General features: G+C 39.0%; 1 non-coding gene across 1 annotated transcript; it reads right to left on the bottom strand.

Moving 5' to 3' along the window:
* Positions 1 to 24,082: 24,082 nt before the first annotated feature.
* Positions 24,083 to 24,222, bottom strand: LOC116648297. The gene has a single exon (XR_004302492.1). It is a non-coding gene; the product is annotated as a U4 spliceosomal RNA (small nuclear RNA).
* Positions 24,223 to 72,089: the final 47,867 nt, after the last annotated feature.

The following is a 72,089-nucleotide window of genomic DNA, read 5'->3' on the forward strand; positions in this document are numbered from 1 at the left end:
GATACCACCTCACACCAGTTTGAATGGCTAAAATTAACAAGTCAGGAAATGACAGATGTTGGTGGGGATGCGGAGAAAGGGGAACCCTCCTACACTGTTGGTGGGAATGCAAGCTGGTGCAGCCACTCTGGAAAACAGTATGGAGGTTCCTCAAAAAGTTGAAAATAGAGCTACCATACCATCCAACAATTGCACTACTGGGTATTTACCCCAAAGATACAAATGTAGGGATCTGAAGGGGTACGTGCACCCTGATGTTTATAGCAGCAATGTCCACAATAGCCCAACTGTGGAAAGAGCCAAGATGTCCACTGACAGATGAATGGATAAAGAAGATGTGGTACACACACACACACACACACACACACACACACACACTGGAATATTATGCAGCCATCAAAAGGAATGAGATCTTGCCATTTGCAACAACATGGATGGAACTGGAGGGTATTATGCTGAGTGAAATAAGTCAATCAGAGAAAGATATGTATCATATGACCTCACTGATATGAGGAATTCTTAATCTCAGGAAACAAACGGAGGGTTGCTGGGGTGGGGGGTGGGGTGGGAGGGATGGGGTGGCTGGGTGATAGACATTGGGGAGGTTATGTGCTATGGTGAGCACTGTGAATTGTGTAAGACTGTTGAATCACAGACCTTTACCTCTGAAACAAATAATACATTATATGTTAAAAAAAAAAAAGAAGAAGAAGAAGATAGCAGGAAGGGAACAATGAATGGGGGGAAATCGGAGGGGGAGATGAACCATGAGAGACTATGGATTCTGAGAAATAAACTGAGGGTCCTAGAGGGCAGGGGGTTGGGGAATGGGTTAGCCTGGTGATGGGTATTAAAGAGGGCACGTACTGAATGTAGCACTGGGTGTTATATGCAAACAATGAATCATGGAACACTACATCAAAAACTAATGACGTAATGTATGGTCATTAACATAACATCATAAAAAAAAAAAGTGAAAAAAAAAGTGAGGAAAAAAAAAAAAGGTACTGAGATGATTCAATATGTAGCCAGTCTAAGACTCACTGGGTCTCAGATGGAGTGTGCAAAGAGTCACTCGGAGGGTCAGTTGGTTTGGGATACTTTGAGGCTTCAGAGCTAGAAACTGATTCAGTAGGTCTGGGGACACAGGACCTGTTGATTCTAGGAAGCTACTTCTGGTGTGAGTGGTTCATGAACAGCCTTTGAGGAACTGCTCTTAGAACAGCCTCAGCTAGGCAAGGATTTAAGGAACTTGGGCCCACCCTCATTTCCCTGCTGTTCTATGTGTTAGCCCCTCAATCTACTCATGTACTCATTCTTTGAGACCCCATGTCTTCTGTAGAAATTTCAAGATGTCCCCTCCCCATCATCCTTATTTGTCTCTGAACCCTTAGCTCCTGGTCTGCTTACCGGTAGAGAATAGCTAGCTCAGCCTGGGGTCAGGGTTACTACTGCGAGCCATAACCTTGTGGCTCAGGGAAGGAAAACTCTTTCTTAAATATCAATGCCTGTCCTGGCATCCTGTCATGTATCCTGGGACCAGGGCTTCTAGATTTCATGTCCTGGCTTATTTTATCATCATGGGAGCTGGAGTCCTGGCTTCACCCCTTAGCCTGGTTTCGTCACTAATAGCCTCTACTCTGCATTTCTGATTTTCACCAGTGTGTCAGCTTTGCTGCATAACAAACGATCTCCTAATCTCAGTGGCTTATAAAAATGGAGTGTTATCTCTTAACCTCATGACTTGTGGGCTGAGAGGCAGTGTGGCTCTGCAGCTGATCCGAAAGTTCAGATGGACGAGTACAGATATTCTCTTGGCAGAAGGAATAAGAGAACCACTGAGAGAGAGCATGAAAACTTTCATGGAGCTTCTGCTCCAACCTAGCCTTGTGTCACTTGTTCTTAAGCTTCATTTGTCAAATCCAATCAAGTGGCCAAGCCAGATAGTGGAAGCAATGTTCCCACAGTAAAACGCCACAAGTTACATGGAGAAGGGCAGGAATGTACGACCCTTTTATAGGGAAGGGGGAAGCGATGAGCCACACCGGCTTCTGAGATCCCAGTCACTATAAAATCCCTACCTAGGAAACCAGCCTTGTCCTTTGTGGTACTGTCCATGAGGACAAATACTTTATATGCCTACACCTTCCAAATTCTGCCTTTTGGACTATACTTATGTAGGTGCAGCTCGATCTGTCTTCTCAGCTTCTTTGTAGGAACATTTTTCTCTAGTTTCTATTTACTTTCACTGTGTCTCCTCAATATAATCACGTCATGTTCAGCCATGCCCTAGAACAGGGCTTGCCTGTTTCCAAAATGGACTAGCATTTCGATCCGTGGAAACCAAGCCAGGGTATCCTCCATTCCGGTTCCCCATTGTGCCCCCAAAGCTTGGCTTAGTCAGTGGCCACACCCTGGACTAGTTGCCCCCTGTGGGTTGGGGTCTCTGCTGTTTGGCAACTGCTGGGTACTGGGTGGTGGAATCTCAGTCTAGAATCTCAATGAGTAGCTGTGCCTCCAGCCAGCATCCTTAGTTAGGAAGGCCAGGCTCTCTGGGAGCAGGAAGGGACATGCCTGGATCTGAATGTCCCTGCGACAGAGGTGCAAAGTGAGGGAACACCCTCCCACCCCAACAAACACAGTTGGACACCCTCCCTGCTCCAGTCATGCTTCCTCTTAAAATTGTCTGTTGGCCACTGGGCCCAGATGGCCTTGGACCACACCAGGCAAATGGGGCCAAGGGTAGAAGTTTTCTCTTGTCTTTCTTGTCATATCAGTAACCACATAACACCCTCAGTTTGGCCTCTTGGCCCGCAAGGTCTAAACTATTTACCATTTGTTTCTAGAGAAAAAGTTTGCCAACCACCACCCTAAAATAGAGCATTCCCTTTAAAAAGTGAGCTTCACAACTATTTCTGAAAATGATCCCAAAGACTCATTGTGTTTCAATACTCTACCTGGCACAATTGTTATAAAACAAGTATGAAAGTGATTCCATCCAGTGCTGCTGATTTCTCTTTCATTTTCAACATGCCCCAGGAGATAGGTGAGGGCCCACAGAGTCTGTTTCTTTGTTTTTCTAAGTCCTGGTTGAGACACAGGCTAAAAATGAGGAGGTGAAGAAACAAGGGAGGCTTTGTGGTTATTAGCATTTGCCAAAAGCAGCTTTTTTTTTTCTAGATTTGTAAGGACTGACAGTGTAGTTGCTCCTGAAAGTAAATAATCGCACCAACCTGGCCAAGGTGCTCTCAATTTCCACCTGGCTGATTCCTTCACCATCAGTAGCATAGATTCATCTTGTGCCCTGGTTAGAACACGTAATCAGATTCTTCCTGCTTCCTCCCTTTCTGAAGAAGGAAATGGGTTTACAAGGCATCAAGAAGACTGGACCTAGTTGAGCTCATAAATTTCCTTCAATAAGGGTGGGTGGGACAGTATTGCATGGTGGTTACAAAAGTAGATTCTGCTACTGCCATTTAATTGTTATGTGACTCTGTGCGATTTACTTAACCTCTTTGTGCCTTGGTTTCCTTGTCTAGCGGTTGGGTATAATGATAGTTCCAATCTTATAGTCTTCAAAAAATGGTAGCCCTCCCACTACGCTGTGCTTGGACCATGAACCTGTCAGATGAATAAGGCACGCACATAGTTCAACAGGATAGAGAAGATGTTTACAAAAATAACTACACAATAAGGTAGGAATTGAGACATAAGGAAGTGTAGATTATATGTCATAATCATTAAGAGCAATAGCAAAATGGAGCATTTTTGCCTGTCCTAGATCCCATGGCTGACATCTGGAGCTATACCATCTGGATAGGAATTGTACAGGCAGAGTTAGTGGTAAAAGGCATTTCATACAGAATAAGCAATAAAAGCAAAGGCCATAGAACATCAAAGCTGAATCCCAAAGATTATCCCATTTTTTAGAAGAGAATGCCAGAGCTCTGAAAATGGAAAGGATAAGCCATATCATACATTGGTGGAGAATTCACAGGATGGAAGATTACTGATGAGTCATATATATTGATAAATATTTAACACAAGCTGTTATAAGACATTATATAGTTAATGTATGACTATGTACTTAGCTAAACACAAATATAGAAACTTTCCAGGGGAAAATGTATATTTAAGAGAGACATATCAGTCATGCTCCACTAGCCTAGCTATAGGGCAGATCACTATATAAGTACATCTAATCAATCCAGATCAGACGGTGTTTGTTCATCCTTCTGTGTTTATGCACAAGTTTAACCATTATAGCCAAATCAGTGACAGCCAATTATAGAAGAAAACAATTTGGGTCAGGATAGCTGAGTTTGATTCCTACTTAGGACCACTTCTAACCTATATAATATCTTGGATAAGTTTCTTAACTTTTTTGAGTTTCAGCTTCCTTGTCTTCCCAAATGATCCCTGCCCTGCCTAATTCACAGAACTATAAGGATTAAAAGAGCAGAAAGGCCAAAGTTTGTCTCTTCTCTGTCGAAGTCTGCTCCAGAGTGAAATCCCACAGTTACTGGGATCCGCCCCTCTATACACATGTACTGACTGTGTTTTGCTGCCTGGTTTTTGAGAGACGGCCTACATACGGGGCAGGACATCACAGCCTATGATCAGCAGAGTTACTGGCAGAGTGAAAGAAAAAGGCACTGGTTTAACAGTTCCCAACTTAGCTACACATGGGCATCACTGAGGAGAAATTTTCAAAGCCCCCCCTTGAATGCTGATTAAGAAAGTCTTGAGTGGCTCATAAGAATCTGTGTTTTTAATTCATCCCAGTGTGTCTGGTATGTAGCCAACTAGTCTATTTACACACTATTTGCTGTGCCCAATGAATAAAAGGTGGTCTTTACACACAGGGCTGTTGGTTACAAATTCTTCCTACTAAAAATATTATTCTCAATGGATCGAGAAAAGATCCCAATAGGGTTTTTGAGGTAGGTCAAAACATTATTTCTGTAAAATTTTTAGTTTATCTCTTCATTCTAAGCTAAGAAAATAGAATACAGCCCTTGTGCATCCTTGTCAGTGATTTGTTTCTACAGTTTCTTCTTTTACAAGCAGCTTATTCTTAGAACCAGAACCTTCATTCATCAGTCAACCAATTACATAATAAAGTCACTGCTTATGACAATTAGCCAAAGTTGTTTGTGTGATCTGTCATGCCATCTTTGGACAGGGGTGGAGAAGACTGTATTTGGTGTTGCATGAGGACATCTTTGGAAGAAGATGGAGTAATGCCAGAGGCAGGATCCATGCTGCCTCTGATATAGAAATATCAATCTCCTCTCAATTGATATTGACCACTTGCTTCATGTGGTGAATGTGTCTCTGGGGGAAAATGTCTGTTGGGGGTAACATGCTTATATACTAGCGTTCTCCCATGGCACTGGAGACGGCTGGAGGGGCTACCTGGCAGCCTTCTCAAAATGAGGGACCCAGGGCCATCTACCCAATACTTTTGGTATGCATGTTTCAGCCTCTGCATGACAGGATAACCCCAAGAGGATGCATTCAACTTACATTTCCTTACAATCATTTTAGAGCTTGGTACTGTTGACTTTCCATGTGCTTCTTAGTCTCAGCCTTTTGCAATGGACACGACAGTCTGATACAAAGCCAGTGCCTGAGTGTCAAGTGAAAACTAAATTCAATAAACATGTTTAAACATCTGTTGCAGGCTTTGAATTAGGCTATGTCTTGCGCTTTCAAAATTAAAGAAAATGAAGTTTTCACCTTCAAGTAATAGCATGATTCCCTGGATCAGGTACACAATTTGGGACAACTTGGTTGCAACCTTTTTTTCCACCACAGTCTGACTTTATTATGTAGGTCACCTTTCCTTTCAAAGCCTCAGTTTCCTTATCAATGAAATGGGCATAACGATACATCCTACCTTGCTTAACTGTTGTGAGGTACAGTGATGATATATCATATATCATCTAAGATATATACATATATATCAGCCATCTGGCAATTTTCATATTATAAGCACCCAAATATTAGCTACTATTATTCCTACCTGATGACAGGTAATATTTTAATTTTACAGCAGTATTTACTAAGAATAATGATATTTCAAAGAAAGATATATAAAATTCTCACCTCTCATAAAGGGAGTTAGTTTAAGATAAAAAAAAAAAAAAAAAAAAAAAGCAATGCACACAATGTCTCAGGAGGGTTAGCACAATTAACTCCTACCACGTAAAATAGCTTCCAATTTCCAACAGCTCTCACACCTGTCTTTCACAATGGCAAAATGATTGGGAAAGTTCAACCATTTGTCTGGGGATACAGCTACTCAGTGGAAAAGCCAGAAACTCAGCTAGACCCATTACAACCTCTGAATTACATGTACCAAATGCTTTTTGTTTGGAGGCTGTGGAGTTGGGGGGAAGGGGAGTGGAGCACTGGTTCAGGAGCCAGGAGGATCTGAGTTCTCCAAGCAAATCCAACAGTGCCCAAGGGCAAAAAATTTCTTTCCTGAGCCACATTTTTGGGTTCCTTCATTTCCCACACTCTGTCGACCAGATACAAGTACCTGAGAGATAGCATAAGGAAAGGGTAAATGTACTGCCTTGATTCCTGGAAGGAGTATCCCTCCTGATCCCCCAGTTTCCCTACCCAGGGAGGACAGACAGCAAGCCTAAAGTTGCCTTCCTGTCTGCTGTGAAGCCCGTTCCCAGGCCTGACCCACCAGCCCTGCTTCTTTTATACTGAGTCCTTCCCCAGCCTCTTGTTCTTCCTTTGTCAAAAGAAAGTCCCAACTGAGAGCTCCTATTTTCCCACCTAGGGTATTCTTCCATGATGACTCGAAAGCCTTTCAAGATCCGTTGTGCGGCTCAGACACCCTCCCTGCCCCTAAAATGAGAAACCCAGGGAGCAGGGCTGGGAGCATCTTTGGTACTCAGTATGCATGTGCAGGTGGATTAACCAAAATAAAAGCAAGATTAAATGAAGAAATTGCCTTGTCATTTAATAAGTATGTGAAATTGAGACACTTAAATCCTGTGTTCCTTCATTTACTCTTCTTTAAAATGTACCATCTTCCCCCAAATGATCCTATATTATTTTCCTATAGCTGTTGAAGCAAATTACCACAAAGTTAGTGGCTTATAACAATACAAATATATTCTTCCATGGTGCGGAAGTCGGAAGACTAAAATCAAAGTGTCAGTAGGGTGCATCCCTTCTGGAGTCTCTGAAGGAGAATCTATTTATTTCCTTGCTTTCCAGGCTTCTAGAGGTCACCTACATTCCTTGCCCCCTGGTTCCTCCTCTTCAAAGAGCAGCACTCCAACCTCTGATTCCATCATCACATCTTTCTTTCTAACTTTGACCATCTTGCCTCCCTCTTATAAAGACTCTTATAATTACATTGTCCCACTCTGATCTATTCCAGGATAATCTCCCCATCTCAAGATCCTGAACCACACTTGCAAAGTCTCTTTTGCCATGGAAGAAGCAAGTTCACAGGCTGCAGGGATTAGCATGCAGAGATCTGTGGGGGTCTGTTATCCTGCCTACCAGAGTGTCCCAGCTCATTCGAATTCTGTGAAGGTTATAAAAATATAAGGGATGATGGTGATTGATTTTTGTTTTTATGCCTATAACCAGAATGGATAAAAGACAAAGCATTATGAATCTGTCTTCAACTCATCTGAGTCTAAACCTACCTCTTTCGTTTCTGATCACCTGGTTTTGTAATCACCTCCCTCTCCCTCTGACATGTAGAAATGTGGCAGGGAAAACAGAGTAATTGTTAGCTTCCTTTTTGCCCCAGAGTGGAGTATAGTGTCCTCTCCTCGTACCATTTTCTTATTTATAGCATTAACCCTGTTTGACATTTCTGGTTGTCTTCGCCCATTACTCATCTCATGGACCCAGAATGTCTGCAACAGGAGGACATGGGACTCATTTAAAATTAGGAGCTGGGGGCGCCTGGGTGGCTCAGTTGTTAAGCGTCTGCCTTCGGCTCAGGTCATGATCCCAGGGTCCTGGGATCGAGCCTCGCATCGGGCTCCCTGCTCTGCAGGAGGCCTGCTTCTCCCTCTCCCACTCCTCCTGCTTGTGTTCCCTCTCTCACTGTGTCTCTCTCTGTCAAATAAATAAAATCTTTAAAAAAAAAAATTAGGAGCTGTACTCAGGGGTCTCTAGATGACTTTCAACCTCTCAGATCCTGATTCTCTTCTCAACTCTCTTTATTGTGCTCACTTCCCCTGATGGTGTCAGGTGAATAGTTAGATATTGACTCTTCTACTCGCTTATTGCAACTTTTGTTTCTGTTAGAGTTTAGATGGGACAAAATATTTCTCTTGGACACAGACACAGAACTCTAACTTTCTGTTAGAGTTTAGATGGGACAAAATATTTCTCTTGGACACAGAACCAAAAGGTTCTCCCATTTGTTCACAATTGTTCAGAGATCTCACCAAGCTGTTTGTGATAGTCTGAAAACTGCACTCTGATTTTCATTATCTCCCTAGAGGTCCAGTTTTATTTTCATTAAGTACAGAAATCAATATCATATGAAGAGGCTTAATTTTTAGCTGGATTAATTCAAATCACCTAAGTGAATCCTGAAGTCATTGGGAAGACAGCAAAAATTTTTTAAAGGGTACTTCTTACAGGCTGAATTGCGCCCCCCAAAAGATATTTTGAAGTCCTAACCTTGGTGCCTCAAAATGTGACCTCATTTAGAAATAGGGTTGTTGCTAAGGCCATTAGTTAAGGTGAGGTCATTTGGTTGGGTCCTAACACAATATGACTGGTGCCTTTACAGGATGAATTTGGCCATAGAAGTAGACACGCATAGAGGGAAGATCATGTGAAGACATATAACAAGATGAAAGGCATTTGACAGCAGATACAAGGATTGGAGCAATGCATCTATAAGGAAAACCGGCCAACACCAGAAGCTAGAAGAGACAAGGAAAGAATCTCCCCTGAAGCCACTGGAGAGAGAAACCAAAGCCCTGATTTCAGACTTCTAGCCTGCAGAAGTGTGAGACAATACGTTTCTACTGTTTTAGGCCATGAAGTTTTGGTGCTTTGTATGATAGCCCTGGGAAACTAACACAGTGCTTAATGCACTGATAATTTCCAAAAGAAACTGAACAAATGCTCCTTCTGTGTATTGAAAATAATGACAATGACAATACCAGTGATGATGTAATACATGGTAGCAGTAGTGACAATACTGATAACCCCCATTTATACAATTTATAAAATTCCCGCTTGTGCCAGGAACCACCTAGATACTTTAATACATTTTTTTATTACAAAGAAACTGAGTCTCCTGTTTAGGCGGTCTGGCAAAATTACAAAGATTTTAAGTGCCAGGGGCAGGATTTCAGCCCAAAGCCTTCTCTTTTGACCAGCTCATTCAATTTCTCTCCCCCCAAAAATCAATTGTTTGTGAACGGACTTATTTCAAAGGCATTTTAGGATATATCTATTTCAGTTTCACTGCAGATTTTCCCTGTGAACCAAGTAAAAACTAAATTAGAGGAAAGAAGTTGACTTTGTATGAATACCTACTATTTCAAAACCCATGTGTATCTACATTATTGTATGTAGGCACTTGATCCTCACAACCAATAATCTCATGAAGTAGGTATTTCAATTTTTACCTTTCATGAGAAAACTCAGGCTCAGAGGAAACTACAGTGCTATTTTCTTAATTAGAAAGTGTATAGAATGTGGTTTCTGCAGTACTGTTAAGCAGGGCTCTATTTCAGCAGGAAGGACACTACGGCTTGAGCTAGGAAATCTGTGTTACAGAATTCTGGCCTGGGACTTGGCTACACATAAACCTATTGGCTCTCTACTTCCCAAACGATAAAATGTGGACCAATATCAATTTCGCTGCCTACCTTACAGAACCGTTAGGAGAATTCAGTGCAGTAATATTTGGAAACCTGTTGTATACTCTTTACCATATCACTTTAGGACAATTTTATTTAGAACAAAAAAGAGAAGGAAAAAAGGGGAAAGGAACATTTGGTAGTACTTATTAAGTTCCAGAGAACACCGCAGAAATGATCTCATTGAATATTCACAAGTGCATCTCAGTTTTTATCTCTACAAATGCAGAATCTTAGATGAGGCCAGTGCTTGGACCAACATCACAGAGGGTTTCAAATAGAGGACTTTGGAGATATGATGGGGAAAGGGAGTCACAATCCCTTGTCCTTAAAGAGCATACAGTCTAACTGAAGAGAGAGACAATAATCACAAATCAAATACAAAATTACAATAGCAAGAAAGGCCCAAAAAAGGAAATTACACAATCTTTCTCCTCTGGGAAGCTATACCCACCTTCATACCACCATTGTTATGGCAGAACCGAGAACACACTCCACACTCAAAAATTTCTTTTTAATTCATATCCCTTAAATAAAGAGAATGTTTTCTTTCAACCTCTTTGACCAAAATAACCTTGAAATTCCAATATCTTGGTCTAGTATGTGCGTGGCCATTTGGGTTTCTCTTTTATTGTTTTGGATTAGCTCATGGTTTCACGATTGTGTTGAGAAGAAAAAAAATATATACTTCTCTGCCACTGGAATAAAAGGGTTCTGTGATCAACCTTTTCCTTCTTGGTCACCTTGTGACTGTGTTTACCCCTCTGGGTCTACCACGTGATGACTGGTCCTTCTCTGTGGAGAACTGAATCCTTCCACTGGCACCTTAACACCTCTCTCGAAGAGAAGGCATCTGAGGCATTTTGATGAAGTTCTTTGATGATGCAGGGCCTCAAGGTAGTCAGGGACAAAGACTTTGATGTGATAAGAGCAACTGGGGACCACTTTATGGTAACTTTCTGGATCTTAGAAGGCCAGAAGGAAGAGCCTCTATAATTGGAAGAAGGAAGTGGGGAACTTATTAATAATGATGAAAATGAGGTGATGATTATAAGAAAAAAAAGTGGTAACATCAACAACCATACAACAAGAGTAGATACCATTTGTTTAGAGCCTGCCCTAAGTGCAAGGTTTTTCATGCATAATCTCTGATTCTTAAAACAGTTTTATAGGATAGCATATTCAGTTCAGAGATGAGAAAAATGAAGATCATGGTCACAGATGAAGCAAATGACAATACATGAGTTCACAAAGCCCAGGCACCATTCTGTCCCTGAAGTTGATTTCTCTGCTGTAAATGTTGAAGGCATATCCAGACTGTAGCTCATGTATCTGGATCCTATCACATTGTCCATTTTAAGTCATTCTTATCTCCTATAGCTCTTGATCTTGTCCCTATCCCTCTAGCCATTCAACAGAGAAAAACCATATGGAACTGTTTCCCTATGTCCTTCCAAGACTTCAAGTACCATTCATTTCTAGACGCTTAGTACCAGTACCATGTGACTACCCTCGGTACACATGAGACTGGACTCTGTAGAGTTTTAGCACTAGTTACGATCAGACACTTAAACATACCCCTTCAGATGATGTATTTTCAATTATGAAATTTACTCTTTGAATAGAATCAGTTTTCTCAGCTCTTGGCTCTCCCAATTTTGGCTTTGTTTCTTTTTCCATTCAACATGTACTTCTAAGGTCCCCATATAACTTGTGACAATTTTTTTTTACTAGCTCTGAAAACTGATAAGGTAGAACATAGGGGGATTTTGACCATCTTGGCTCTTTAGTAATTGTTGTGGGGTATTGGGTCTAAATTCCCCCCCTTTCTTTTTTAATACAATACCTTGAGTTAATACTAATATACATGATCTCTCAATAAGTGGTAAAAATGTACTAATTTAATAATCATTACAAGGATTCTAACACCCTTAAGTTATGGCTTTCCAGTAAAAGACAGATTAGAAAACATGGCTTGGGCCAGAGGATTAATTTGTACTTCCCACTTCTCCATCAAACTGAAAAGAAGCATACATTGAGTGTTTTTAAAATGTGTGGATGGCAGATGTGCCAGGGCACTGACATTCAGAGCAAGAAGATCAAGTTGAAGGGGTAGATTAAAGGATTTAGGCAAATTAATCTACCCATTTACTAAATGGTCCAGTAGATATTATAACATTCTTTTCCTTTTTTTAAAACATTTTATTTATCTATTTAGAGAGAGATAGAAAGAGAGCATGCAAGAGCAGGAGGAGGGGCAGAGAGAGAGGGAGAGAGAGAGACTCTCAAGCAGACTCTGCACTGAGCACTGAGCCCGATGCGGAGCTTGATCTCATGATCCCAACCAAGATCATGACCTGAGCTGAAATCAAGAGTTGGATGCTTAACCAACTGAGCCACCAAGGTGCCCCCATGACATTATTTTCTAAGCAACCATTTTTCCTCCCTTGGGGAGAATCTTGAGTGTAAGTCTGAAGTCTATATACAGGCTGAGATTGGAATGTAGGAAGAAGTACATGGATTTTCCTTCCAATTTCCCAACATGTTTTCCTCTTAGTCCATAGTAGTTTACCACAAAGTCTGTTTTCAACCAAGTTGTGTATGTTTATATTCTCCCTGGAGAACAGGTCAGCTTTGGGCTTTGTGAGGTTAACACTCTGGTATATGTCTCTGATTCTTATATAACCTCCTGGGCCCAGAAATGGGCAAATCAATCCACTAATAGTTATGTGTCTAAGAGGGAATTAAGGAAAAAGAAGAAGATGAAGAGACAGAAAAACATCTTTTCCATATAATGTCAGGAGAATTTAAATATGGTATACTCCTTATCATTGAATGAAGACTTACTTATGCCTTACCCAGTGCATAATATATAGTGCTTGAATGATAAATGGATGGATTATGACACAAAAATCCTGTCCCAAATGAGAGGACACTTAGATAGTGGAAAAACTCATAAATTATGAATCAAAGTACCTAGGTCTAGTCTCATGTCATCCTGACATTCATATGGCCCTAGGGAAATCATTTGATGTTCCTGAGTCTCATGTTATTCATCTGTAAATTAAAGCCATATTTCCCTTGACTACTTCATATGCTTGATCTTCAAGTTGCCAAATAAAGTAAACAATATAATTTTTAAATTGCAATAGTTTGGCTACCATCCCCTTATTCAGAAGAGCATAAGATTTGGAGTGATCTTCTTCCTCCTATTAGACTCTCTTTTGGAACTTACAAGGGCGGTCTTATGGCTCCAATCCCTTGGCATATACAGCCATCAATTCAGCCTTTCTGGTCTTGGGGGAAATACAACCTTTCCAGAATGATGGTTGATTCTGAAATCCAGTGCTTGCACATCATGGCTTAAATAAAGGCAGCGTGAGGTGAGAAAGGATAGGGATAAAAGCCACCTCTGTGCTCCACTAGAGTGGTAGCTTCTTTTCCTTCTTTCTTTTGCTTAGCCACCATCTCATGCTGTGGGATGTGTGCTAGATGAAGGTGACTTCCAATCTGGCTTGAAAGAGCTCTCTTTCCCATTCAATTTGCCTTCCTTCTTCCCTTTCTGTGATACATGCTCAACATCTAATATTGGCATGCCATGGCTCACTTTAGAGCTCTATAATCTATGCCCAGTTAAAGTTTAGTTTTATTTTACATATTCTATTTACTGACTTTATGTTTTTATGACTTATTAATTCATAACTTTATTTTTTCTGATCACCTTCTGGCCAAGCATTAGAAAGAAGTTGGAAGGGCCATGTCTGTTTTGTTTCCAAAGTGTCTTGGCAAGCTGGAGAGATGACCATGCCTACAAAAACTATCTCCCATGAGTCTAACACTCTGGTGCACTCACAAAAGTTTCAGTTAGGTCACTGAGTGGAGCCAAACTCTTTCCCTTCATGAAGTCTAGCAGCTTATGCAAGACTCTTTTTTTTTTTTTTAAGATTTTATTTATTTATCCATGAGAGACAGAGAGAGAGAGAGAGAAGCAGAGGGAGAAGCAGGCTCCCAAGGAGCAGGGAGCCTGATGTGGGACTCGATCCCAGGACCCCGGGATCATGACCTGAGCCGAAGGCAGACGCTTAACCATCTGAACCACCCAGGTGCCCAAGACTCTTGACTTCTATTACTATGGTTGCCCCAGGCTTCCTTCCTTATTACCTACCATTCAGTTAACAAATATGGAAAGAAGCATACAAAGATATTTAAACTTTCATTTCACTTTTGTAGGCTACATAAAATATTTTTTTTTTCATATCACTATTGATAATTTTATTAAAGAGAGGGGCAATCTGAATGAGAAATAGTTAAAAATAACTACAGCACCAAATATCTTATTCATCTTTTTTTATAACTGAAGTAAAAATTTAAGGCAGATCAATAAGTAGAAATAACACTGGTCTGAAGCAAAAGGTCTCAGTTCTCTTCTTGACTTTGCTAATTATTATTTTTTCAACATAAAATATTTATAACTGTTTTACCTTCTTCACTGGCTGATGATGCTTATGAAATTAAGTATTACATAAGAAAGTGCTTTGTAAACCTTAAAATATTATACAAATATAAGAAATAAATATTAGTGAAGAACTTAGAATACTATAGAGTTGGTTTGCTCCCCTTCCCCAGCCAGGAAAATTTTTCTGGACTTCAAATTTCACATCCATAAAAAGATGCTTGTAGAAAGTGAAACTAAGGTCCCTTCTAGTTCTAATATTAGATCATTCTAAGTGGGTTGGACATTTCATCCAAGATATTTTAAGGGAATAAAGCACTTTTCTAATCAAAGAACTTTTCAAAAGAGAACACTTTGAACCTTCCTTATGAGTCATTTCACAGTTGGGGGACACCTTCTAATTTTATTTTCAACCATCGCCAATCAATCACTGAAGGAAGGGAAATAACCTGAGTTATAACTTTTAAAAAGGCTTAACAATTCAGCCTAGCAGAAAAATGTCTATGGTGTAAGGAAATCACTCATTTTCATAAAATTCGGACGTTCAAACTGTCCACTAAGTTGAGAGCATTTAAGAGGCAAATGTAGCTGAATAATTTGTCAGAAAAGTATATAAAAGGGATATTATGGCTGATTTCCTTAAGAGATCATAATCAGCACTGGTTGCAACAGAAATGGTCTCATCCTTGTCCTAAGGCTGCTTTAAAGAAGCCATAGGTCTCCTTGGAACACATTTTAACAACAAACCCCCTAATTTTATAGATAAGGAAAGAGAGCTAGAAAAGTAAAGTGACTAATCCAAGGTCACAGAGCAAGTTGGCAAAAGAAACAAAGTTAGATATAGGTTATAACTCCAATTCTAGTTTTCTTTTCCTGTATAACATTGCTAATAGAAAACTGCATTTTAGGAAGATTCATATTCTCCATGCATCAAGAACAGAAGTGGCAAAAGCCCAGCACCTTAGTATATAAGTATATAAGCAGTAAGCAGTATGTATAAGTGTATAAACAGTGTTTTTGAATAGTGTGATTTCTATTAAAAACATTTGATGATCTCCTCTCTTTATATTATATTGGGTATAGTGAAAATTAGTTGATTGACAGATCACTGTGTTTACAACAGAATTAAAGAGAGCTGTTGAGGGGCACCTGGGTGGCTCAGTCAGTTGGGCATCTGCCTTCAGCTTGGGTCATGATCCAAAGGTCCTAGGATCGAGTCCTGCATCGGGCTCCCTGCTCATCAGGGAGCCTGCTTCTCCCTCTGCCTGCCATTCCCCCTGCTTGTGCTCTCTCTGACAAATAAATGAATAATTTTTTTTAATTTAAAAAAATAAAGAGAGCTGTTGTCTTTTGGGTACTCGCAACCAGTAGAGGAGCTACCACCGAGCAGCTGTGAGATTTAATATCAGTTAGAAACCCTCCCATCTCTAGTTTTCATATGGCTACCTAGGCTTGATATCAAACATTCAGATATTAGCAGGGGCCCCAGAACTTTCCATTAGTTTGCTGACTCATGAGCTCCTACTCAGTCCTTCAAATCCTATAATTATTTTGACACAAGTTATCTCTGACCTCAAAGGTCCCCGAGAGACCCAATTTAGGATACTGTTCAATCTCCAAGTTTCTTCAGTAGTGTTAGTGATAACTTCTATTCATGGCAAGAGAGAGAGATGACTATGCCCACAACAACTATCTCCCATGAGTCTAAGAATCTGGTGAATTCACAAGAGTTTCAGTTAGGTCACCAAGTGGGGCCAAAAACTAACAATGGCTTCAATTCATGCACTCCCACAGTCTTTCTTCCAGAATATCAGATCTGAGAAATGAGGAGATTACACTCTACCACGGGGCGTCAACCTTGTTACAACCAAAGAACATTTTTTTATTTGTGAGCACCATTAGTTTGTTAGTTTTTTGAACACCATTGTTAGAAGGCAAATGTCTACCAAATAAATTACATTTATTCTATAATGATTACCTCTTTTTATATCCATTCGTGGTTGGGCAAAGAAACATGTAACTGTCTATAATCGCTTCCTATCAAGCATGTGCTTTCCAGTTGTAATCATTTCAGCCAAACTGACATTCCAGTAAATCTGTATACTCTTGTTGGAAGTAATGCATAACACCTATTTTAGTAGTAGACATATTGAAAAGTTCTGTAGTGCCTCCGACATTACCATTAACAAGTCAGGAGAATTCTTGCTCAGAATTATCCCTGTGGCCCCCTGGAATTGAGAAATGTAACTATCTCTTGATACTCAACACTCGTGGAACTACCTAAGTAGATAATTGGACCATCCTCAGAATAGAAGGGAAAATAAGTATTAAGAAGAAACTGAGATATTCAGGTTTTATTCATTTTTAATTAGACTACACACCTTCAGGTGAAACACATTTTCTTGGTTACATTTTGTGGGGGTGTTAATGCATTCCTAACTCATGATGAGTCAAAAGTATATTTCAGAGAAATGTTGAAATTCTCCCCAGTAAAACCTGAAAACTTAGAGAACCCTGTGGTTTGAACAGTCTTCTTTTAGAACTCCTGCCTCTAACCATATGGGTTGCTGAGTAATATATATTTTTAGGAAGATAACATATACCGTATACCATTGCAATTCTGGTAAAAAAGAAGTAACTAGCTCTTCACAGTCATATATCAACAGTGATTAAAATCCTTGTGCTCTAGCTCTGAAGGTGTGGTTCTGCGACCCCAGGAAGACCCAAATCTTTTCGGGGGTTAGTTTCTGCAACCATCCACTGAAGAGGTTGAACTAGAGTCATTCGAACACCTTAGGCAATCTTTGAAGTCCTTTCTAGACATAAAGTTCTAAGCATCATGCGTCTATAGAACATGTCATCTAGATCTGGGTATTCTGACATCTCAACCCGTGCTTTCTGAGCAGAGAATTCTTTGACAAACATTACCGGTTCCACACTATTTACTCCATGTGATTTGATTTCATGTCTTACTGATTCATTCCTTCACTCAATCATTCAATAGAACTTTATTAAATAGCTACTCCGTGCCAGGCAGAGAGCCAGGAACCACATACAGAGGAAGTATAAAGACACAGGGTCTATCTTTAAGGCACTTAGGACTAGTGGTTGCAACTCAAGTGATCGGGTAACTGTGATTGAATGTGGCTGAAATGTTGTGGTTGAGGAGCACTGGTGCTGTGGACACACATGGGAGACACACTTACAGCAGGAAGGAACCCCCAGGGGGAAAAAGTGACCCTCAGAGAGTGAACACAAGTTAGTTGGATGAAGAGTGGATTTGCTGTCATGAGCACGGCCAAGAAGGGTTTGGCAATGTATTTGGATTTGATCTTAAATGTAATGACAGGTCATTGGAGAATGTACCTAGTGGGGGTGATATGGTCAGATTTGCATTTAGAAAGATCACTTGGGCTGCAGAAGAAAGATAAAAGCTGGGAGAGCAGAGGGCAAGGAAAGCAGAAAAAAAAGAGGAGGCTTTTACCAAAATTCACGAGGAGGACTGATCCAAAATATTGTAGTTTTTTTTTTTTTTTTTGGTTCATATATATAAAAAACTACAGGAAAAAGAAGGCCATGAAGAAATTTGAGAGACATGGGCTGGGGGGAAAAGATGACAGGATATAAGGACACAAAGGGATGAATGTTATGGTTAAATTCTTTGGCTCTAAAATTCAGTCTCAAATCACCTTATAAATTAGAGCAAATATAATTGACCACATGTTAAGCCTGTAGATATCCACAGCTGCACTTTGTATCTTTCCCTACAGACCCTCTACTGAGGTTTTAATGATTGGGAAAAAGCAGCATGACAAAAATCCTTTACCAAACAAAAATATCCCCAAACCCCATTAGACAGTGTGTAATGAAATGTTACAAATGGAGGATTACAAAGGAAAAATATAAACGACCATAAATCCAGGGGGAATCAGCTCTTCTTTCCAGATTATATTCAACTTTAATAAAGAAACTTAATAAGCTCATGCATTCCTGCCAGCTTTCGATATGGCCACTGCTGATCAATAGCATTTATTTCTAGAAAGAGGGACTAGGGAGGGATGTCAGAGCAGCATGTTGATGCTAAAGCTTGTGAGTAATGACATAGTGTGGCTGGTAATGAAGATTTGATAGAGGAAACAGCCCAGCAAGCTTGTCTTTGTCTCTGAATATCAAACTGCATGCCTTTCCTCCAGATCCTATTCACACCTCTTATTCTACAACTGGGTTGTGGGCTTCATGTCATCTCAAAGGAAAACAAAAAAGAAAATGCTGTTTATTTTTCCCTGTGTTTACGAATCTAAATAAAACTCAAGGCTTTCAAGTTGGAAATGAAATTTTTGTCAGAGGCTGATTTCATGTAACAGAGGATAAGTTTACAGATAATCAGAGCTCTCCTGCGATGGTGTGGGCTGTTGCAGAAGGAGAGGGGCAATGATTTTCTTACCTATAAATATATACAAGAGGAAAGCAGATGAACATCACTTAGGAACACTGGGAAGAATATTCCTGCATTGGGGCAAATTTTGGCTAAGTTAATTCTGAAGGCTCCTTTTAAAACCAAAATTCTCTCTCCCTCTTCCTTTTCCTTCCCTCTCCAACATCCTTTTCTTTCCCCTCACACATTCTGTTTTAAATACAGACCCTGTGGTTTTTCAGAAGAACACTTAAACATAGTTTACAGAGATGTTGACAATAAAACACAGTATAAGGAAAATAAGGAAATGGAGGCAAAGTAAAAATAGGAAAATATGACACTAAGCAGAGATTATGATCCAAAAGGTACACCACAGAACAGTACATAATTCCTGGAGGTGAGCCAAAGGTTTTGCTCAGTGACTCTTTGTCGCCCAAATCATGTTACTCTAAGACTAATAAATTAAAGGTAGAAGTATAAACACAATGGCAAAATTCACTTCTACTTTGAAAAGGGTAATTTAGAAGAAACAACATATTTTCTGAAGAAAAATTTATTTTTTCTCTGTTCTGACCTCTGAAATTTCTCTTAGGAATTCTCATAAAAATAGGACTTGGTGACATGGTGGATTACATCCTCAAAATACTCCTACAGTTATTCCTACGTAATAATCTTTGTATGAGAGTCTAGATTAACTTCAACCTGTGAAGATATAATTAAGCCCTAAGAACAGGATTCATCATCAAGTTACCTCTGTGGCCCATTCAAGGCCAACACATGTCTGGCTCATTGTAGTTTTTTTGTACAAGTTGATTCTCAGATAAATGAATAAATGAATGAAACTAATGAATGAATGAATGCATGAACAAGAATTCATGGTGGATCTAGTTTTCCTGCTGGAGTGAGCAATGTTTTCCTCTTCTCCCATTGGTAGAAAATATTTTCTTTGAGTTTTAATCAAAAGCCTCCATTGCTTTTTATATTTTGATATTTTATATTAAAATGCTAGGGAAATAATCTGAATTATCAGTAACTTGAAATGCTCGATGTATATACTTTTAGGAAACTACCACTCAATCTAATTTTTCTTTAAAACTGACCCTGAATGAACTGAGACATCATAGCCTCTTTGTAAAATATTTTAGAAGAAAAATAAGAAGAGGATAAAGACAATACCATCCTGAAGGAAGTACTAAGTGAAAAAGGTCTGAATTCAAGTCCCAGTATTATTGTTTACCACTTGTATACTTTTGAATAAGAAAATCAATCTGAGTTCCAGTCTTCTCATCTCTATAAAGAAAACGTCAATACTGCCTTCCAGTTTTGTTGTGAGGCTAAAATAAAATAATGCAAACCAAAATGGTTTATAAATTGTTATGTGTTATACAAAGGTAAACGGTGGCTGTTTTTATGAGGAAAAAATATTAAGTCATTGGAATTCTCATAATCAAACTAACTACTAGATTCCAAAGTATACATTGCCTTTGGAATACAGACAAATTTTGCTTATCCATAATTATGGAGGCTTTCCATAATCGTCTCTGGGGTCCAGTGGAAAGATAAAATATAGAAACGAACCAGGTCATCTTTTTCTCTACCTTTTTAAGGTAGAGTTTTTTTAGCAATAAATAATCACTTGAAAAAACAATGGGAATTCTTGTTTCAGATACAAGTAAAGTATTTCTAGTAGCAAAGACTAGAGATGAAATGTCTAATAGAATAAATTATCTAGGGCAATAGGATGCAGAAGTTTTATTGCTAATGGTCAGAAAAACTGTGATTATACAAATAGAGAAAAACTTCAAATAAACAGAAATTTCCATCAGCCAGAAATTATTTTGCTTCATGCTGTATCTATGCAAAGATATAATAATAACAGATAGAATGACAGACAATAGTCTGGGTCTCATGTGCTCCTCATTCTAGGTTCCTGTATCTGCTATAGACCTGAAACAACTGCATGTCCTTCACGAACTTTTTCCTGGTGCCAAAAATTCTGTTTTCTCTCATTTCTGAAACACAGGAGCATTTATTTCCCCCTCTCCAATAATTTCTATGAAATTCTATTTTTTTAAGTATCATTGATTCAACCAACTTTTATTACACACCTTCTATTATGCTCTAGGTACCATGCTTAAATATACAAAAGACGTAGAGCCCAGGAGAAGGGAAAGGCATCTGCACATTCATTCAATCAATATTAGAGGTACACTGATAAATGCATAGTTTCTGGTGGAAGAATAAGATCAATTCTACCTAGAGTAGTAAGAGATCATAAGATGTGATGCAGAGAAGCTAGCATATAACCATGAGGTGCCTTGAAAGTTGAGCATTAGCCAAGAGGATTGGTATAGGGGTAGAGCATTTCTGGAAGAAAACATCAACATTAGCACCGGCATTGAATGAGAAACATTTATGTGCAATCAGAAACTGCAAGCAATTGGATAGGACTGAAGAAAGAGAGGAGGCTGGAAATACGGCTTGGGGCATATGATGGTGTACTTTGAATGGCATGCTCAAGCATTAGGTCGAATATTCATGTAAACAATGAGACACCCAATGGAATTAAACAGAAGATTTGATTTGTGTAATGAACAGGTCAACCTATGACAGATAGAGGAAAGAAACAGCAAAAATGTGTATGTATGTGTGTGTGTGTGAGAGAGAGAGAGAGAGACAGAGACACAGAGACACAGAGAGACAAAGATACCAGTTACAATAGAAGCTATTAGAATAGGGAGGCAAGAGATGATCATACCCGTATTTAAGAATTGTTAAACAGAATCTCCAGAGCTAAATGATTGCCTAGATTGAGTACAGAGGTGTGTAAGAGAGAGGAAAAACACCAAGAGAACTCCTGAATCTCTGGTGAAGGGCCTGATTGGATCTTGATGATAGTCATCATAGACAAAAAAAAAAATGCAGGAAAAAGAGCAGACATTCCATCTGACTGAGCAGATTTGAGGTGCTATGAAGCACCTAAATGGAGCTATTTCCTATGCAGCTGGGTATACAAGTCTGAAGGAATCTGGGCTGAGAAAACAGATTTGGGAGACATCCATATTTGGCTGAATTTCAAGCTATAGTAGAAGGGTCGGGCTGGCAACTGACAGGGAAAATAAATGCCAAGACAGAGCCCTATATAATGTATCAAAATAAAAAAGAAGACCCAGCAAAGGAGTCTACAAACAACGTCAGAGAGAGGAGAAGAATCCATCAAAAGAGATGTTTAAGCCACAGAAAGGAATGAATCAAGAAGAGTAGCCAATAGTATCAAGCCCATTTGAGAGAAGGGATAAACACCGAATCTGGCGATTACAAAGCCACCTGAAGGCATTTTTTACAAAGATGTTTCAGTGGAGGCAAAGCCCACCTGCAGATGAGTACAAATGTAATGGGTGTTCAGGAAATGAAGACAATGGTTTGGTGAAGCATCTTGTATATAAAGGCAAGGAGTAGGATAGCCTGGTGTCTCAGAGAGAACAAAATGTCAAGTAAGGGATCTTTCAAGAGGGATTTGTGATTGTTCATAGTCTGCAAATAAGGAGCCAGCTAACAGAGAGTGTTTAAATAAAGGAGGAAAATGTAAGAACTTGTGTCAAAAAATATTCCAAGGCAATCAAATTTAAAAGTAGAACTTGTAGCCTTGAATAGGGTCGCTACCTTATTTCCACAATTAGACTTCAAGATTTGGGAATCAGCCAACTCTTGACCTTCATGTACCAGGAACATTTCTTAGCCCATTTTGTGTATTCAGAAAATATTCAAAGCAAATTTGACATTTGATGAGAATAATACTCAAAAATAAGTATAAATGAGACTGAGGTATTTAAATCAATAAAGAGAATTTTTTTTTATGTTTCCTGTTACTTTATCAAATGGGATAGGGAAACCTATCTACAATTTTTAGAAAGCCTCCATTCTCAAATCAATTTCTCCAGTGATAGCTCCATTGTAATAACTAGAGCCACAGCAGCTTTGTGATTGTAAAGTTTGTCTGCAGATGAAATTGCACCATTGGCCAAATATGTGGACCTCCTTGGAGAAAAATTCCACATGCCTGAAGGTATCTGTTTGGGTAGAAGGCCATACACCAGCACATACCCGCTACACTTTCATGGTCATTTACATTTGGTAATAGCGTTGTCCTTTCATTCATTTTCAAATGTTTTTTTTTGTTGTTTTGTTTTGTTTTTTATTTAATTTAGAGAGAGAACGAGAGAGAGAGAGCACAAGCAGGGGGAGCAGCAGAGGGAAAGAGAGAAGAAGGCTCCCCGCTGAGCTGGGAACCCAATGCCAGGCTCCATCCCAGGACCCTGAGATCATGAACCTAGCTGAAGACAGACACTTCACCAAATGAGCCGCCCAGGCACCCCTCAATTTGGAATGTCGCAGAGGAATAATATTTGCTCCTATGTTGGCATTGTGAAATGTGTGATGCTTGAATGGAAGAAAAGAATAAAAGCTGACTTTTCACTAGGAGAACTTTGTCAGTGTTTTCTAGTCTTTCTTCCCATGCTTCAATAAATTACTGGGTTAGCTCCTTAGGTGCACACAATGGCTTATTTCCTCTCCCTGGAAGCAACATTACCTAGGGAAGGAATCTGGATGGAAATGTGACAGGATGGGATGAAGTGGGTGTTATGCAAATTTGGAAATCCCAGAAGCAAGTTACCAGAGGAAACAAAGCAGGTGACTGAGATGCCATGGGAAGGCATCTGGGCTTTGAGAGGAGTCAGCATTTTGCAGAAATCTCAAGTGCAAATAAATTTCTGTTCCTTTACCAGGATTAACTACAGAGTAGGAACCCAATGAGAGTCACAAGACTGTTATTTAGCATTTGCTTGGCATTGACCACCATGTGGCCTGGGTCAAAGACTCTTTTATGTCTATACAGTTAACTGATGTAGAACAAAAACATACAAAGAGATTATATATCCATGTCTTTATTAGCAGCCTAAATTTATAGCACTTTACTTAAATTACAAACTATTTAAAGTTCCAAAATACTCATAGCAACAATTTATTTCCCCTGGGGGTGCCTGGGTGGCTCAGTTGGTTGAACCTCTGACTCCTGATTTCAGCTCAGGTCATAATCTCAGGGTCATGGGACAGAGCCCTGACTGGGCTCCACACTCAGTGTAAAGTCTGCTTGTCCCTCTCCCTCTGGTCCTCCTCCTGCTTTTGCTCTCTCTCCCTCTAAAATAAATAAATAAATAAATAAATAAATAAATAAATAAATAATCTTAAAAAAATAACACACACACACATACAGATTCCCTCTGGATTTATATACTCCCCATGAACTAAACTGTGTCCCCCCCAAAATTCACATTTTTTGTGTGAAAGCCCTAACTCCCAACATGACTGTATTTGGAGCCCTAACTCCCAACAGGACTGTATTTGGAGATAGGGCCTTTAATTAGCAATAATCATGCCTCGGATAAACCTCATTGGTTACGATACTGCCACTGCGCAAAGCTGAGATAGGGCCTTTAAGGGAGTAATTACAGTTAGATGAGGTCATAAGGGTAGGGCCCTAATCCAATAGGATTAGCGACCTTATAAGAAAAGGAACAGACACCAAACCCCTCCCCTCATTTACTTGCTTGCGTACATGCAGGCTTTCTCTTTCTACACAAGCACAGAGCAAAGGCCGAGGACACAGAGAAGGTGGCTGTCTACAAACCAGGAAGAGGGGACTCACCAGAAACTAAACTTTCCAGCACCTTGATCTTGGACTTCTTGCCTCCAGAGCTGTGAGAAAATAATTTTTTGTTGTTTAAGCCATCCAGCCTGTGGTAATCTGTGATGGCAGCCCAAGCAGACTAAGACAAATACCATCCCAAGATGCCATCTAATCAAGTTAGACATTGGTTCATGATTTATAAGTCAATCATCTTAGCATATGTTAAAAGGCCATTCACAAACTAGACCCACTCTTTCTAGTTTCCTAGCTTCATCTCCCACAGTTGCTTATCTATTCTATAACCTTTGACCCAATAATACCCAATTGCTTGCTTACATAATAAAGTGTTCCATGTTTCTGTGCCTTTCCACAAGCTTTTCCTTAAATTTGGACTTCATACCCAGAAAAACATATAATATGGCATACCTTGTTCTAGGTCCTAAGTCTGCCTTTTTACTAAATGTGTGACTGGGAAAGTTACTAATTAACTCTGTTTTATCTTCTGCAAAGAAAAATAATAATAGTCTGTACTTCATAGGGCTTGTGTTAGTGAATTTTTCTACAAAATAAACACCAAAATCTCAGTAGCTGATGACAACAACAACAAAAATCATTTCTTGCTCACATTGCATATTTATCTGGTCAGCTGCAGTTTTGCATGGTTCTGCCTGATTCTGCATGTGGCTCTGCCACACATGTCTTATTCCCATACCCAGGCTGAGGAGGCAGATACCATAGTGGATACACCTATTCTCACTACAGAGAGAAAGGAAAAAAAACAAAAACAAAAAAAACCAAACAAACAACTAACCAAACAATGCTATTGCTCTTAATGAGTTTGCTTAGATGGGCATAGTTACATCTATTCATGGCCAATGCAAGTCATATGGCTAAGCCTAAAATCAATGGGATGGGAATACTGTTTCCACAAGAGGTATACAAGATACATAGCAATGGGCAGGAATGTAGAAGCCTCTTACAGGGAAGAGGAAAAGTGAATAACTGCAATCTCCAGAGATGATACTTGCTTATGGTCAATTATTGTTATTAAAGTCCAGATCATGGGCGCCTGGGTGGCTCAGTCATTAGGCGTCTGCCTTCGGCTCAGGTCATGATCCCGGGGTCCTTGGATCGAGCCCCGCATCAGGCTCCCTGCTCCACGGGAAGCCTGCTTCTCCCTCTCCCACTCCCCCTGCTTGTGTTCCTGCTCTCGCTATCTCTTTCTCTGTCAAATAAATAAATAAAATATTTAAAAAAAAATAAAGCAAAAAAATAAAGTCCAGATCAGGTGTTATCTCTTCTCAGAAGATTCTTGGACATATTTCCACCTACCCACAACCTCTAAAATGGTCAGATACCTGCTCTGCACTAAAGTTTTGCACCATACACATGCTGCTCTGTGATTCATTTCTATCCATGTTTCACTTTTCTTCCAAGATTGAGGGACACTGCCATTGTTCAGTAATTGAATCAACACTTGGTGAATGGCTACTTCTGCACTAAGTGTGGGAGGGTAAGGGGAGAGGCATACTCTGCCACAATAAACCTCACAGTCTAGTAGGAGCATTAGACAAGTACACAGGTACTCCAAATATAACATAAGTGCAATAATAAGGCAGGTGCCTGGCAGTAAATATTGCTCTAATCTGAATTAGTCATATTTCCTCTGCTGAGCTAATTCAACTTTAGCTTCTAGGAGCAAGAGCCCCTCCTTAAGACTCTTTATAAAAAATTTGTGCCTTTCTTGGTGCAAACAATGGTCCCTGCGTATTTTCTGATGCCACAAATAGGTAGGAGAATCAAGACTGAGGTTAGAAGTAGAAGACCAAAATGTAAACTAGTAATACACAGATATAAGGGTCTACCTCAGAAGGTTTAATGTGGATTCAGTGGTAGTGCTGGTACTCACACAGACAAGGGAATGGATGAACATTTTCAGGAATCCCTTAGCAGCAGATACAGCAAAAGGAAACAATGCTTTCTCTCAACAACAATACTAGGAATGTTTTAATAGTGCCAGATAGAATGGCATTTTGCAAACTTACTATTAGCAGATCTTTTTTTAAATTAACAAAATATATAAAATAGAAGATAAATTCTTTCTGCTCTTGTTGAGGCAGAAATGAAGGGCCTAGAATCTGAATCACCAACATGACCCATCATTCCCTGCGGCCACTAATGAAAACAAGAAACATTTGTTGAGCGTCTCTTAACTACATCTACCTCATTTAATCATCACAACAACCATATGGATGAAATCAGTTATTTCCACTTTAAACTAATGAGGAGAGTGGGGCTTGAAAAGGCCCAGTAACTAGCTCTAGTTCACACACCTAAGAAGTGGTAGAGGTGAAACTGACACATAGCAGCCGGATTTCAGAGTAGGTACCTCCACCCATTGCATGCCTCCAAGGCATAGGCTGAAACTGCCATTTGAGAAGAAAACACAGGAGAGACTTTTAATCTCAGGAAACAAACTGAGGGTTGCTGGAGTGGAAGGGGGTGCGACGGATGGGGTGGCTAGGTGATGGACATTGGGGAGGGTATGTGCTATGGTGAGCGCTGTGAACTGTGTAAGACTGATGAATCACATACCTGTACCCCTGAAACAAATAATACCCTATATGTTAATAATAAAAAAAAATTAAAAAAGAAAACAGGAGAACCAGATGAAATCCTAGAAAACTCCAGTTCTCCCTCCAGCTGTCAATATAACCTTCAAAAAATTATAACCACACCCCAGGCTTTAGTTCTCTCATCTATCAAGAGGAGATTAGATCAAAAGGAAGGTTCTCCACATTTTTCTTTCTGATATACCTGATGAATAGGACACCCTCTCATCAACAGCAGCGTGTCACGATGGCAGTGAATCTTAGAAAAGTCAAGAATACAAAGCTCTAGCAGAATCACATGTTGGGGTGCTGGAAAGTCACATTTGTTACTGTTCTATGGTTTTCAAGAATCGCTGGGCTAGAATTTTTCTAAGGGCTAACATGATAACTCTGCCCCCCCCTTTTTTTTCTGAGGGTTTAAAACTTTAGGAAATTATGGGTGACATCAAAGGGAAATTATTTTACTCTTTTTAACATTCCTTTTCCAAATACCAATAACTCGACCAATTATACGATTAGCTTTCAAGGACCCTGGGAAAATATGGTAGAAGTAAAATAAATGTTTTAGAATGTACCAGGTAAAGGGATATCCTAGGCAAGGCTGATGGCCAAAGCCCTCTTATAACCCTTTTCTTAAAGCCAGGTTCAAACACACTATCTCTAGGGATTAGGCAATTTACTCAATAGACATTATATAGGCCTGAAGACTCTAGAGTTAACAAACTGTAAAGTAGCTTGGGTATTATTCTAAGTGTTTATGTAAAAACCATAGGTAGCTGATACTTCCATACCTACTTAATCTTGCCTTAATCTTTTCCAACTGTGTTAGGAATGGAACAGATGTGCCATTTGTTTTTGTTTTAATCGACTTTTTATTTGTACTAATTTTGGACTTACAGAAAAATGATACAGTTGGTACACTTATTATATACTCCTTAGTTTTCCCTAATGTTAACATTCTTCATAACCATGGTATTATTACCAAAACTAATTAGTTATGAAACTAATAAATATTATCAAAACTAATGAATAGTCATCATGGGTCGTAGGCTACTTTTGGTGTGAGAGTTTCTCCAGCTTCCCCAGTTTTTGATGATCTTGACAATTTTGGGGAGTACTTGTCAGGTATTCTGTGGAATGTCCTTCAATTGAGATTTGTATGATGTTTTTTCTCATGGCTACACTGGGGTTATGGTTTGTTTTAGGGAAAAACTACAGAGGTAAAGTGTCACTCTTATTACATATCAAGGGTATTTACCTTCTATATGATTTATCACTGCTGTTGTTGAACTTGGTCACCAGGCTGAGGTAGCATTTGTCAAGTTTCTCCACTGTAGGTTATTTCTCCCCTTTCCACACTGTATTCACTGGAAAAAAGTCACTAGGCACAGCCCACACTTAAGGAATGGGAAATGATGTTCTACTTCCTTAAGGGTGGAGTATCTACATATTCTATTTGGAATTCTTCTGCAACGTACCAGGTTTTTAAACACATAAAACGGAATGGAAATGTATAATTTAAAAAGGAATGCACATTTATACTTTCAGCAGAATAAAACTGAATAAGCATTTGAAAAGAAAGCACAGTAGGTTACAGGATTTGGGGAGGAGGCTGAAAATCATGGCAAGCAACAGAGATGTGTCGAATCCCTTCCGAATGCATGGTGTCAGGCACTCTGGGAGAAACAACGTGTACAAAAGGATGTCTGTCCTCAAGAGATTTCAATCCATTGCATTTGGGTGAGAAGTAATATTCTCCAGCAAGTACTGACCACTCTCCTCAGTGCACTTCCTTATCACCCCATGCTTCCATCCTTGAACCAGTCATGCTTCATTGTGTGATGAGCCACATATTTGCCTCTCTCTAAAGGTGACATTCTCCCAGGCAGGTGCTGCATTATCCCTGATACTCTGCTCATTGTCTACAGTATCATAGCACTCAAGAAATTATGGGCATATGGATGGATGGATGGATGGGTCAATGGATAGCTTAATTAATCTTCTCTCTCTTCTTTGTCCTACAAAATTCACTATTTTCTAATGAGTGATCCATATTTATATTCCTGTTTTCTACCCAAAGAACTTCTCATGCATTTTTTAAGTTTTTTTTTTGAAATACTTATAAATTGAATGCAGTTGTAAGAAATAATACAGAGAGATCCTATATAGCCTTTCCCCATGTTTCCCTGCAATGATAACATCTAGCATGACTATAGTACAACAATATACCCAGGAAATTGACATTGATATAATCCACCAACCTTTTCAGATTTTAATCAGTTTTATGTGCACTCGTGTGTGTTTAGTTCCATGAAAGTTTATCACTTGTGTACATTTGCGAGACTACCACCACCAACACAATGTATCTCAAAAAATTAAAAAAAGATGCATCTCAAAAACCTTCATGTTTCTGTAGACTGTAGTCCTCTCCCTCAGTCTAGTCTTTTGATTCTCCTATATTCCCATCGGTCCTGTTCCCATTCTTTAGAACCAGGCATAGCACATCCTGAAAATTTCTCTTGTACATCGTTCCCCTCTATAAAATCTAATGATAAATCTACCTTAGGGAAAATGGGAAACATGTAAAGTGTGTCCTTATCGTGGATTCACACCCCTTCTTTGCTGCTATACTAGGGTTATTACCACAGTGATACATTTTCTGCTCCATTATGAAAAGAAAAACCCTTAAATACTGATATTGATAAGGAACAGTATCACAGGAATCAAACCATCCATGTTCACAACACCTGCACAGAGTTGGGTAGTCAGCAATGCCTGACCTGACATTGCTTATGGAAAATTAACTCTCATTTTTGTACATGTCTAGTGCTTCATTCTTGATCCGGTCTCTATTTCTATAAGAAAACAATTCCAGCTCTCTTCAGCACAGATGTGATTTTCAAACGAATTAATTGACTGATGACCTTACTCAGATATGAAAATACACAAAACCTCACTCAAAAAATAATTGAAATGCACTCAAAAAAGTTATTTGTAAAAAGGTATCTTTTGAGGTTAAAATACTGAAAAGTCTTACCCTAAAACATTTTCAAGTTACCTATATATAGAAGTGCAGAATGTATATTTTGAGGGCTCATTAAGCATCTATATATAACTTTACTATAGAATCCTCTTACGTTGTGTCTAAAATCAATTTTATGAGTCACAACTTATGTACAGTTAGGATTAAAATATTTTAAGAAAACCCAGTACAATTGCTTTTGTATAATAAAGAATGCTTTCATATATTTAAAAGCAATCATGCATTTATGCAACAGATACGTAGTTGGTGCTTTCCACGTGCCAGTAACTGTGAAATGTTTTAGGAACACAGAGATAATTCAGAGAGAGTTGCTATCCTCAGGAGTTCATAATCCAGTGAGCAGACAGATATGTACATAATAGCAGGAAAAGATACACCGAGGAGAGCGGGGATGGGAAGCAGGGAGTGGGTACATCTCTTTTGTGGATGTTAGGGAAGCATTCATCGATCTTGACTTTAGACAGGCTATGTAATAACTACCAATTTCTCTATGAATGAAGGAAACCAACATTTAAATTGTATTTTTTGGATTTGCTTGAATTTTCTCGAAACAGGAAAATTTACTGGTTAAAAGTGAAAAATAAATTCATCATCTCCTTGGACTATGTTCTGTAAACTTCTAACAATAACAAATAAGCAAAGATATGTACAATGTTGTATAGTGTGTCAATCATTTTCATATATTTTACCTCATTTAATCATCACGACAGTTCTGCAACTTAAATGTTACTATCCCCTCATTAAGGAACACTGGATTCGAGCCACAAGGCTTTTAGCAAAAAAAACTGAGGCAGGGTTTGAAAGCGGGTCTGCATGATTATCCAGCACATGCTATCCTTCCGATCTTGTATAATGCTCCTCAATCAGTTTCCACTGGAGCATCTTCAGGACTACAGATGAGAATTATTTAAGCTTCCAAACCTTTGAAATGGCACTAAAAATGCAATCACCCTTTGTTACTGAGTAAAGACAGTGGAGTACTAGATTTCAATGGATGTACAGTTCATGAGCGCTGATAGGCTCATTAGCTTATTTACATGATCTCTTAAAAATATCAGTGATAATAATTGTAGTAATAGTAAAATGTTATCAATAATATCTTAACATTAAATATTTTATCATACTTTGGAGATTGCAAGACACCTTTACATACATTATGTCATTTGATCTTCATTTTGAGAAGATGCCATCATAAGCATTTATACTTTCCATTTGACAGGCGAATAAACAAACTCAGGAGGTAAATCATTTAGAGACATAGATTCAGTTAATATGGCAGAGCAAAGATGGAACATGATGCCTTCTAGACCTCTGAAATAAATAATGAGTGATAGTCTTGAATGTAAAACACACAACTTCTTTAAGACGTGGAGAAGGTCAAAGACTCAAAGGCATTTTACCTGCTTATTCCCAGCATAATGCAATGCCTAGCGGGTGCCCAATATTTGTTGATGACTAATAAATGATTGAGTAGTGAATGATGAAAAATGAATAAATGCATGTTCTGCTCTTTTAACTAGATATACAATGATTCTATGATACACAGCAGGAGTGTAAGCTAAAAGTCAGAAACCCAAAGTCTATTCATAACTAGTAGTTCTCAGCTGGTAGCAAGTCCAATATCTAAAACACACATGCACACATGCACACATGCACATACACAGAATCCAGTTACCTTACACCAAAATCCATATGATCAAATTCTCTAGTATGTGAGGGTTCACTGTACATTCCTGATAATTTTCCTTCTTATTCAGCATGTCACTTTAAAAACAGCAGAGAGGGGCACCTGGGTGGCTCAGCCTGTTAAGCATTGGCCCTCAGCTCAGGTTATGGTCTTGGGATCCTGGGATCGAGCCCCAAGCCCAGCTTCCTGTTCGGCAGAGAGTCTGCTTCTCCCTCTTCATCTGTGCGCCCTCTCTCTCTCTCTCTCAAATAAATAAATAAAATCTTTAAAAAATAAAAATAAATAGGGTGCCTGGGTGGCTCAGATGGTTAAGCGTCTGCCTTCGGCTCGGGTCATGATCCCAGGGTCCTGGGATCGAGCCCCACATCGGGCTCCCTGCTCAAGTGGGGAGCCTGCTTCTCCCTCTCCGTCTGCCATTCTCTCCACTTTTGCTCTCTGGCTCTATCTCTCTGTCAAATAAATAAATAAAATCTTTAAAAATAAATAAATAAATAAAAATAAATAAAAAATAACAACAGCAGAGAAACTGGAATCAGAGAGATCTGGGTAGTAATAAAATGCTCCTATTTAATAGTTGTGTGACTCTGAATATATCAATTCTACTTTCTTTTTTTAAAGATTTTATTTATTCATTTATTCATTTATTTATTTTAGAGAGAGAGAGAGCGTGCAAGTGGAGGGAGGGACAGAGGGAGAGGAAGAGAATCTCAAGCAGACTCTGCTCTGAGCAGGGAGCCTGAGAGGGAGCTCAATCTCACAACCCTGAGATCATGACCTGAGCTGAAATCAAGAGTCAAATGCTTAACCAACTGAGCCATCCAGAAATCCCTCAATTATACCTTTTGTACCTTAGTTTTCTCACCTATAAATGGTACTTATTATCTATTTTGAAGGTTTGGTTGTAAAGAATCAAAGCGATGGTTTAAAAGCACCTAGAACAGCATCTGCATATAGTAGGAGCTCCGGAAATGCTAGTTCTTATGCTACAGTTCTCAGGATAGGCTTTTTCCGGGGTGAAAACAAAACAGGCAGTCTTTCCTCCCAGAAACATTCTGAAACACCATCACCCATTACCTACACTAAGAACAGCCAACATGCTGCTCAAAACAGCCACAGCTTGGACTCACTTAGAAACATGAGTGCAGGGGCGCCTGGGTGGCTCAGTTGTTAGGTGTCTGCCTTCGGCTCAGGTCATGATCCCAGAGTCCTGGGATCGAGCCCCACATCAGGCTCCCTGCTCAGCGGGAGGCCTGCTTCTCCCTCTCCCACTCCCCCTGCTTGTGTTCCCTTTCACACTGTGTCTCTCTCTGTCAAATAAATAAATAAAATCTTTAAAAAAAAAAAAAAAAGAAACATGAGTGCAGTCCCAGAAATGATGCCCACTTTATGTTGGGACATCATGCACCAAAAAGTGAAGCCGCACAGTCGTTGTAACTGAGACCATTTGCGGCCGCCATCAGCCTCAGTTTGAGCATATTTCTCAGGCAGGGTATGAACAGACGGTGATATTTTCCAATTACAATCCCAGGGCCATGGAACTTGGCGTATATGGGCATCGTTTTCACCTGAAGAAAAGTGACTTTTAAGGAAATGAAATACCAGCTGTATGAATCCCGACCAAGAGATGAGAGAGAGAAAAGAGAGAGGAGGCGACTTGGAGAATCATCTGTTGCTGATGCCCAGCCAGTGCATATTAAAGCGAAATAGTTGGGTGCTGGAGAGTCATAATGCAAGTAACAGAGGAAAATCAAAATGCTGAGAAAGGAAAGGAAAACCACTATTTAACACGTATCGAGCTTTTCCAAGGAGGAGCCTGACGTATAAAACCATTTCAGGTGAGTAATTGGAATAAATGCCTTCCAGGCTAGGATTAACATAAAAATTGTGATTCAAAAAAAAAAAATTATTGTAAGTAACATTCAGAAAGACAGGGAGGAGGAGGGAATCAGGACAACATATTCTTGGCAGTTGTTCTACAAATAGTCGCCTATTTAATTGCCACCAGGTAAGTATTTTATCATCAATAACTCTCTGTCTCTTAACTGTAACAGAGACTCAGACAGGTGTCTGACTTCAACCGAGGTCACACTTCTGAAATCCAGGGTTCTGGTATTTCTATACCTGTGGTTCTCAAACTTGAACGTGGATCCCAATCACCTGGAGGACCCTGTTAGAACACAGATTGCTGGGCCCCCGCCCCAGAGTTTCTGATTCGGTAGGTCTGGAGTGGGGTCCAAGAGCTTCCATTTCTTACCTATGCTTTGGTGATGCCGATGCTGCTGGCTTAAGGACCACTCTTTGGTCCATTGTATGGTGCTATCAAAGACCAAGAGCCATTATCTCCTTGCAGGTGCTAGCTTTATCTCAGATCCAAAGAGTCAAAGGAGGAACAGACTGGAATCATGACTGGAATGATTAATCTAAGAAAAAAACTGCTAGAGGGTTTTGGCAAGTCTCATGCATACATTGCAAAGTATATTAAACAGCATGTGCTAAAACGTATGCACCATTCTTTATGGCTCAGTAAAGACTCTGAGAAGACAAAGAAAGAGGAATTCAAGATCTGATGGAAAAGGCCTGCAGCCAGAAGAATAGACACAAGGAGGTCGGACCCGGGGAAGAGGAAATTGAGTGCTTGGATCTGCCCGTGCACAGGTGAGTCGGAGGGAGCCAAGGATGCAAGTGTTACCATCTCATCAGGGAGCCAGTGAAGCCCAGGGAGGTTCCAGAAGCAACACAGAACAGCCAGGATTTTAGAAACAGACTCAAAAGCATTAGGTAGGTCACCTGTTGGGTCAGCAGCTGTTTTTCTATGCTGAAGCTAGACTAGCATGACATGGCAGAGAATGTTGGTATTTATCCACCATCTACTCCTCTGCTTTGTCTTGCTCCTAGAATCCTGATTCTATGTGGGGTGGGGGTGGGGTGGGGACACTGTACCCAGCCTCATAAATCAGGATTTGTCTAAACAGTGATTGTTCTAGGGATAAAAATATAGCCAAGTTCAAGAGACCTAAAAAGTCTCCTAGGTGATTTCCAGAAGTTATTTTCCTTTGTGATAAAAGAGGTAGTTTCATGAGGAAAAGACACGATTCTTGCTTGAGACCCTCTTGTAGGGGGACTGGATGCTTACATTTATAGCAGCCGTCCTGCGGACCTGAGGGGAGAGACCACCAACAGGCTGAAGATGGCGTTTCTGAGGGAAAAAGACAGTTGGGGTCTTGAAGTGCTTACCTCTATACTTCATTCAAATGGGATCATTAAATGGTGTGCATTATGTGTGCATGTGCTTTCTTTTAGTGTTTAAGCAACTAACTGACACAACTGGCAAATGAGATGTGATCTTTAACAGGACTTCGCAAAACTATGGCCAAGTCTCTCAATAACTGCCCTGTTTAGGTAGCAAAGTCAGATGCTTTTTCCTCACAGAACATTTGAGGACACAGTAAACTTTCTAATTATTAATCTCACCCTACAAGTCCCCTAGTGAAACCTTTTAATAAAGTCCCTTTATATATAGGATTGAGTTCAAGTTCCTAGAGGGTCCTCCACATTCTATTCTAGGTCTCCGGTCTGTTTTCCTACCACTGGCTGCCTCCCCCTTTATGCTTTAGTCATCCCAAATATCTCATGTTTGGAGGAGGTCATCAAGCTCTTATATGATTCAATGCCTTGCGGTTCTCTGCCCTCTTCCTTTCCTATATTATTCCCTCATTCCCTTTACTTGCACATCTGCACCTGGAAAACTTCTGCTAGTCACTCAAGACGCAGGTGAGGTAACACCTCCTCCAGGAAGCCTTCCCTAACACTTCTCATACGGGCTCAGGGGCCCTTCTCTGTGTTCCCACCATAAGTCTGCTTTACATTTCATTGAACTCAGCCACCATGCTGCTTTGACACAGTCAGCTAATATGTCCATCTCCCCTCTTAGATCCCAAGATCTTTAAGGGAAGGAACTAGATGTTTTCAGTTTGCATTTCTAGTGCCTAGACACATAATTGGTGCTTATTACCTTTTTTTTTGGACTGGAAATAAACTCTGTTAAAATTCTAAACACATATCATGAAACTACATCCTACTTCTTATAGTTTATAATAACAGGTACCTTTCAAGCTATAAGCAACAATGAAAACCCAGGCACTATGGTAATTGAGTGTTGCATCCCATGCTGTCAGTAACAACTGAATGATCTCCAGAAGCAGAAGGAAGCCATGAGGCTGATATAAGTCGTTTCCAATGGGAGTCAAAATCTCGTACCCTTCCAAAATAAATGTTAATAAGATCATCTTTTACTATAATGAGCATCGTCTTTCACAAAACACTGTGTAAGTGCTTTATATTAAGTAATCTTTACAAGAACCCCAGGAAACAAGTATCATCACTCTATTTTGAAAGACATGAAAGCTCAGAACCCCTTTACACTCTTCAAAGTTATCGAGGACCCCTAAAAGGCTTCTCTGTGTGCCTTAAAACTATGTCTCTTCATAATTACTATCAATACTTATTGTATTAGAAACTAAAACAAAAAATCGTCATAAAACCATTTCACATGAATATATTATTTTGGTAAAAATTAGTGTGTTTTACAAAACAAAAAAATGTAGTGGGAAGACTGCCATTATTTTGCATTTGGGTAAACCTCTTTAATGCCCAGCTTAATAGAAAACAGCTGGATTCTTACATCGCTGTCTGCGTCCAGTCTTTTTGCAACATCACACGTCAGGTAGGTTCTGGAAACTCTGCTGTATACTCATGGAAAGACTGCAAATTGGCAAAGAGTGTCAGTGTTAGCATGGAGACAGTTTTGGCTTTACCTGGGGATCCTCAGAAGGGAAACTGAGGATCCCAGGAACCCCAAAACCACACTTTGAGAACGGGATTAGAATGAGAGAGTGTCAATGACCTGATGGAGCTCAAGCAACTAATTCAGTGCCTGAGTCAGGATGTGAATCTGAGCCATCAAGCACTGACCAGAGCAGAACTGAGTAGTAGAGAGCCCATGAGTTTGGTGGGTCACCAACCTTGTATTATTGGGTTCAGCGAAGTGTGCGCATGCGTCTGCGATGACGATGACGTAATTACTAGCCAATAACTAACACAGCAAAACATGCACCGCTTTGCTGTTTGGCCAGCACATCAGCGAAGATAAGAATGCCCCCCCCCGCCCCGCCCCCCTCCCTGCCCGGGCCTGTCAGGTGTAGGTGGGGCATCCCTGATGTGTCAGGATTGGCTGAACAACTCAGGCACAAGTAGGCAGAATCAAGTGTACTGTTTCCTGTGAAGTTGAGAAATCTGGTGGACCTTGCGGTCTGTTTCTTGGAAACTAGAGCTTATAATGAGATTGAGACCGAGGTCACTGAAAGAAAAATAGGATTGAAATCCAAGAAATTCCACATGCACCAATTATGCAGATTTTTAAATTGCATGTGTTTCAAACACAAAGAGAAGATCTCAAAGCGATGCGAATTTCAATCTGAAAAGAAATCTCTCTAAAACAGCTACCAAGGCATTATGCTGATGTGTGTAATACCCCTGATGAAGCAGGAAACCTCACCTACATTCCAAGTTTAAGAGCTGGTCTAGGAAATTAAAACATCACTAAGACAGACAGGTGGGGGCCAGGAAGCTGAGATGAGGATATTTGATTGCCGTTCATATTTAATTAGACTTGGATATCATCTTTAAAAAAAAATGTAAACTTAGTTAAGTGGGCTAATAGAATTAATATCCATTATTCCAATGAATATTTGAATAACAGTTACAGTCAGGAACAGGGATATTCCCTGGGGATTTTAGGATAACAAAAACATAGTCCCTCCAGTCAAGACTGACAGTTACAATATGGTGAGGTAACAATTACTATGGGATTAAATATACCGGAGTAGCAGGTAATGCTGGCTAATGGGGAGAGGCATAAGGAATGAAGACTTGCTTTTGGAAAGTGGGGCACCTCCACTAATCCCTGAAAGATGAATAGGAGTTATCAGATGAAGAAAAAATGGACATTTATAAACAATTCAACTATGTCAAGCACTGACCAAATTTACATGACCTCATTAAAATTTAATAATATCATAAGTTTGATATTATTTTCCCAATTTTATGGATGGCAAAAAAATGAGGCTTGTAGAATTTACCAGCATTGCCCAAGGTCTCCCCCTTAGTAAATGGTATAATTAGTATGTGAACATGATCTGTTTGAGTTCAAAGTGCTTTTCACTGCAGGCTAGCAGGATGGAATGGCACAGACACAAATATGTGAAGATGCATGGTACATTCGGGGCAATGAGGTGAGCATGTATTCAGAGACAGTTGTACGTGGAGAAGCAGGGGAAGACGCACACAGGACTGGATCTCAGAGGCGATGAGCGATTTCTCCAGGAGGAATGTCAGTGCTCATCTGCACATTGGAGAAAGGCTTTTCATGCGGAAGGCAACACATTTATAGAATACTTGTTTAAAAAGGGCAGGGAGGGGTAGTCATCCACTATTTGTTATTTATTTGAAATTAGAATTGAGTGCTAAGATATGTTCAGAGATTTCAAAACTAGTGTATTAGGTTTATAAACACGAACAAGTAAAAGATTATTCTGATGCTTTGCTCAAGTTCCAAGAACACCAAAGAGAAAACTCTTCTTCTGATCCAAGGCCCTTGTTCATAAACTCATATTTCAATTTGTCCTGATGATGGCTGGAATGGAAGTATAAACATTTAAAGAGACTCCCAGCTATTTGTCAGAGCTTTCCCTTTAAGGTGGGCTTTCTAGGGAGGGGATCATTCTAATCTGGGAAACAATTAAGATCAGTTGTTCTAAAGGCAAGCCCACCGCAGAATATGCTTACTCTGACCAACGTCTTCCAAGTTTCCAAGCTTGGGCTTGTAACACTGGCCCATACTGGTGTAACCTCTTTAAAAAGGCAAAGCCACATGGCAAAAGGAGATAAGAACTCAAGAAATAGTGAGGTATTCACAGAATGAGTAGCATAAAGAAGATTAATAGCAGGAAATGGGGTCTAACCAAGCTGCAAATTATGAGTATAAAGTTGTAAGCACACAGGAAATATTCAAGGGTCAAAGAAGCCAATACTTCAGGTTGTTAAATTAGGAGTGTTGCAATAAATGGAAGCTCAGAACAGTGTAAAGGAAGCCAGTACTGAGCAAGAAGAAATGGATAAAAGTGTATGGAAAATCCCAATGTTTTTATATGAGATATCCTGAGTAAGGCTGATTTCTAGCATTATGTACTTTGTTATCCTTTGGGCAGATTCCGAATGGAAAAGGTAAACCTGCACATCACCCTGGATTTAAAGGGGACCAATCCCAATGCTGAGCATTAATTTGGCTGCGATCAGCTTTGTATAGAAAGCAGACCAGACTGCAGAAATGTTCACAATCCCAGAATTGGGTTAGTTTCTCATCCTTAAACCACATATGGATTGTTTGCACATGAAAAGAGTGTTCTCTCAGTCAGGTAAGAGAGCGCAGACGCAACACCCCAGTAACAAGAGCACATCTAGCACCCGGATCTTAGTTTCTAATACCATTCTCCAATAAAAGGAGACAGATCTCCAGGGAGAAATAGTTGACTCTAGGATGGACAGAAAGCACACAAAGTTTGAGCCTAGAATATCTTAAAGGCCAGAAAGTAAGTGCTGAAAAGAAAAGAAAAGAAAATCCACATTATGGGAATATGTCAAAGGAACACAGAAGCCAATTGGAGGAGCCCTTAATTTACAAATCTGGAATAACTTGAGCAAGAAAATAAATCAAGTAATATTGGACTATAGCCCAAAGTATAAAACAAAAATACACGGAAGATTCTGGGAAGATGGCAGAACAGGAAGCACTGAGAATCTGTCTCCACCTAGAAAACAATGCACTGGCTGAATATGTCTGATGTCACTTCTCTGGACTCTACTGAACGCTTGAAATTTCCAAGGCAAGGCTTAGATGGCAAATCGTGGTTAATTTTGATCGATTTTAGCTCTTGGAACACAGTAGCAGTTACCCATTCCCCACCTTCAGCCCCAAGGGATACAGCTGTGCATGTGTTCCCGGAGTAGCTTGCACACACCTTGCAGGTACCAGGGTGGGCCAAAAGGATCCTGTCCTCCACATACTGGGGATCTGTGCTTGGATCGCTGATCGCTGCTTCTGACTCCAGAGTGCAGAGGAAGAGGCGGGCCACTCTTGCAGCTCCCTTACTGTTGTAAGTCTCTCTCCCTCCAGCTGACTACCAGGAGACTTAAAGTGCCAGTGCCCCACCCCCTTTTATTTTCATCCTTTTCCTCCTTTGGTAGCCAGACATTGAAGACACGGACATTCAAAAGCAACTGCATATATGGGGAAAATTAGAAAGTGACCACTTCTAATTTCTAATTAAAAGCATGGACTACGTCACACACCCAGGGATCCATCCCCAAACAAGGACTGTAGCCTAAATTCCAAAAAGCAGAGCCCAAAATCTTCAGCTTTGCCTAAAGGAATACCTCAATCTCTGAATCTCTGTTGTGTTGTTTTGTACAGGGCATTTTCTATACTGATTTTTTATGGTTATAAAACAATTAGCAAACAGCTTACAATTCTATTTATTTCCTATTGCATACCTCTCTGCCCCATGTTTTATCTCCTCAAAATCCATTCCAATCAATCAATCAATAAGTTTCAGAAGTATGTTTCAAAAAAATAGTCAAATTATTTCTGGCAAAGGTGTCAAGAACACTGAACAGGAAAAGGCAGTCTTTTCAACACACGGTGCTGGGAAAATGGGTATCCACATGTGTAAGTATGAAGCTGGACCTTTATCTAACACTATCTACAACAATTAACTCAAAATGGATCAAAGATTTAAATGCAAGATCTGAAACTATAAAACCCTTAGAAGGAAACATAGGACAAAGATTCACAACACTGGATTTGACGATGATTTCTTAGATTGGACTCTATAAAAATTTGAAAATTGTGTGCATCAAGAGACGCCGTCAGTTACAGAGTAAAAAAGCAACCGACAGAATGGGAGAAAATGTTTGTAAATCATGTTCTGATAAGGGAATAATATCCAGAGTGGAGAGGACTTGTAAAACTCATCAACCACCACCACCTGCCTAAAATATGGGCTAGTACTCAAAGAGACATTTCCCCAAAGAAGATATACAAATGGCCAACAAGGACAAGAAAAGATGCTCAACATCACTTATCATTAGATAAATGCAAAATAAAACTACAAGATACCACCTCAACTCATAAATCCTACTTTCAAAAAAAAAATGTTGGTGAGGGTGTAGAGATATTGGAACCCCTTTGCACTGTGAAGGGCAATGTAACATGATACAGCTTCATGGAAAACAGTATGTTGGCTCCTCAAAAAATTTAAAAATTACCATGTGATCAAGAAATTCTACATCTGGATATATAAACAAAATAGTTGAAAGCAGGGTCTCAAAGAGATATTTGTATGCTTATGTTCATAGCAGTATTGTTCGCAACAGCTAAAACATGGAAGTAACCCAAGTGTCCATGGCTGGATAAATGGCTAAGCAAAATTTGGTCTATACATACAATGGAATATTATTCAGCCTTAAAAAGAAGGAAATTCTGACATATGCTACAACATGTATAAAACTTGACCACATTGTAATAAGTTCAATAAGCTGGTCACAAAAAGGCAAATGCTGCATGATTCCTCTTAGAAGAGGTACTTGGAGTAGACAAAATCATAGAGACAAAAAGTAGAATTGTGTTTGCCAGGTGCTGGCAGAAGTGTGTGGGGGGGAGAGGTGTCACTGTTTAATTGGTATAGAGTTTCAATTTTACAAAATGAAAAGAGTTAAGGAGATGGATGGTGGTGATGGTTGTGTAACATTATGAATGTATTTAATACCACTGAACTGTACAGTTAAAAATGGTTAAGACCATAAATTATTTGTTATGTGTATTTTGCCACAATAAAAAATTAAAAATAAATAAATATACATGAGTTTACACTGATATAAAGAAAATATTGAATAAATAAACAAATCGAGGGAAAGAGACAAATCTTCCATACAGGAGAGTTCCAAGTAATTTATGTAGCTACTCTGCCCTCAAGGATGACGAGCATAATTCCTACTCCCTAAGTGTGAGTTACGTATAGTTACTTCTCCTAAATGAGTACAGTATGGAAATGGGGAGGGAAAAAAACTTTACAGTGGAAACACTGGATAAACATTTCCTTAACCAGATGATCCATTATCATCAACAGTGATACTCCATGTTGATACTATATACCCCTGATATAATGTGATAAAAAAATGGCATTTTATCTCTGTGCTCTTTCTTCCAAACACCCATAACCCCAGTAAAACAATGAGAAAAAAAATCAGACAAATACCAATTAAGGGATAGTCTATAAGACACCTTACCCGTACTACTCAAAAATGTCAAGGTCTTCAAAATCAAATAAAGTCTGAGAAATAGTCACAGCCAAGAAGGGCCCTAAGGAGGCATGGCTGAATAGAATATTGGTGTCTTGGATGAGATCCAGAACAGAAAAAGGACATTAGGTAAAAACTAAGGTAATCTCAATAAAGTATGGACCCCGGTTAGTAGTAATGTATTAATAGTAGTTGATTAATTTCAACAAACGTACCATACAAGTATAAGATGTTAGTAATTGGGGAAACTATTTTTGCCATTTTTCTATAAATTTAAAAGGGTCTTAAAAATAATGTCTACTTAAAAAAAGAGAAGGCTTTCCCACTCACACAAAATGCCAGAGTTTATTTTCCTTTTTCCATCTACCTCAATTTTTGCCACATGCAGATAGGCACGTGGTAGAATTTATAGTTGTTAAAGAAGTATAGTATGTTGGCAGGCCAACTTAATTTTATAGACTGAATAATTCTCCAGCAAATAAAATTCATCTAAAGCAGATTACACTTTTAATGTAAATTCAGGGTAAAGAACAAGAATATGAAGTCACTGAGAAATAGTCAAAGGCAATGAAAGGGAGAGGGCAATACACCAACTAACTCAGAGCTGCTCCTGGAAAAAAGGAAACGTCCTGTATTTTTCTTCCTAATTAATTCCTCCACTATGTTCCACTACCCACTGCAGCTTCAACGGGATACAGCCCCCTAAACTTCAACATCAAAAGCTCAAGGACAGGGGCGCCTGGCTGGCTCAGTCGGTTAAGTGTCTGATTCTCTTTTTTTTTTTTTTTTTTTAAGATACTTATTTTAGAGAGAGATTGGGAGAGAGCATGCACAGTAGGGAGGGGCAGAGGGAGAAAGAGAGAGAGAAGTGCACTCCCTGCTGAGCAGGGAGCCCAAGGCTGGGCTTGATGCCAGATCCCTGAGATCATGACCTGAGCCGAAGGCAGACTCACAAACAACTGAGCCATCCAGGTGCCCCTAATCATCTGATTCTTGATTTTGGCTCAGGTCATGATTTCAGGGTCGTGAGATGCAGCCACATGTGGGCTCCGTGCTGGGCATGGAGCCTGCTTAAGATTCTCTCTCTCCTTCTGCCTCTGTCCCTCCCCTACTCCTCTTTATATTAAAAACAAAACAAAAAAAAAAACAAAAAACAAAAAAAAAAAACACATGCTCAAGGACAGGCAGTTGATAATGGAGAAGTCATCAAGCACCCTAAGCACTTCAGGCAGGCTACCAGCCTCTTACACACAGTGCAGTTGGCTGTATCATTTGTTCCAGTCTTCATTTGTATAAACAGTGTGCAAGGCACAAAGGCATGGCCCCCTGGCCTCCAGAATCACTCCCACTCTTGGCGGGGTGTCCTGCCAGAAGAGATGTAGTGTCTGCCCCACAGCAGATAAAGCTGAAATTATCAATTAGACTCATCTCTCCACATCTTTATAAATGTGAACCAATGACAACAGGTACAGAGTCTTCAAGAAATAAAGAGAAACAGCAACTCAAAGATGAAAGAGAAACCTAAGCTAAGAAAGAGAAAATATTAAAATGTTAGATATTAATAAATTAAGACATTTAAGCAGATTTTGAATTGATTAAGATAAATAGCTGGCAGTTCTGAAAATGAGGGACAAAAATAATGATAAACCAACTCAAATTCCCAGAATATATCAAGAAGAAAAAGAAGGAAATCATCAGAGAAAAGATCAGACATGGCTGATAAATCTGGTAAGTCATTAGCCGTATAATTAGGACACCATAAGAGAAAGGAATAGAGGTAATGAAAGCAATTATTAAAGAAATAAAAGAAGACAAATGACCTGAGCTGATGAAAAACTTTGTCTTCACATTGAATGAGAGCTTCATCTACACATGTCTAAGGAGTTTTCCTGAATTCTAAGAACAAAGGAGGAAAGGGGGCACCTGGGTGGCTCCATCCGTTAAGCGCCTAACTCTTGATTTCAGCTCAGGTTATGATCTCAGGGTCCTTGTGAGATCAAGGCCCCTGTCGGGCTCTGTGCTGGGTGTGGATCCTGCTTATGGAGCCTCCCTCTCTCTCTGCCCCTCCCCCTGCCTCTCTCTCTCTCTCTCTCTCTCTCTCAAAAAAAAAAAAAAAAAAAAAGAATAAAGGAAGAAACATTTTAACATCTAGACAGAAAAAAAATACTTAAAAAGTAGCTTAATTTTTCAATAAGCAAAAGCAAATGAAAACAGGATGAATAAACCAATAATGACATGAGCAAATATTAAGATATTAAAAGGCAAAACATGTAGAATTAGAGATGGTTAAAATGGAGACAATACCTATGAGCCTGATCAATGAAAAAGTACAACTATACAATATGAAGAATGAGAAGATGATGCAGCTGGGATACAAAGAACTTTACTTAAATAAGGGAACATTATGTACAGTTTTATGACAATAAAATAAAAATGTAAATGAATTGGGTAACTTTCTAAGAAAATATAGGAAAACTGAATTTAAAAGAAGTTGAAAAAAATCGTCGTAGACAAATAAGCAAAGAAGAAACTGAAAGACAGAAAAACAAAAATTTCAGAAAGTAAATACACCAAAATTTAAGGGCTGTTCACTTACAGTGAGATTAAGAGGGGACAGGTATACACTTCCCACTTTGTACATTTACACATTTTTGGAAAAGCAATTTTCCCTTTTTATGCTTTATTTTATACTTAAGTAAAAAGAAAGAAGACAGTACACAATCACTATTATTCATGAAAAGCTAGGAATTGTGTTTATTTCCCAGGTCACTTATATTTCTATATTTATTTATTTAGCACATGAATTGATGTTTAATATGTGAATATAAATGAGTATAAGACATATATTAATATTATGCACATATTTATACACATAATTATATGATGGGTAGTTTTAATATATGAACATTTATTTAAAGTTCATATTTACTTTCAATATATCTGCCCATGGAATTCCTTCTTTGTAGGACCAGCTATGTAATTTGTGGTATCCAGTGCCCATAAAAAGATGAGGCCCTTGCTAAAAATTATTAAGAATTTCAAGAGTATTAAACCAAGAGAAGGAGTATGAGCATGCAGCCCCGCGTGACTGGACAGGTCCCACACCCGTGAGGATGGCCCTATTCCTACTGATCTTACTTCAAGGCTCAATTCAAGCCCCCCTCTTCCAGGTCTCCTGATACCCTAGTTGAAATAAGTCTCTTCCTTCTCTGGGGTCCAAAAAACATAGCCCATTCTGCCTTGAGTTGTGAATAGCTGTGAGGACACACGCCACCCCACTCTATCAGGGTTCTTCAAGGCTGAAGCTTTCATCTGAGACACCTGAGTATCTGTGTGGCACTTAGCATAGTGGCTTGCACAAAACACGGGCTGAAAATATCAAGAATCATTTGTTGAATTGAAGTAACATTTGGAGTAAAAAAACTAACACTTGGGCACCTGGGTGGCTCAGTTGGATAAGTGTCTGCCTTCAGCTCAGGTCGTGATCCCAGGACCCTGGGATGGAGGCCCACATCTGGCTCTCTGCTTCTCCTTCTCCCTTTGCCCTTCCCCCCGCTCATGCTCTCTCTCTCTGTCTCTCTCTCTCTTTCTCTCTCTCTAATAAATAAATAAAATCTTTTAAAAAAGAAACTAACATTCCAACTTCCCCATTTGTTGATATACAATTCAATTTTATATTTATTTTTCACTGGGGCTTGAACTCACAGGGTTTGAACTCACTACCCTGAGATCAAGACCTCAGCTGAGATCAAGAGTCAGTTCCTTGACCGACTGAGCTACCCGCACACCCCTTATATACGATTTTAAATACATGATTTAAGCCCATTTAGTGGCAAAATCTTCATCGGCAAACATTACAGGGCCGCAGTAGGCATTTAATACATTTATAAGTAAAGGAAAAAAGATGAAGTCCTAGAAAGGATTTTATAAACTGGAAAGTAATTTACAAATGCCCATATCTCTCAGTTATCTTCAAAGGAATTTCCAAGCACAAAATTCTCCAACATTTTTCTACAGGAGCGTACCACAAATTATTTGTTTAAAATAAGAATTCCAGGGGCGCCTGGGTGGCTCAGTCGTTAAGCGTCTGCCTTCGGCACAGGTCATGGTCCCAGGGTCCTGGGATCGAGCCCCGCATCGGGCTTCCGGCTCAGCGGGAAGCCTGCTTCTCCCTCTCCCACTCCCCCTGCTTGTGTTCCCTCTCTCGCTGTGTCTCTCTCTGTCAAATAAATAAATAAAATCTTTAAAAAAAAAAATAAATAAAATAAAATAAGAATTCCAGTTAACACTAGCAAAGTGCTTTTCCCTTGACAGCTTTTATCAGAAACATATGTCAATATGTGTCATTGAGTTCTTAATTGCAGATAGCAAAATTCACTCTATCCATTTCAAGTGAAATTAATAGAGTATTAATCATTAGATTTCCAGGAGGGGCAGGAAAACAAGGCTTGTAGGCTACACAGTCAGAATAATGCAGTGAGGAACAACAGAGCCAGAGTCATGCCCAATCACACCACAGGACTGTTGCAGCAGACACATCATTTTTGCCATACCCTCCTCTTGGCACCAATGATGCTAAGGCCTGGACCCCAGGAATCCTGGTCCAAAAGTTACCGAAGCCTCTGTCACCGTGCTTTCAGAGGCTACGATCAGCTGGGGCATTGCTGTCATCTCACGTGGCTCATTCTTTTCTTTCTCCAAGATGCCTGTGGGTATAGCTCCCTGAGAAAACCACAGTCCCACAGACATAAGCTTAGCTGTAAGAGAGTCTGGGAAAAGTAAATTCTAGCTTTCCAGCCTTTCTGGTACAGGCAAGCTGGTAAGACAGAGTTTGGAGTGGGAATTGATGTACAGTTATCTTCAAACTGAAAGTGAGTCAATATGACGAGGACAGACATAGTGAATGAGTTTCCTCTGACCCCTTTGCTCCCTCACCCTCCAAAGCACTGATTTGGTGGCTTTAGCGTTTTAACTCTGGCAATAGAGCTTTCCCTTTTTTCCCCACGCATGGGCCACTCCTGTTTTAATTGCATCAACTGCATGCCTGGAGTAATAATCATGAACTGAAAGTGAGAACAATCCATAACTACCACGTTGCAGGTCACCTCTGATAGAAGCTGCCTGAGGGAAATGTGCAGACAGAATTATGCAGTGTGGTCTTTGGATGTCCAATGCAAAAACTTTTCATGCATGGGAATGCCAATCAAAGTGCAGATTAGGGAAGCCAGAATAAATCTAAGGCACCGCACTGGGGAGTGATGAAAAGGGAAGAGCTCTCGGTGTGCTGGGGTTACTGCCAACGCTGCAGGAATCAAAAGCAAAAGAGCTAGACTGAGCATGGTCTTTGGGCAATCATGCCACTTCAAGGAGCGTCGCGATCCTTATTCATAAAGCACACATCTATCTGTCTTGTTCCTCCAGATTAAGGGAAAGGAAATAGAAATGACATTTGCTGAGGTCTTTTTGTGTAAGGAGCTGAGCTAGATGCATCGTCATAAGGAAAGAGAGTTGGTTCACAAGCCCAAAGCATCTCAAACAGCTCCCACCCCACAGTGAGTTCACCGTGTATTAGAAGAATAAGAACATTATATAAATTAATTATAATAGTCATAATTAAAATAAGAATTTGTGTTCATAAACAATTAGAAAAAAATTTAGGAATTTCTGATCTATATAGAGTTTATTACAAAATTAATATAAACATCAATATATATACTACAATCTCCAACAGATAAAACAGGATATCTTCCAGTATATATTCACCAAGAATTTAGTGAAAAAATTTATCTATGTTGACTATACAATAACCATCATCATTATCATCATTATCATCAAGTGTCTTCTTTTCCACTTTGCAAATCCTGAGGAAATTCTTTAAAGTACACCATATTATGCCTGCTCTATATTGGTATATGCTGAAATTCCAATTCATGAGAATATTCGCATATACATTTATTAGACAAAAAATTATTCTATGACTCCTATGTCCTAGAGACTGGGATAGGCCTTGGTAAAACATTGAACATCAGAGATATGGTCCCAGTCCTAATGGGGCTTATACTCCAACAGAAAGGAAAGGCATTCGTCAGGGTTTGGACAGGCTTATCCTGTCCACATAGCCTCTGAACTACACTTAAAGTCAAGTGGGAGGAGACAGGAATTAACACAACCAATTATGAGATAACTGTTATACTGTGAGAGCTAATCTTACAAATACATAAACAAATTACTATTGGCCAATAAAAAGAGGCAAAATTAATTCCAGTTACACAGAAGGGGACATACTTACAGAAGAGGTGACACTTTAACTGGCTCATAAAGAATAGGCTTGAATTTGGACACAGAATTCCCATCACAGAGTAGATTCTTAATAAATGTGTGTGGAATAAATAAATGAATAATGGGATAAACACTCTAGGAGCGTAACAACGCAGACACAGAGAATTGAGATAGAAATGCACAGCTTACATTTGAATGAATGCATAATTTTTAAAAATTTTATGTGACCCCATGATACCCAATGTCAGTCAAAATGGGAGAATTTTGAGAGGAAAAGTAAGACCAAGGTGCTAAAGGAAAATATTTAATAATAACAAACAGTCTCTATTTTAACCCAGAGAGTCTAGAGAAGGTGCCCTTCATGAGTAAAGGTTACACAAATGGAAATATTCTGCTTCCAGAGAATATAGAGCAGCTCAGCTGTGTTTTATATATGTAATTTGGATTAATGGCAAATTAAGTTATTTCCACTGCCCATGACTTTGTTCGTACTCAAGGTCTAATTCAGCATAGGGAATAACTTAAATATTGAAAGGAACCTCATATTTTCCTTTGCCTCCTTGAAACCAGTTCTAAACACATTTAGGAGGAGTAAGTATGAGGAAATAATTTATAGTTACTGCTGATCTCAGCTCCATGAGGTATGCCAGATTTAAAAAAAAACATGGAAGCAATAAGAAGAGGTCACATGTAAGGGAAGGAACTCCTCAGGCTCATTCCCAAGTATCCCATCCCTTTCCTCTACCCTCCAAATCAGGGGCACCTGGCCCCTCAGAAGGGCCATCACCAGCTTGGAGAGTGAAGAGTGTCACTCTCAGAGAGTGTCTCCACTGTGCAAATCTGGAGGAAGGGCCTCCATGTGAACCACAGTAGCCTTGCCCCATTTGGGGAGAAGAGGCTTACTTTTTTTTTTTTGTAAGAAGAGATTTCCATCCTTGGAAGTGTCTTATGAATTTAAGAGCCAATATCAAAATAAAAGCAAAACTTAGAACATGTCAGCCTCGTGCTATATGAGCCTACCCTCACCTTCCTTTTTAATCTGCGCAACATGCGTTGGTCCGGAGAAAACAGATGGATGATTAAGTCACATTCCTCAAGTCACAAAATCTAAAAGCAGTGGAGGTCAGACTTAAATGCAGGCCTCCTGGTGGCAAGCCCACACGTCCACCAACTTTGCAGTTCCTTGTGGGCATCTCACTCACTAGCTGCAGCACCCCACTATCCCCTGAGGACAGAAAACATCAGCCCACTGCTACCCAGGACTGGAGCAGTATTTGAGGAGACAGATGCTGGGGACGAGAGTAGACTCTTCTTTGGAAGAGTCTGAAGAGAAGCTGGCCAGAGCTGCCCAGATAGTAGGGTGAGCAGAGGTAACTCGAGCGGGAGCTCAATACTTCACCACACGGCTGGATGCATATTTGTGAGGTTTTATGGAGCCCGAGTGGACCTGCTGGAGGAAGTCAGGCTGTAGTCAGATTGAAAAAATTGTATCCCGGTATATCCTTCCTGGCAAGAGGGAATTGGCTCTCACCGAGGGAAGCTGGAGTAGAACCATCAGAGGAAGAAGCTGAGGAAGGAAAGGAGGTGATAGTCCCCTACAGACTCACTCACTGATACTCCGGACAGTTTCCCTGGAGGAGCTCCAGCAAGATCTCAAAGAAACCCACAAAAGTGCCCCAGGAGTTGGCATTTGTATACCCATAACCCCCAGAGGGCATCAATGCCTAATGAAGACTGCCCCATTCAAGTCAGATGTTTGGTGACCTTCTTTCTACTCACCCCTGTTTCAAATCTAGGTAAGATGGATGGGAGTGCACAGCAAGGAGGGTTAAATCAGGAAAATACACAAAAGCTGCCCACAACACTCCTCTCCACTGAAGGTATGCAAGGCTAAGTCACATCTGAGTTGCTGATGGGGTTGGGGTCAGAGTGAGAGGGAAGCTTGACCCTGGATAATTAATTGCCTAGGAAACAGCCTATGCAATAAATCACCACTGTTATTATGATGATAACCCCATGTGTATTACTGCAATGCAAGTCACAGAGATGGGAGAATGTGTTGCATAGCTACTAAGTGCCCAAATCAAAAGTTCTCGCAAGTTAGCGTGGCTTCACAATCCATGCTTATCTTAGAACTCTGTGCTTGTTCTCCTACCTGTCTCCTTGGGGAAAATTCCTATCTTAGTTCCTGGGATGACTGGGAAGGTAGCTGATTTTTAAATCCTACCACTTGCCATGGTAGAAGTTCATACATTATCTGTAAAGATAGTAAATTAGTAAGTCTACAAGGCAGTCTACGTTAGGAGAAACCTGAGGTATATATTAGCATTCTCTGGTCCAGATTACCCTCAGGAGGAAGGGAACCTAAGAGGGAGTAGGAACAAGCTAACATTTCCTTTTCCTGGTCCTCAGAATGGCTTTTGGAAACTCCCACCAGTGAAAAGAATGCTCAAAAGTGTCAGAGCACAAAAGACCACTCAAATGGGTCTGGCAGACAAGGCTCCATGGAGGACGAGATGAAAAGTTAATGTTGAAGCTGTCTGCATGAGGTTGAATAGGGTTATCTCTCTGAAGCAAAACAATGGCCCCACATAACACTGAAGCTCTTTGCAAATGGAGAGTACCATTTTTCAAGAATTGGAGATGAATCATCATTATAGCTTTTCTATTATTAAATAGCCAGTGTTAGGGATGATGAAGTTTCTAGAGTCTGCCAGTGCGTCTGATAAGATGTGGCCTGCTTGGACCAAGTGATTCTACTACTGCATAAGTATCTGAAAATGAACAACAACAACAAAAAAGCTTCATGTTCAAAGGTGTTCATCAGAGCCTTTTTATAATCATGAAACACTTGCTGGGAACTCAAGCCCAACAATATGAAAATGGTTAATAAAATGGTGGGCAAGGTACTGTAAGAAACTCCTGTGTAGCTCCTAAGTTGGAATTTAGACCACAATTCAAGATATCATAGGTCAGGTACCCAGTGAGTGTCAAGGACACCAAAGGGCACAAGCAGCTCAAAGAAGGATGAGAGTCTCCTTGGTTAAGGTATTTGGGGATTCCTACTGGGCCTCGAAGGAGCTGGATTTATCAGTGCAAAAATTCAGAGGGATAAAAATCAATAATGAAAGGCACAATGATCTTCTAGCATAGACTTTCTTACACAGTTCCCTCCTTGAAAGCCTTTACATTTGTGTTAAAAAAGATAGAAAGCAGAAAAGGAATTCCCATCTAAAATGAAACTAGGATGTAATTGCAACCAGTTCTGGTCGCATCTTCCAGATACAAAAAAACAGACTAAAATTTGGATAGACATTTATTCAATGAAGTGTGCTAAGATCTGAACTGCAATGGTAAACAGGGGACACATGACCTCTAATTTCATTTGGTTTATTTTGAAAAATTAAGTTCACAAACTAATAAATGAATTGTAACTGAGGTCATTATAGTGACAAATGTCATAGGAAGACAAACACGGGGTTGAGTTAGAGAATGACTGTGGGGAGAGGACAGTACACTGAATAAGCTAACAGGGGAATTCAGAAGTGTTACCCAATTCAAGATCAAAATTCAAAGATAATCTTATACACCAACAGTAATTTATTTTATGGTAAAAGGTATCATTCACAACAGCAACTTAAATTATAAGGCATACAGAAATAAACCTAATAAAATAAGCATAACACCCACATTTAAAAAAATTGTAAAATACTACTGAAGGAGACAAAAGATTTATATAAATGAGCATATGAGCATGTATAATTTGTTCAAGGATAGAAAATCTTCACTAGGTGGACAGCACCCACCCCCACCTAAATAATCCATATATTCAAGACTATTTAAATCAAAATCTCAACATGATTTTTCATGGAACTAAATAAACTGATTCTAAAATTATTTGAAAAAGCAATTATCTAACATTTTAAAATAATTCTTTTTTTTTTTTTTTGCAAAGTAATTCTTAACAAAAAAAGAATCAGGGTAATTTGTCCTATTATACATAGACTTTATAAAACAATGGTAATTAAAACATTAAGGCAGACACTCAAATGTAGATGAATAGATAAAGGGAATCAACAAGAGAGACCAGAAACAGACTCAGGCTTGTGTGGAGATTAGTACCTGGCGTGCATGGCATATAAATCCTGTGCAGTGAGGGGCTATTCAGTAAAAGTTATAGTGACTCAGTTGGCTTTCCTTATGGAAAATCAAATCTAGAGCTCTATCTATTTCACATCTGACAAAAAATAAATTGCAAATGCACCAAATATCTCATTTATAAAATCAAACTTATAAGGCACTTAAAAGAAAATGCGGTAAGATGTCTCTAGGGCTTCTAAAAATATAAACATTTCTTGGATAAGACAGATTAAAAAACAACGAACAGAGAAGGACAATAACGCTGATTACATTATATCAGAATTTAAAATTCCTGTAATATAAAGATGGCATATACAAAGTTTGAAAAAGACCAAATGGGGAGAAGAGATTTCTGTTAAATATTTAAAAAATCAGTATTTAAAAGAAAAATAATCCAATAGAAAAATAAAATGAACAAAAGAATTAATTGAACAGCCAATCCCATAAGAGGAAATAGCCAATAAATATGAAAATACATGCCATCTCATGAGAAATCAGGCAAACATGAAGTAAAGAAGTAAAGCAATGGACAGCACCAATGTCCTTGTATCAGATGATTGGCAAAATTCAGGAAGTTTGACATTACAAAGTGCTGGCAATGATGAGGGCAAACCAAAGTTTTCATATTCTCTGTAGTATGAATATTAATTTATGAAACCAATTTACAGAGCATTTAGAAGCCTAGTGAAATTGAAATGGACACATCCTATTGTATTACAGAGTAACTCCGCTCCTTGGTTTATACTATGGAAAAACTCACATACTCATATACTAAGAAATAACTCTTAAATATTCTCACCACAAAGATAATCATGTGAGGTGATAGATATGTTAATTAACCTGACTGTGTGATCATTTCACAAAGTATATGTGTGTCTAGTCATTACTGTGTACAGTACTTTAAATATACACAATTTTGTCAGTTATACCCCAATAAAGCTGAAAACAAATTAAAAATTTTTAAATTAAAAAAAAAGACAGATCTACAGAAAAACTTGAAACAACATGAATGTCCAGGTAATATGGTATATTTTTAAGTAAAATACTTTAAAAACTAAAACAAACCAGATCTTTGTTTATCTTCACAATGTTAAATCAAATATTTAATTGTGGAATGACATTTATGACATGATAGCATTAAGGAAATAAAACACACACAGACACACACACACACATACACACACACCCCTCCAAAGTGGTATGAAAAGACACACCCAGATCAAGATCGTTTACTCTAGGGAAGGAGACTTAGTAATGCAATTGAGAAACAAAGGAATTTCTTCCCCAGTGTATTGCATGACTGGAGCTTAAATGATAAAATATTTCCATTATTTTTTGATGTTGGTTAAATGGGTGTCTGGCATTTCCTTCTAAAATTTTTTAACCTTTCAAAAATAAAACACACAGCTCTCAGTGGTCACTAAAGCAAAAAAAAAAAAAAAAAAAAAAAACAGGAGAAAGATGGATAAAAAAGGATCTTGAAAGTCTGATTACTAATAGGAAACTAAGAACTGGGACAGTTAATGGAATAAACCTATGGGAGTTGCAGTTAAGGGGTTTTTTTTTGGGGGGGGCAGTAGAAAAGGCTAAAGAATGCTCCAGAGACATTGGGCAAGATTCACCAGAGAAGCTATGATTAATGATGCAGTAGAGAGATGGACTTGCCAAAGATGGAGGCTGAGGAAAAGCAAGAGAGAAAGAAATCTATTAGAATTTTGGAGTCCTTGAAAGAAAGTCCTTTCTCCATTGAAAATAGGAAGAAAAGATGGCACAAACGTGTATATAGCTTTGGTGTGTGTGTGAAGAATGCTAGAGTTGAGTCACTCAATTTGGGTGACTCTTCCTCCTGATAGATTTGGAGAAGTCAGCTAGAGTAGTGACTTCTAAAACTAATGGAGGCCAGAAGCTATCCAATTTTGCTGTCATTATTATGAAGGCCAGTCTTAGAAGGTGAAACAAGTCTGCAAAGATGCTGAGTTGAGATACACTGTGGTTGTTACAGAAAGAAGCTTCACACAGGGGTAGTGCTGACCTTAAGCTGCATCTACCCCCAAAGGGCAGGTTTTATACCTGCACGAAGGTGTTTTTTTTTGGCTCCTTCCATTGTAATTACTGCTCTTCCAAATCTGTTCCTCTGCTAGAGATTTCAGAACAGGAAGGGTGAAACATATGCACCAAACATTGGTACAATGAAAGTTTACCTTCATTTCCTCCTTCTCAGAAAACCTATCTCAAAAAGAATGTTGAATGAAATACACAAGTAGGTTGGAAGCTGTGAAGGGAGGCATGTCGTAGTTTGAAAATTTATGATGCTAGACATATACACCTGAGAGATGAATACCAGCTGTCACATAGTATATATTAAGAGGGCTCCCATGCCAAAGAAGATAAAGCAATTCACATCTGATGACTTCAATTTTCCATTTGAAATATGAAGCTAGGTCATCAGCTGAAAGTTATGAAGAGATTATTTGAAGAGTGAATTGGCTTTGAGATAGTCATCTTAGATCATGCTAAAAAGAGGTATTAGAGACACATGGAAGGATTCCTAGGCCATTCTCCTTTCAACTTAGTGATCTTGTAGGAAAAACAAAACTTGTTAGTTCACTTGTGTGATTTTTCCTTATCCAGAGTCAGATGCTCCAGGTGCAGACCCTAAGGATAGCGGGTCTTATATATAAGATGATATCTAATCAGATATCATAATTTCCATCCAAGGTGTGTAAAAGAGAGGAATATAAAGACAAAGTGATTGAGAGTATTTTCAAGCAATTCATAATAATGAATGATGCAATTCATGACCAAACAGCTGGAAAGCAAGGGATTCATTGACAGTGAGAAAGTGATGGGTTCATTGGTTTGAAATCCTTGATGTGGTTTTAAAAAAAAAAAAAAGTGGGGGGAGGGAGCAAAGAAGGAAATGGAGATTCTTAAAGCAAGAAAAATAGGAAATTGTGGGTAGAAATTAGGATATTTACATCATAACTTCAGAGGTTATCATGTCAGGTGGTAATAAATTCTGGAGTGTAACCTGCAGGGGGGTTGCAAATAAATTTACTGGAGCTGAAGAGGTAAAGAACCAGAGACTCTCGGATGATTTATTCATGTAGACTTTGAAGTCCCTGACAACATGAATTGAGATAAATGCTACAGTCCCAGAGGTAAAAAGAAATGAAGAAAAGACAATGTTATTTACAGAAGACAGCGACTAAGAGGGAAGAACAGGTCCTCACTAAATGACAGGAGCTTCAAAAGAGCAAGAGATCTGTCCATCCCATTTACAGTCCCCAACATAATGAGGAACAAATGGACACTTAACCAAACTCCTGGCCCTAAGATGAGAGGGGGAAAAACAAACAAACAAAATCCTACAATCAACTTAATTTTGACAGAACATAATGAAAAGTAGTATCCTCATGGGGCAGCCTTATTTTACTTAAATCAACGTAGTAAAAGGCATATTCAGAAAAAGAGGTTCAGAGTATTAGAACATTGACGGAAAACAGTGCAGAAGGTCTAGAGCACCCAGTGAATGATTTGGAGGGCAAAGAGATGAGTGGAAAACTGTATCAGATGAGAGGATGAATACAGAGCAGTTAGGGGAGGAGAGCAAGGGCAGCAATTGCCAGCCTAGGAGGCAAGGACTTCAACACAAACCCAGTCAAAATCCCAGTGGGTTACTTTGTGGATGTTCACAAATCTAAAGTTTTTAAGAAATGCCAAAAGACTCAGAATAGTCAACACCTTATTGAAGAAGAACAATGTTGGATGACTGACTACACAACTTCAAGCCTTATTACAGAGCTACTGTAATCAAGAGAGTGTAGTATTAGTGAAAGAATAGATCATTAGAACAGAATAGAGAGCCCAAAGTAGACCTACACAAATATAGTCCACTGATCTTTGATAGAGGATCAAAGGCAACTCAATGAAGAAGAAACGATAGACTATTCAACAAATAACACTGGAACAATTAGATATCCACATGCAAAAAATACGAATGTAGACACACTTACATCTTTCATAAAAATTTAGTCAAGATGAGTCATAGACTTGAATGTAAAATGCAAAATTATAAAACTCCTAGGAGATAACATAGGAGAAAATCTAGATGACCTTGTGTTTGGCAAGGACTTCTTAGATACAAGAGAGACGTGATAAATGAAAGAAAAAAAACACTGTTAAGAAAATGAAAAGACAGGCTACACACTCAAAGAAAATGGATCAATACCATGTACCCATGGGATAGGGATCCACAACTAGTTAACCACAATTAGGTGATACATACCTAAACAGAGTACTTTAAAATGTTTGTTGGGTAGGGAGACAATACCACCATCACCAAAAATATCAGGCAAATGCAAACATAACAAGAGCAGTGGTTTCAAAACTAATATTGGAAATCATAAAAAATAAAAATAAAGCTTCCCTTTATAATTACTAATGGGATAATCAACAGAGAAATTATGACTTATGTATGTTTGCATAAGTTAAGCAGCAAAGAGTAATAATGAAGCAACAAATAATATAAAAATATAACACGAATGGGAATTTTTAACACACCTTTTTCATTGTTTACGGATGAAATAGACACAACCATGCACAGATACAGAGCAGGGGTTGGTAGATGTTTTTTGTAAAGGGCCAGACAGTTAATACTTTAGACTTTGCAGGTCTATGGTCTCGACTGAACTGCTCAACTCTGCTGTTGTGTGAAAGCAACCATAAACAATGTGGATACAAATTGGCATAACTATGATCTACTAAAACTTTATTTATAAAACAGTTGCCAGCTGACTTAGCCAGCAGGAAGTACTTTGCCAACCCCTGATACAGAGTATCTGAATAATATCCATAAAAATGTCTATCTCAAGTATGTGTGTTTGTTTTTATACACATGTGTACACATAAAACTCTATACGCTTTACATGGGGACTGCATCTTCTTTTCAAGCCCTGAGGTTCATAAACTGCATTTTAAATAATAATAGTTTAGAAATAGAAGGGATCAGATTTGCTCAGTGCAATTTACTAACCACATAAATAGGAAAAGTAGAGAAATTTGAAAAGCAACCAATTATTTTTAAAAATTTCTCTCTTAAACAGTATTGGCTCAAGCAAGTTTAGGTGTCTAATGCAGAAGGTCTAGCAACTAATGTCAATGATATTGTTATGTTTTGAACTGTATAAATCAAACCAGCACTTAATATCTAAGTCAGGAACTAAAGCTAAAAATGTTCTAAGAGAAAAATGCAAAGCCTTAAATGGTTTCATTTGTAATCAAGAAAGAATGAAAGGAAATAATTTCAGTGAGTTAATTACTGCACACAGATAGCTTGCCTGGGCAGATCCTACCTAATAGTTGCAGAAGAGGCAAACCAAGAAAGCAGCACTATGACGAAATTCATATTGTTTTGTATGAAGGAAATGTATTTCTGCAAGCCTGTGTTATGTTTCTCAGGACAGTATGTCTAAAAGGAAGTGCAGGACTTCAGAATTCCCATCCTCAGGCATCTGCTGCAGGATTCAAAATAATTACCAGTGTGTGCTGAGGGGGATCACAGAAGGTAGCTGTCAATACAATCAACATACAGTTTTCTTTGTAAAAGTGAGCAGACAGGGGTGCCTGGTTGGCTCAGTCATTAAGCGTTAGACTCTTACTTTTGGCTCAGCTCATGATCTCATGGGTCTTGAGATCAAGCCCCATGTGGGGTTCCGCACTCAGCAGGGAGTCTGCTTGAAGATTCTCTCCCTCCCCCCCACTCTCACTCTCTCTCTCAAATAAATAAATAAAATCTTAAAAAAAAAGTGAGCAGAAAAGCAAAAATCACCAAACATATGAAGAAAATAGGCAGCTCTAAAGAAGGTTACCCAAGAAGTCATAGCAAATATTTCCCAATGAAAAGGAGTTTATTTGAGACACAGGAAATCACAGTAGGAAAAATATATATGTATGCACACATATAACATACAAATATATTTTGCAAGAGATTTGAGGTGCTATTGGAATACTAATAAAATAGGAGCTGGCTTCTTTTGGCAAAGGAGACATTTTTAAAAATATATAGAAAAATAAAAGTACAAAAAAAAGGCATTTAAACAGTGAATATTACAATGGACAGAATTGCAAACAGAATTAATGAAAAGATGGCCAAAATTCTCCCAAAACTCAGAGCAAAAATACAGAGGAATAGAATTTATGGGAGATACATGTCATATAGCTGGAAAAAAAAAATGTTTAAAAACAACTCTGGATTCTGGGAGAAAAAGAGGATTGTGAGTCAAAATTTTTATTGTAAACTAAATTTGTATGTATTACTAAGGGAAAAAAAACTTCTGAAGACATGTCAGACTTCAAGAGAATATATTCACAAATATTTCTGAAGATAGTTATCTCATGTAATCTTTGGGTGGAAAAGTCAGTAATATACACAGTCTAGTGTGGCAGTCTTGGGGGAGTAAGGAAAAGTAAGACCATTCAACCCCATCAACCTGACAGGTCCATGGGGTTGAGGTCACTCTTATGTTGACAAGTTTAAGGCAGTAACTGGTAGGAGAGAAGTGCAGCTCCCCCACGGAACTGGAAATAGAAGGAAAAAGAGTTCCAAAATGGTAACAAATATAAAGAGCTCAAGAGAGATGGTAAAACATAACTTCCATTCACTCCAATGAGTGAGAAGCACACTTTTATCAAGTAGAAAGGGGAAACCAGACAATCTAAAGATGACAGCTGGATGAGTGGATGGATAATTCAATAGATATACATTAACAAAAATATTATAAATCTAAAACTTAAATATGATTTTGGGGGACATTTTTTTAAGTTTTAAATTTCTCTATTTCTGAAGTGTTTATAATAAGCACCTATTTCTTTCATTATAAGAGAAAAAAGTCTTTATATCTTTTTTTTTAATTTGATTATGTTATGTTAGTCACCATACAATACATCATTAGTTTTTGATGTGGTGATCCACGATCCATTGTTTTCGTATAACACCCAGTGCTCCGTGCAGTACGTGCCCTCCTTAATACCCATCTTTATATCTTTAAAATAGAAAGTTCCTTGCTTTCTCTAAACCTAGCAGATTTAAAAATCTACATCAAATGTCTTCTTCCTCCTCAACTTGATAAAGAACAACTATAGAAAACCTATTGCTAACATCCTACTTAATGGCAAAAAAATAGAAACTTTACCCCCACGATGAAGAACAAGACAAGGATGTCCCTTCTCTCCATCCCTTTTCAACATTATACCAGAAGTCCTAGTTAATGCAATAAGACAACAAAAGGAAATGAGAGGTACACAAACTGGGAAGGAAGAAATAAAACTATCTTTGCTGCCAAATTACATGATTATTTATGTAGAAAATTCAAAAGAAACAACAACAACAACAAACTCCTGGAACTAATAAGCAAATTACAAAAGGTTGCAGAAGGGGTCCCTGGGAGGCTCAGTTGGTTAAGACACTTGATTTCAACTCAGGATATGATCTCAGAGTCCTGAGATCGAGTCCCACATCAGGCTCCATGCTGGGTGTGGAACCTGCTTAGGATTCTCTCCCTCTCCCTCCATCCCCCAACTCTCTCTCTCTCTAAAGAAAATAAAAATAAAAATAAAAGTAAATTAATTAATTAATTTTTAAAAGCCTGCATGATACAAGGTTAAAATACAAAAGTCAACTGTTTTCCTATACATAAGCAATGAGCAAGTGGAATTTGAAATAAAAAAAAACAATACCATTTACATGAGCACACCAAAAAAATAAAATATTTAGGTATGAGTCTAACAAAATACGTAGGAGATCTGTGAGAATATGAGGAAAACTACAAGTCTCTGATGAAAGAAATCAAAGAAGAACTAAAGGACAGAGATATTCCATTTTCATGGATAGAAAGACACAATATTCTCAACATACCTGTTCTTCCAAACTTGATCTGTAGATTTGACATAAAACCAGTCAATAAATTATTTCATGAATATTCACGAACTGATCCTAAATTTTATACGGAAAGGCAAAAAACCCTGAAAAATTAACACAGTATCGAAGAAGAGCAAAGTCATAGGACTGACACTACCCAACTTCAAACCTTATTATAAAGCTATAGTAATCAAGAGAGTGTGTTGTGTATTAGTAAAAGAATAGGCAAATTAATCAATGGGATAGAATATAGAGCCCAGAAATATATATACATACGTATAGTCAACTGATCGTTGACAAAGGAGCAAAGGTAATACAATAGAGCAAAGGTAATCTTTTCAGTAAATGGTTCTGGATCAAGTTGATATTCACACGCAGAAGAAAAAAAAATGAATCCAGACATAGACTTTATACTCTTCATAAAAATTAACTCAAAATGGATCTGAGACTAAGCATAAAACTCAAAACTATAAAACTTCTGGATGATAACATAGGAGAACACCTAGATGACCTTGGATACGGGGATGATTTTTTAGATACTACAACACAAAAGGCATGATCATGAAGAAAATAATTGATAATTTGGACTTCACTGAAATTAAAATATTTTCCTATGCCAAAGGCACTGTCAAAAAGATAAGATGACAAGCCACAGAAACCAACCAGGAGAAAATATTTGCAAATGACACATCTGATGAAGTACTATTATCTCAAATACACAAAGAACTCTTAAAACTTAGTAAGAAAAACAAACAACCCAATTTAAAGATAGGCCAATGTTCTTAATGGACACCTCACTAAAGAAGATACACAAATAGCAAACAAGCCTATGAAAAGGTGCTCCACATCAAGTCATCACGGAAATGCAAATTAAAACCAGATACTCTACTCTTAGAATGGCCAACATCTGGAACACTGACAACACCAAATGCTGGCCAAAGTATGAAGCCTCAGGAACTCTCTCTCATTGTTGGTGGGAATGCGAAATGCTACTTTGGAAGACAGTTTCCCAGATTCCTACAAAACTAAACATACTCTTACCACAGATGCAGCAATCCTACTCCTTAGTTTATACCCAAATGGACTGAAAACTTAAGTCCACACAAAACCTGCACACTAATGTTTATAGCAGCTTTATTCACAATTGCCAAAACTTGGAAGCAACCATGATGTCTTTCGAGAGTTGAATGGATAAACTATGGTACATCCAGATAAGGGATAATTCAATACTAAAAACAAATGAACTATCAAGCCATGAAAAGACATGGAGGAAACTGAAACGCAAATTATTAAGTGAAAGGAACCAATCTGAAAAGGGTACATACTGCATTAATTCCAACTACATGACATTCCGGAAAAGATAAAACTACAGAGACAATAGAAGGATCAGTGATTGTTAGAGGTTAAGAGCGAGAGAGGAATGCACAGACAGAACACAGAAGAATTTTAGGGCAGTGAAACTACTGTGTATGCTACAACAATGGTAGATACATGTTATTATATATTTGTCCATCTCCACAGAATGTACAACACCAAGAGCAAACCCTCATGTAAACTATGGAATTTGGATGATTATGATGTGTTGTGTAGATTCACCAACTCCAGCAAATATACCATTCCGTTGGGGAATGCTGATGATGGGCAAAGCTGTGTGTCGTGACAGCAGGTATATGGGAAATCTCTGTACCTTCCACTCAATTTTGCGGTGAACTTACAACTGCTCTAAAAATTAAAATCTATTAAAAGAGATCATCCTCATCAGAACTCATCCATGACATGAAAGAGAGTTAATCACACAACAATATGGTTAAAAAAGTAAAATTCTGGTTTTGTTCAGATTTAATGTAGTTATATGGCCAGACCAGTAGTTATCAAATCCCTAAAATCCAAAGCATCTTCATTGGGAAAAAGTCTTTCCTCCTGCCCTCCATCCTGGGTCAGCAAAAAATATTCTACTGTTTTAAAGATTTATTTTAAGGGTTTGAAGCAATTTACTCCTTGCTAAAGCAAGGAAACAATTACTCCAGAATTGGCAGAAAATCCACTTCAGCTTCTCTATTCACAAGTTCAAATATTTAGTAAAGCAACTCACAACTGAATTAATCAAATGCATTGTTAAGAATGGGAAGTGAGTATTCTCTGATTTCAGGTTACATTGAAAAGTTTTACATAATTTTCAAGGTATAAACAAAGAACCACAATTACACACAAAGAGAATGAAAGAAGAATCAGGCTTGATTATAGTGAAAGGGATTTTTTTTTTTTTTTGGTAATTTGTTTGTATAATAAATATCTTATTCCGTAAAAAATGTGCCCAGGACACCCAACTAAAGGTCAGATCAATGCCGCCAGAAACATGTTTGGTCTTCTTTTCACATTTTCTCTCTTCCTGATAGTAACTCACATGCGCAATCCTCAAAGTGAACACCTGTTTCCCCCACAGCCCCCCTCTGCTGCTGTGTAGGGACACTCTGTGACCATTGCAGGAAGTACTCTGGCTACTCTGGGTAACATGTAATTTTCAAAATTTGGATGGAAGGTAAAAAGTATGCTGGATATAAGAGGTCATTGAAAACTGAAATATAAAAGAAGGATAGTGTCTAATGCAACCAATGTTAAAGTCTCCACAAACAGAGGATGTAAATAGAATCAGGATACTTTTATTTTCCCAACTAATCTTTGGAACCCCAATTCCTTATTAGCAGGAAGTCCAAAAATCCCCTCTAAATATTAATACTTGTACCCTATCCCATTAATTGTAGAAGAACCCCCAGTGTCATGTTTGACCCAAAAAGCTAAATCTCCTAATGCCAAGCATGGAATAAACTGGACTCCAGCTAGCCTTTTATTGTCATAGATCCCTATGTTTACACTGTATCTTTATTGAAGTTTACCCTACACAATCTGATTGGTGACGTTTATTCACTGCAACAATGATGAATCTGCTTGTTAAATCCAAGGTTTCTCGTAGAAGGATGATCCACTTTTCTGAACAAGGGATGTAAGGTGACAGCTCTTAGCAATCTTAGCATACATGTCCCAGAATGAAAACAGCTCAGAAGCCTCAAATCAAAAATCTGAAATTACTATGCCTCCTGCGTCCCTGGTTATTGACTCCTTAAAACACTGGGTCACCTTTTTTTTTTTTTTTTTAAAAAAACAAAGAGCCTCCTGGACAATTAGATATGCATTCTCTAGCCAGCTTCATAAGGGAGCCTACATTTAATAATCCCCAGGTGATTTGGTATTCTAAGAAGGTATCCTTAGGGAACTCAGGGTGTGCTTCTCTGCTCTGTCTCCTACCAAGAAGCATAGTACTTCTGTTGCTAAAGAAAGAAAAATAAGAGGCACCTGGATGGCTCAGTCGTTAAGTGTCTGCCTTCGGCTCTGGTCATGATCCCAGGGTCCTGGGATCGAGCCCCGCATCAGGCTCCCTGCTCAGCGGGAAGCCTGCTTCTCCCTCTCCCACTCCCCCTGCCCGTGTTCCCTCTCTCGCTGTCTCTGTCAAATAAATAAATAAAATCTTAAAAAAAAAAAAAAAAAAAGAAAGAAAAATAAAATGTTCATCACCTCCAGGGCAACCCTTTGGTAAAGCATCTGGTTATGCTAAGAATAGAAACTGTTTCCTATCTTCTGAAAAGATAGTCATTTATCAAAATGTGACTCTCTACCTATTGTTTTGTGCTATACTCTCCCTCACCACTTATTTTTCCAAACTGTTATGTCCTTATACAACACAGGGAAAAACCGATAGTAATTGATGGCATCTATCTAGTACCTGCACTTGACTTACATGATCTCACCTGATGCTCCCAAGCAAAACTATGAGGTACCTTTATGGATAGAGTAGCCTGCTCCAAAACCAGCTGTGTGGGTTGGGCAGGATTAGAACCCAGGGCTACTTGTCTCTAAAGCAGATATCCTGCCTCTTACACCTAACTATATGATTATGCCCATTGGAGAGGTAGGGAAATGAATCACAAAGATATGAAATAAGATGCCCACACTAAGCTCTCACAGCCAACAAGAATCAGAGTTGAGAGTCAGACTCTCCAAATGCTGTGCCTGTTTTTCACAGCATTTCTCTTCTTTTCAAAGAACGAGAACAAAATCACATTGCATTAGTGGCCATGTCTGGCTCTGAGACGTTTTCTTTTCTTCTGTCAGTGTCAGAATGAAGAGAGGCAGACGCTGGTGAAGGCCATCAGTCATTTGGAAGAAACCTTGCACAGAGCCCATTAGCCATAAAAACAGGATGTTTGGGGACGCCTTTCAGAAATTCGCTTTCAGGGACCTTTTCAATACAATTATGACCTCATCTCTGTTCTCAAAGCACTGTCAGCATGCACTTAAGGAACTCACCTCCTGCTAAAATGCGCTATAGGCCAATGGAAAATTTCTCTCAATCAGGAGCGGAAGTCAGAGGCTCTTCCTGATCACCCCAAGATGGGGAGACGGCCTTCTGCAGGTCATCCAGGGCCATTAGCCACCCCTCTGACTTATGTAAGAATGGAGGTGACCAGCAGGGAGAGAGAATTTCAGGATGTAACCCCTAAGGTCCTTCCCTCCATTGCCTCTGAGAATAGCGAGCATTCTCACTTGTAGGGACAAAAACAAATCAGGAAGCAAACGCACAGAGACCGCTCTTATTTTAAGGGCAAGTCATTCCTTCAAAAAAGACTTAGAAGAACTTGAAAGTGTTCTGTCTGATGGCAGATGCTGGAAGCTTCTATTATCAGACATTATGCTTTATATAAATTATTGTATTTAAGCCTTATGAAAAACCACATGCGAGAATCCTGGGTTTCAGCACGTGTAAATAATTGAAAATGGTTCCTCCTAACGTTGGCAGCTAGTTGGGGGCAAAGCTCCATCCCAGGAAAATGCTTACACAGAGTATGAGGATGAATGAAGCGCAGGGATCTTGGGGGCTTGCATAGATGCAGGGCGACGCACAGCAGGGCGTGCCAGTGGGAGGGAGAGCTGCAGGACTTCACATCAGCCCCTAAAGAACTGTGGTCCTAAACTTACACCCCCCTCAGCTGCCCTCTTCCTCTTTCCAAAACCACAGTGGACGCATGGCAAGTGAACTGTGAGAAGAGCAGGGGCAGGAGCTTCGATGCCGTGGCTCAGGCCGCGACAACGTGGGTAACTCAGGTGAGCTGGTAACCCTCTCTGGGCTTCAATTTACAGACACGAAGCGCGGCTTTGGATTAAAGTTTCTGCAAGATCCCTCTGGTTCTCCTACTCTTTGAGTTCATAATTCTTAAATACAGACGGTTATAACAACACAGTAGGTTGACATAAAATATTAAATTGTTTGATTCAGATAAATGGAAGTAAAATAGCATGATGTGTTCTATCCTCAGTAATGTTTGACTGGATTCATGGAGGATTAGAGGAGTATCAGACTCAATACACAGACTTTTACACCACAAATTGTCTCTGCTTTTGGAAGGGCAAAGGTAAATATTAACTAATGTTTCACAGTTTATAAAATATACCTATATTATGGTTATTAAATCTTCCCAGTACTCGAAGCAGACATTAATGTTGCCAGTTAAAATCACGAAGACCCAGGAAGTATAAATGAGTTTGCCTAGAGGCACAGGACTTGTACGTAGCAAAGCCAGGACTGAAATCCTTGTCTTGACTCTAAATTTCATGTTCTTTACATGTGTATACTTTTCCTTAAGATTAATAATCAACAAATGCATTTTTACCTTACGATAAATTAAAATTCAATATTTACCCTCAAAGGCATCACTAGATCTTTTTAACACATCTGTTTGGAATATGGCAAAATTTCTGAATAGTTTGGGGTTCCTTTTTCATTATATGGCCCTAAATTTGCAGCTTTTCATTTTATAAGAAGAAAGATGAGGAGAAAAAAAAAACAAAAAGATGGAATATTTCCATGTTTTGCCACTGAAAAGTAAATCATTTTTTAAACCAGTGGCTCAGTAAGTACCCAAATGCAGGTTTGACTCCATTTTGAGCTGTCAAAACATGTTCTCCTGCCCAGAGCTAAAACCGTTTCTAATATACTTTTCAAACATGGTGGCCAAACTGATAAACTTTTCAAGTTCCTCTGTTTGAGTAAAGCAAAATTATTATTTCCTGAAAACCAAAAGTGGGTTAAAATGTCAGTAAGTCCATTTCTCCCTGAGGGAAAGAGAATGAGCCCCTGGGGAGCTTTAAATGGTGACCATTTCCTACAGTGGAGATAAATCTTAGTTACAGTTTTTCAATCTGTTAAGGTGCCCTTCAGGGGAGGGTAAGAGGTTGCAGAGACCCTGTGGGACAAGAACAGGAGCAGGGGTGCTCCCTTGGGTCCTGGAGCTAGCTGGAGATGGCAGCCCCACACAGTGAAACACAAGAGAAGGAACAGACTGAAGCCTGGAGTTCTGAGTGGGGTAAAGCAGAATCAGATAGAGTCAGGCCTTCCCTACCCTGTGCTCTTCACCTCCCTGTGCTGTCCTGTGAGTTGGAGTATACCCCAGGCTGAAGAGAGAGAGCCTGGACCACCTTACCCACAGGCAGGGAGAAGCACCAAGGCAAGGCATGGCTCACAGCCTGATAGTCACCAATGCCAAAGGATAGAACCAGCCACCTGGGTCTCTGGTGGAGACAGGGAAGAAGCAGCAGGAAGTGCCAGGCCTTGGGGGGCGGGGGGGAAGGCATCCTCCCAAAGATCCTCTTGTCTCTGCCACAAACCCCATCCCCAACCACACCCATGTCTGTGGGGACTGACACAACCAGCCTTCAGTCCTGGCTAGTGACATGAAGCACTGTGACTTTAAGCAAAGTGTTCCTTAACTACATAACGGAGGAGAGACCACGTGCTCACCTCCCTTCCTGAATTCCTGGGAAAGTGCCTTGGAAATGAACTCTCAAAAAATGTTTGCCAGGATGCTGCACACAGGCCAGGCACCATAAATTTGAAGCTTCAAAGTAATACAACATGTAATGCCATGATGTAGTCGAAGTTTATGTAAATAAGGACGCTATGTGAAAGAAAATACAGAAACCTTGAAATCAGTGCTTATTCTTCTACTTGGGGACAGAGTTTCAAAACGCTGGGCTGCAGACCTCCTTGTTATCAATTCAGAGCATAGGCTGCTTTCATAAAAGTTCCCCTTTGAGTGCAGCAGGAGCTGAAGCCCCATGAAATGTTCTTTAAAGGTTTAACAGACTGTGAGTAGGTCCCTGGGGCAAGATTAACCAGTTCTCTCTTAAAATAAAATAAAAGAAAGAAAAGGAAAAAAAAGAAAAACAAACAAACAAACAGAAAGCCAAACACGTACATTTATAATAGAGTCTTACATTTAGTCCTGATCTCATGGAACAGTTTTGAAATTTCCCTGAGACAATGACCAGGAGGATAATGTTGAAAAATAAAACCTTTGTCACTTTCTCATGTTCTTAATTGTATTCTCCCCTATTATATCCCTGTAAAAATTGGCAATCAAAACTTCTAATCCTATTCTTCTGATGCCAGAGGTCAGAGATCTCAATTCAAACCCAAAGAAAGTTGTCTGAAGGCCCTTTTGCATGTTTTTCTCAGAAGAAGAGTATACTGGATTATTACAATATTACTATTCTTCCAGTTAATAGGAACTGCACTGGGCTCACTGAGCTAAAATGGGAAACAGTTTCCAAACCAAATACCAAAACCATGCTAAATCCCTTACTCAGTCAAGGCCTTTTTATGTCAGATCAAGGAATAGATCTCAAAACAGTATGAGCTTGATATTCTTGGTGCCTGTTCTAAGCCTTTTGCAAATGTAAAGAAGATACTTGTATTAACAGAGACGGAGGGAGGGGGAGAGAAAGTCATTGCTAATCATTTGTACCATATATAAATTTATATATTTAGTTATAAACATATATTTATAACTATATGTGTGTGTGTGTGTATATATATATATATATATATATATATATATATAAAATATCCATTCCACAAAAGGCTTGAGGCCAAGAGAATGACAAAGTTTACTCAGTGCTTTATAATTTACAGCATTTAAAGCTACCTAAAGTCATGTGATCCTCATAGCAATCCTGTGCTTTATCCTCCCACATTCTGTTGATGAGGAAACCAGTCCTCAGAGAAATAACTGACATCATCACATCCCATATGAGTAACTCTGAGCCAGGAAAAAAAAAAAAAAAATGCCAGTGTTTCACTAAGTATGTCCCCACTCTTTGCTCTTACTGTATTTCTTTGAGAAGACGTCTTGCCTCTTGCCCTCAGATCTGACCTGACCCTCACATGAAGCAGCCACAGTGCACAGAGGTTCATGCTCGATTTAGGGGCCCAGGAAAATATTTTAATTTCTTTCAAAATCAGGAAAGAAGGTTAAGACCCACGTCAGGCTCCACGCTCAGTGTGGAGTCTGAGGTTCTCTCTCGCTCTCCCTCTGCCCCTCCTGCTCATTCTCTCTCTCTCTCTCTCTAATAAATAAATAAATCTTAAAAAGAATAAAATCAGAAAAGAAGTGACTATGATGTAGCCTGGATTATATTTATCTTTATACCATCACAGTTGCATACATACGGTTAAGAGGGGGAGGGGGGAAGGAAAGAAGAGGGAGAGGCAGAAGGAGGGAGGGAAGGAGGAAGGGAGTGGAAGGAGACTAAGAAGACATGAATGCTTAGGGCCCACAGCCCTACTTCCTGCTTCCACCACCTCTTTCCCTGGTTATCTCCTACCCATCACTTAAGACACAGCTGAAAGGTCAGTTTCTACAGGAAGACATCTTTGAGATAAGAGAGGGATAGCAAGAGAAACTTAGACTAGTTATTCGAATTATTAGAGGGCTCAAGTCAGAATCACCTGCATGGGTACCACGAGGACAGATGGGAAGCTTTGGCTCTTGCAAGGCTGTCGGGAGAGGAAAATGCAAAATGAGCAAAGCTGTGTAACCAAGCGAGAGTCCAACCCAAGTTACTTTACAAACATAATGAGGAATGAAAGGAATCTATAGAATCTCACTTCCTCCTCCTGGTTAATCAATTCCCTTTTGCCAATCAATTCTAATAATTGATTAGCTAATAAGAGGCTGCATTTACAGCTGTTGGCAACAGTGGGCTCACCCTCACTGGGAAAGAGCTTTCTTGCAGGGAACAAGGAGCCAGCAAGGTGGAAGCAGCAGAGGGAACATCCCTCCATCAGGAAAGCCTCTTGAAGAAACAAATAGTCCCTTTTTTTTTTTTTTTTTTTTTTTATGAACATGCTTTTGATTTTTCAAGAATTCAGACTGGTCTCTTTGCAACTCATCCGCATTAAGAACATTTTCCTGGAAATGCAAAAATAGCACTACTTACCATTATAAGTTCAGAACAGATAAGTTATTTCTGTATTCAAGTTCATCTTCCCTTTAAAGAGAGATATATACCTCCTGTCATTTTCTGTATTTGCATCAGTGTGAAGGTTGATAAAATCAACTAACCAGAACAGTCAAAATGCAGATGAAGACAATTAGTTTATTTGTGGTTTTTTTTCCAGCCCAACTGGGATATAATTGACATATAACATTGTATAAAGTTTAAGCTGTACAATGTCATGACTTGATACATGTATATATTGCAAAATTATTATAATAAGGTTGGTTAACACATCTGTCATGTCACATAACTATCATTTGTGTGTGTGTGTGTGTGTGTGTGTGTGTGTGTGTGTGATGAGAGCATTTAAGATCTACTCTCCTAGCAATTTTTAAGTAATAATAATACAATATGTTCACTATAGTCACGAAGCTGTACATTAGATCCCCAGAACTTATTCATCTTATAACTGGCAGTTACACCCTTTGACCAATATCTCTCTCAAGATTTCATCTGCCTCCCAGCCCCTGGCTATCACCATTCTACAACCAGTTTCTGCCCACTTGGCTTTCCTAGATCCACATATAAGTGGAATATTAAAGGAAAACTCTATTTTAAAGTTTGAGCCTTTGCAGTTGAAGAGACAAAAACTTTGACAGTTCATATTGGTATGAACACAGCTCAAAGGAGGGTGATACAGGCCAAAAGAAATAGACCAGTAAACCTCAAAATCCAAATGACAACAGAAGAAAATTAAAACCAGAACAGATGAAGACTCAACAACTGCCCTCAACTGAAGTTTTCACCAAAGCCTCACGTGGAGGATTTTGTTTTGCAGGGATATCATGGATTTGTGTTGTTTAATAGACTGAACACAACTCATTTGAGAGCATGGATTCCTTCTGCACCAATATTTAGTTGGCCTTAAAGCCTTTAGTTAAAAGAACCACCCACATACTGTAAAAGACAGGCAGGTAGTTTACCAGTTCTTTCTTGCCCAGAATGAGCTCACCAGTAAGAAATGCTTCTTACAAAATTGGAAAAAACAAGACCAAACCTTGCTCTGTTCGAAGCACCCCTAAAAATAAATATAATGAGTTTGAACAGTGCATATTGAAGATGGAAAATTTTTAGGCATACATTTCTCTGTTGGTGTTTTGACATGTGACTCCTTATAGAGTGCACTCACTTTCTAAGCACCTGCTTCTTTTCTTTTCTTTTTTTTTTTTTTTTGTTTTGTTTTGTTTTGCAATAACTCTTAGGTTTCAGAAGTGATCTGTCCCATCTCAAATCCCCCTGTGCTTACAACAGGCTACAAACTCATTTGGTATATGCTTTGTTTCTCATAATTTATTTGTATAAAACCAAGTTCTAAAACCATTTGATTCTCTACCATCAAACTGGCTCAGTTTGTTTTAGAAAATATTTTGATACCTGTGCTTTATTTTCTGCTGAAATTATACTGCACTATAGTTTAATTCATTTCATCAAAGATTATTATAAATTTAAACTGTTTCACTAGAGGGGAGTTTTAGAAACATTGTTCTAAAATCATTGGTGCTTTTTTTTTTTTTTTTAGATCAAGGTCTTGGGTAATTCCAAAAAGTAAGTAGAGTTATATCTACTTTTTGCCAGCTCAGTTTGTTTCTCAGTGCTATTTCTAAAAAAGGTATTATTCAACAGGGCTCTCAAATCAATGCTGCTCACTTCAGGGAATGCTTTGTAGTCACGCTCTACTTTTTATAGTCAGTTATGAAGTCCAGCACATATTTCTACAGTAATCATAAACTTACTGAACAATTACTTCCATAGTACTGCAGATATAATTAGGTAGTTTCAATTTCAAACCAAAAAATTATAAGTTTCACTAAGAGCCCATAAAAACTAAAAGAACAATAGTTTCAAAAAAAACTAAAGCTATGGTGTTTAAAATATCTTTCTAACTGGGACACCTGGGTGGCTCAGTTGATTAAGCACCTGACTTCAGCTCAGGTCATGATCCTGGGGTCCTGGGATCCTGCTCAGCATCCGGCTCCCTGCTCAGTGGGGAGTCTGCTTCTCTCTCTCCTTCTGCCCTCCTTTCCCACCCCTGCTCATGCTCCTGCTCTCTCTCTCTCTCAAATAAATAAATAAAATCTTTTAAAAAATTAAAAAATAAAAAAAAATATGTATCTTCTTAGTTATTACTTCCCTGTCAAACAGGGAAAGCCTATACCTAGAATAAGTGAATTTTTTAAAA

The sequence above is a fragment of the Phoca vitulina genome, unplaced genomic scaffold, assembly GCF_004348235.1.
Source record: "Phoca vitulina isolate PV1807 unplaced genomic scaffold, GSC_HSeal_1.0 scaffold42, whole genome shotgun sequence".
Lineage (NCBI taxonomy): Eukaryota > Metazoa > Chordata > Mammalia > Carnivora > Phocidae > Phoca > Phoca vitulina.